Source organism: Adiantum capillus-veneris, chromosome 15 (genome assembly GCF_014529385.1).
Source record: "Adiantum capillus-veneris isolate H3 chromosome 15, ASM1452938v2, whole genome shotgun sequence".
Lineage (NCBI taxonomy): Eukaryota > Viridiplantae > Streptophyta > Polypodiopsida > Polypodiales > Pteridaceae > Adiantum > Adiantum capillus-veneris.
The window spans coordinates 20818828-20870262 of NC_140945.1; the positions used below are offsets into that span (position 1 = coordinate 20818828).

The following is a 51435-nucleotide window of genomic DNA, read 5'->3' on the forward strand; positions in this document are numbered from 1 at the left end:
GATTATATCTATGCAAGGTATAAGCTGATTTAAATATGCCTTTTTTCTTTGATCTTGAGAGAGAAAATTTTTGAAAGCTTTATTTTCAACCGTAGAATCAATGAGAATGGTCATGCCAAAGCTTGCAGAGGTCATGGAACTTTGGAACATTCACAAGAGGTTCAAATATCCAAAGAAGAGTTTGCGTGTTATGCTCTTATCTGTAAAACCTTTTTCTTTTGGCAACGTTATCTTTGTTCAATAGTACCAAGATCCGGAGAAGATGATAGAGAACCTAGTCTCTATGCATGAGTCATGCCAGGAGCTTGGTGAGTATAAATCTTTGCAGGAGAAGTATGAATATGTTTTCAAGAGTTTTCCTATAATTATATGATGCTCCATTAGGTCTCCCCAATCTCAGAAAAATAAAAATTCTTTCAAAACATGTTAATGCATAAGAAGGGTGAGTTTAGGAATTGAAAAGACACATGAAGGTGGAAAGTCAAAAGAAAAATGAAGATGGAAAGTCAGAAGACCTTTTGTGTCCATATAAATAGGTGTTTGTCTTCTCATTCATTTTTCCTTTAGCGTTTTCTTCTCTTGTCTCTAGCGTTTGCCTCTCTCTCTCTCTCTCTCTCTCTCTCTCTCTCTCAATGTTGTATCTGTCCTTCCAGCTAATATTGTTGCAAATGTATGTGCTTCATCATTGCCTGATATTATGTGCGATAGACTAACACATCATTTTTCTTGTTGCCGAGGGGAATCTTTGAATTAGGAACACCTATTAATTTTTTTGAAGCCATTAGGAACACCTTTTAAATAATTTAATAGGATGCTCCAATAGGATGAGGAACGATTCCAAATTAGAAGAAAGACACCTTTTAAATAATTTAATAGGATGCTTCGATAGGATGAGGAACAATTCCAAATTAGAAGAAAGACACCTTTTAAATAATTTAATAGGATGCTCCAATAGGACGAGGAACGATTCCAAATTAGAAGAAATATATGTTTTAGTTGCTAGCCATAAAAAGGGATGAGAAAGCTCTTGACCATATAAGCTTCTTCTATCATATGACTCTTTGTGTGTTTATCCGTTATGAATGGCCAAACAATTGGTTTCATCAAAGAAGAGCATTGTGTTGTCATGATGAAAAAACCACCTTGTGAGGATGTTTTGTGATGTGTCATACCAAGGGCAACCTTGGGGGTCAAGGACCGGGGCAAGGGCGAGTTGTTGATGGGAAGGGAATACTCTACCCAACCTCCCTTTATATAGCCACCTGGCCTAGGATTCCCTTCCCAGTGGAAGCCAGCCCTTGGTTTGATCCTTGACTCCCAGGGTTGCCCTTGGCATGACGACGAAAACACTTCTCCAAGGGGGGAGTAATGTGATGCCAAGGGCAACCCTGAGGGTCAAGGATCGGTTGCCTGCCATGCAAAGGGAATCCTAGGCCAGGTGGTTATATAAAGGGAGGTTGGGTGGAGGATTCACTTGGGCAGTTCCCAGGGCATTATATGATGATTGTGTCTATCTTTGATGTGAACTAAATTCAAGGCCAAATATAGCTTGTGAGGGAGTTGGCCATTCTACCCCTCAATACTGCATCATCTTTCTCTCTCTTTTATTCTCTTTAGGTTAGTGTTTATGCATCTCCTCATCTCCTTGCCTTGATTTATTCCAGTTTACACATAAAGTGGTAATCTCTTATAGTTAAAGCATGAAACTACAAACTTTTTATCTTCATATGTTCTTTTGAGATATACATTTATTGAACGTTGATTTTTTGATGATATTCTTGTGTTCAATTAATTTGAGTAAGAAAAGGAACATTTAACACATGTCTTTGACCTTCTCTCACAAAATAATATATACCTGAATCCCAAAAAGAGTTCATTTTTCCAATCTAAAATGAGTATTTGGGACACATCATATCGGGAAAGGGAATACTTGTAGAGCCCAATAAAATTGAAGCTATTCAATCATGACCTAGACTCAAAAACTTGCATGAGCTACGTTCTTTCATTGGTTTATGCACTTTTTATGGAAAATTTGTTCATAATTATGCTTATAACTCTCCTTATCTGACTCTCATGTTAAAGAAAAACACTCCATATGTATGGAATGATTTACAAAAAAGCTCATTCACTGCACTAAGGATGCTTTGACTAATGCACCTATGTTACAATTGCTTGATTTTGATTGACCATTCTTTGTTGTAGTTACTGATGCTAGTGAAATAGGTATTGGTGCAGTTTTTACGCAAGATAACCATCCACTTGCATTTGAAAGTTGTAAGTTTGAACCCCATGAATCTGAGTTCAGTACATGACAAGAAAATTGACTATTGTAGTGCATGTTTTGTAAATTTGGAAACATTTAATGGGTATTGACTTGATAATTAAAACAAATCAACAAAGTATCTAGTATTTATTATCTCAACACCTAATAGATGACATGGATATTAAGTGGGATGCTTTTATTCAAAAATTTCAGCCCAATATTCAATACCAACCTGGTAAAGAAAACGTTGTGGTTGATGCTTTGAGTCAAAGACCTTCTCTTAATAATCTATCAATTATTATGGGTACTTCATTTGATTCCATTCCTGATACTTATGCACAAAATGATGATTTTAAAACCACATGGTTGCATATGCTTGACAATTCCTTTCCTCATCATGGTTTGCAAAAGGTAATCATATGATCGAGATTTCAAATTTTGTAGTAATTTTTGGACTACAGTTTTTAAAAATCTTGGTACTACACTTGATTTTACCTCTTCATTCCATCCCGGTCTAATGGTCAAACAAGAGTCATTGATTGCACTATCATTGATTTACTGAGGGGCTATGTGTCTTCTCAACCAAAGAAATGGGATGATCACCTGCATATCTTATAGTTTGATTATAACAATATCACTCAATTTGCTACATGTAAATCTCCATTTGAGGTTGTTTATGGTCACTCTCTTCCTACTTCTTCTTCACATCTTCCTAACATTGTGCCTATTGACTACACTTTTACTGCCAATTTTCATGACAGTAATGAATTTTTTAACTCTGCTATTAAGCATTTTTACACTAAGCATGCTAATAAGCACCACAAAGCACACGAATTTAACACTAGACTGATAACATGACACTTTTATGTCTTGTTAAGTAACCATTTTGCTTGAATTATTTGAAGAGTATGAAAATAAATATTTAGTTGCTATATATCCACAAAGTTGCCTTATGAGTTAAAGAAAGCTTGAGATTTTTTTGGAATATCAATTCGCACCATTAACCTTACTCTTGCACGACATTTTTGAACTAAACTGTGTGAAAAAACGGGTCATGTTTCTGGTTTTTTTTTTTAATTTTTGTAACTTTACCACTCTAAACTTCATGTTTGTGAGGTTTAGATTTCTAGAGGATAAGCCTTCGTAGTTATCAACATGTTTTGACACTTCTAGGGAGATCTAAGTGTTAAAATTGAAAGTTATGGCCAAATACAAGAATTGCCTAATCCTGTTTTTGGCCAAAATTAGTACTTTTATGATTTTTTTGGTGGCTTTCTTGATATCCAAATGCAATTTTGATTGTGTAAGTGTTATGTATAACATAAATCTAATCTTCCTTGAGCTTTGGGGGACCTAATATGTTATATAGCATAGTATATGATGACGGTTGAGTTTTTTGATTGCTGAAGAATACAATACATTTTAATGTAGCAAGTGTAGCTTTCTCAATATTGCTAGTTTCTTAAGCCAATTGTGTGTATTTTGTAGGTAGTAACCATATCTAATAATAAACTATAAATTTTGGCTAGATATTGAATAGTTTCTATGGATTCTAAAGGTCATAATGCTAAACCCAATTCTTATATGTTTGCTATATTTAGCACTTCATCATTGTCCCCAAGGTTCCACTTAGTAAGAAATCCGTTATTCTTTTGACATGCTCCATGGCCCCTTTTGGATCCAAAGGCCCAAAGGGAACTAAGAAAACATGTATATAGTATCTATATTGAGCGTGACTATAGAAACCTTGATGATAGGTCCGTAGAATGGCAAAAATGCAACTTTTTTGTACCTATTTTTTTCCCCACAAAAAACAATAGCGAGGCAAAAGTAACCATATGTTTGACCACCAACCCATTGAAGTTAATGGGGAATTTTACCTCATGTCCTACAAAAATCCACACTCTTATTTATATACAATCAACCGTAAGAAATGGTTGTTTTAGGCAAAATGCAATGGTCCATCAACTTTGGAGGCTTGTTGTGACCAAGAAATGAGAAATTTTTCAATTTTTTTATTTTTGCCATGTGTTACTAGTAGTCTTTGAACTATAAGCTCATGAAATGATTTTTCAAAATGAGTAGATCTACTATGATTTTTGATTTTTTTTTCCTAAACCCTGAAAGGAAACTTTTATGTCCTATTAAGTTACCAGACTAGTGTTAAGGAAGGAGATTATGTTATGCTTCGAATTGAAAAAAGAAGAATTAAAAGTGTTGATATAAATGTTTTGTAAAGCTTGCGCCTCGTTTTTATGGTCCATTCAAGATTTTTGGTATAATAAATGATGTTTCATTTTGATTAGAATTACCTCCACATTGACACATTGAGGACCCTTCCCTTCCTACACCTCACGTATATGAGGATCCATCTACACTTGTACATCAAGAAGAGCAACTCATCCCTGACCAAATAGTTGACCATGAGACCACCACCACACACACTAGCATTGTTTATAATCTTTATCTTTTGAATTTTAAAGGACGCACTAGAGAAGATGCTAAATGGATGCCTGGATTTTTTTCCCCAAAACCTTCCAGATCTTCTCCACACATTTCATCACTCACGATCCAATTGATTCTCTATTGAGAAATTGAGGACAATCGCTATCCCTGGTGGAGGGATGTTACGAGTTTGGGCACCCTCCCGTAGTATGTGGTTAGCATTATAATTGGATAGCTGGCATGTAATGATTAATTACGATGCTCTCCTTTCATTTTTACTAACAATGAGATTGATGCTGTGAAGATTGGAATTCCAGGAACTGGGAAGAAGGCATCAAATTATCTCTCTTGGCCATTTTTATTTGCACAATGTTTTAGTTATTTTTCCAATGAGGTTTCATTGTATACCTAGTGAGAACTCACCCTATAAAGGGTCATGCAGGAAGTGATAACCCGTGTGCATGGACTTAAGTTGCCTCAAATACTTGGCACCACCTAAAATAGGTTTCATAATAAAATTAAATACTCAACTCCATAAGGAGGTGTCATGGAGTTTGGGGGTTAGGATTTTAGGGCATTGTTGTGCAAGATTCTTCTCTCTCACTCTTATGCTAAGAGTATGTGTAGAAATCATGTCTAAATCTCCTTTCTTACATGCTTTTATTATCTAGTCTATTCTATGTTTGTGTGTGTGCACGGTGTCTTTTTCTAGATTGTATGTACTTGGGTTTGGGAGAGATGGTGAAAGGTTGATGGTTATGTGTGTGAGGAAAGATTGAAGGGTTTTAGCTTCCATTCTCCCAGAATTACCATTATCTCTTTTGACCTAAATATTTAAGTAGGCCTTATAAAGACATCTACTTTGGAAAACATGAATGATTTCTCTCTCTCTCTCTCTCTCTCTCTCTCTCTCTCTCTCTTTCGTTCAAGACTCATGGGATAGATCTATATGGTCTCATGATATTGTTTCTATGACTGTAAATATTCTCTCTCTCTCTCTCTCTCTCTCTCTCACACACACACACACACACACACACACACACACACACACACACACACACACACACACACATCCTCACTCCATCATCACCACCAATAGCCCTTCCTTTTGCGGGATGTATATCAGTAGTCCCCTTCCCCCCTCCCCCTCTTCTTTTCATGGGCCAGCTTCACCAACTTAATTCTCATCCGCCTCCCAAAGATCTTAGCATACACCCTGTCTTCCTTTTACATAGGAGCCTCACCAGGGGAAATGGGGGCCCTTATGGGTAGAAAAATAGTAGCATAGCACCCCCATTTTGAACCACATGGCCCCAACCCAGAAGATCTTTGTAAAGACTCTAGCCTTGAGCCTCCACCTATCTTGTTACCATATACATGTGGTAATGATGTGTGTGAACACACCCGTGCATTGTATATACGCCCATCACTCTAGGGCTAACTTATCTTTTCATTGCACACTAAGTAAAACACTCTCTGTTGTGTGCCTTGAACGTCCTTCGTCTTCTCCAAGCTGTGTGTATTTTCCTGCAACCCCAATTCCAACAATTGGTATCAGAGCAGGTTGCGTCCTCTCGGGCTTACTCGAGCTCGCCAGTAGCTCCAACACACACGTGCTCACTTTCTTTGATATTTGTGAGCTTGCGTGAGCATTTGTAGGTCGATAAAAATTTCAGGAGGAAACAAAGAGCTTAGTTTGCTCAGATTTTTGATTCGGGCTCATTTCGACCTCCGTTTTCGATACAGACAGTACTGCACATGCTATTTTGTCATTTTGTGCATAATTTTCTTAAGTGCCATTTTTTTCATAATAGGTCCCTTACAGTCTTCAAACGTTTATGCTTTGTAGCATGTGTTGTTCCCGCTTCATTTCTCCTCTTTTTAGGCAATTTTCACATTAGGTGCAAGCATTCATCAGGGCCGACAACAACACATATGTGTTCAAGATGTTTGTTGCTGAGGACAGATTGGATGGGGACAATCACCCTATGTGGGCTTACATGATGCAACATGTTCTTGTGTCAAAGGGTGTTTGGAATATTGTGCAAGGCATTGATGTACGTCCTGTTTCTGAGGATGTAGGCGATGTTGAGGATGTTGAAGGTCTTGCTACAAGGATTGATGCTGTTAGAGTTGTTTTGCCTACAACAGAACAAGCTTGTTGGGATGTAAAAGATGCGCAAGCTTATGCATTGATTGCGTTGTCTGTGAAGCGCACTATTACTCCCCACATTCGTTCAATGAAATCTGCAAAACATGCTTAGGATATTCTGGCTGGTCTTTATGCAAGTCGCAATGGGGCAAAAATTGCATTACTGCGTAAAGAGCCGGAGTCAAAGATTATGCATGAGGAAGATGATATATAAACTTTCCTTGTTGGTGTCAAGAATATCAATGAGCAACTTATTTTTGCAAGTGAAGGCATTTCTGACAGTTCCCTTGTGCAGACTGTCCTTGATGCCTTACTTTTGCTAGTACTTGGAGGCTTATGACCCAAGGAAATCATGAAGTTGTCAAGCTTGAAGCATTATGCACATTGCTATTGCTAGAGTTGCTTTCCAAAAAAAAAACAAGATTAGACAACATGCAGTTGAACATGCCTTTATTGCTGCTAAAAGAAACGGTGGTAATAGTAATGCAACCACTTCTCATGTTTCTTCTGCGAGTGGAAAATCACCTATTCCTAATGATTCTACTGGCAACAATTCATCTAGAAACTTTGGTGATAAGGGCAAAAAGAAGATGTGTTGCCATTATTGTAACGCTAATGATGTCCTAAGTTGAAGGCCAAAGAGGCTAAGAAGAAAGAGGTTGGTTCCACTACTAATGCTGGCTCCACTACAAATGCAGCTATTGTTGAGCCTTCTATGAAAAGAGACTGTGATGCTGTCTATGATGCATGCATGTCAGTTGCTGCAGATTCACATGTGTGGTATTTTGACAGTGGTGCTACAAAGCACATTACCTCACATTGTGATTTGTTCACCTCTCTTGAGTCTGTCCCTCATGGGAGTTCAATTACTTGTGCCAACAATGCCTCTTATCTAGTTTCAAGAGTTGGAAAGATTGTGTTTACTGCTGCAAATGGTAAAAATTTTGTAGTTGTTGATGCACTTTATGTACGTGGGATCAAGAAGAATCTTTTGTCTATATCTACACTTGCTATACTTGGTAGATGTACAATACATGATTCCAGTCTTGGTGATGAAATTGTTACATCTGGCATTCTATGCCATGGGCTGTATAAGCTCACTTTGTATGACAAGTGTGGGCAAAATTTTGCAAATGCAGTTGTGGATTTATAGGCTATTTCAGATGCAAAACTTTGGCATGCACGTTTTGGTCATCCGAATTTTGCCAATTTGCTGCGTTTGCACAAATCTTATATGATTGCTTCTTTGCCGCCTCTTGAAGCGCTTGTCAAACATAGTTGTGAAGGCTGTATTTTAGGTAAGATGCACCATGCTAAGTTTCTAAAGGATGGTTCGGTCAGGGGCACATGCAAGTTGCAACTTGTGCATCGTGATGTTTGTGGGCCCATGCAAACTCTCTCCTTGGGAAATTACCTTTACTTCGTGACTTTTATTAATGATTACTCCAAGCATGCATGGGTATATCCGCTTAAAGCGAAGTTCAATTTATTTATGTGCTTCAAACAATTTTTGGCTATGGCTAAAACTATCTCGAAATGTACTATGGGCAGCCTTCATTCCGATCGAGGGGGGGAGTATATGTCTCATGAATTTAATGCATTTCTGGCTAGTCGTGGGATAAAACTCCAATGTACAGTGCCTTATACGCCTCAACAAAATGGTTTTGCTGAGAGGAAAAACAAGTCACTTACGGAAATGGCACGATGTATGGTCATTGAGGCCATCATGTGTGCCACATATGTACTTAACAGGTGTCCTACAAAAGCTTTGCAATCTATGACTCCATATGAAGCATGGCATGATAGAAAGCCTTCTATTGAGCACATGCATGTTTTTGGCTGTTTGGCATATGCTTTGGTGCCACAAACACAACGCAAAAAATTGGATGATAAGGCTGTCAAATGTATTTTGTTGGTTATAATGCTGAAAGCAAAGGTTAGAACTTATATCATCCACAAACAAAGCGTATTCTGGTTTCACGGGATGTTGTGTTTGTGGAAGATTCTGCTCAGCCCTTGCTGTCATGTACTAGAGATAGTAATGTAAGTCATAGGACATTTATGACACTTTGTTTCCTCTTTCAGTGGTGGAAGTTCGAATGTAAATTCCAATGAGGCAAATGTATAGCCTATGGGGGTTTGTGAAAATGTTACAGATCAACCTATTATTGATGTAGATGTACATGATGTACTTGATGAGGAAAGGAATGAAAATGAGCAGGCTAGAGGTATGCCTAAATGACTAGTGCATACTTTGCATGACAGTAAATTGGATGCACCTTTGTCTAGTTGTACTCGTTTAGGTTCTCGCCATGCATCTTATGCATTAGATTGCTATGCTTTGGCTGTGTCTAGCTTACATGATGTTGAGGAACCCCGGTCTTTTGATGAAGCACATAATTTAGAAAATTGGATGGTTACCATGCAATCAGAATTTGATGCACTTAAGAAAATGACACATGGACCTTTTTCTGACAAAAAGGCCATTGGTACGAAGTGGGTTTACAAGTTGAAACACAAGCCGGATGGTGAGATTGATCGCTATAAGGCTCGACTTGCTGCAAAGGGTTATGCACAGCAAAAAGGCATAGATTATAAAGAGATTTTTTCTCCCACTTATCGTATGACTACTGTGTGTTTTCTATGTGCATTAACAACTCATTTTGGTTGGCATGTACATCAATCAGACATTGTTACTGCTTTCTTGAATGGTGACATATTTAAGGAAGTTTTTTGTCGAGAAAGGACGAGAGGATAAAGTGTGCAAATGTAACAAAGCTTTGAATGGGTTAAAGCAATATCCTCGTGCTTGGTATGAGAAGGCTGACACTCATTTGGTCAAACGAGGCTTTTGTAATAGTCCAACAGAAAGCACATTGTATGTAAAGCGGGAGGGTGATGTACTTCTCATTGTGGTCCTTTCTGTGGATGGTTTGCTGATCACTGGACTAAATGAGAGACATATTGCTGAATTTAAGGCTGATTTGGATGCTACTTTCAAGATGAAAGATTTGGGGTTGTTGCATCATTGCTTGGGTATACAATTTAAGTAGTGTCACGGTGGTATTGCCTTGTGTCAGAAAAGTTACATAGAGACATTGCTATGTAAGTTTGGAATTGAGGATTGCAAACCTATTTCCACTCCATGGAAACACATTTGAAATTGAGTCTTCGTGATGCTTGTGATCCTGCAAATGTCACTCTTTACCAAACTGATGTTGGCTACTTCATTTATGTATGCAACACGAGTTCGGATATTCAGTTTGCAGTATTAGAGGTCAGCAAATTTATGCATAGCCTAGGGTCTAAGCATTGGTAGGCTGTCAAGAGGATTTTTCGCTACTTGAGTGGCACTTTACATCTTGGCTTGTTTTATCCCAAGGGGGGATCATTGCCGCCAGACTTAGAAGATTTTTTGGACTCAGATTGGTCTGGTTGTTTTGACACGCATGTCCACAAGTGGTTTTTGTTTCATGCTTGGTAGTTCATGTATATCATGGTTGATTAAGAAGCAACCTACTATGGCCACTTCCAGTTGTGAGGTTGAGTACAAGGCAGTCTTCACAACTACGATTGAGTGTGTATGACTCAGACGCCTTATGGCTGATTTGGGTGTTGGATAGGACACTACCAACACTATCTACACTGACAGTCAGAGCGCATTGGCAGTTGCGAGGAACCCAATTTTTCATGCTCGCACAAAGCACACTGAGGTGCATTACCACTATGCCAGGAAGAGGCTCTCAGCAAGAGAGATCAACTTGGCTTATGTGCCAACACAGGACAACCTTGCACATCTTTTCACAAAGGCATTGTCTCGTGAGAAGTTTGAAGCTTTTCACAAAGCTTTGGGCTTACTCTCCTTTGTGGGCTAATCATGTCCGCAGGGCATGGCACTTCCCTTTAGTCTATGTGCCAGCTCTCGTTCACCGCATCACTCCAGGGGGGATTTGTTACCATATACATGTGGTAGTGATGTGTGTGAACACACTTAGGACTGTCGGGGCATTTTTTCCATCACTAGGAGGTTTTCCCCCCCATGCATTATATATACGCCCATCACTCCAGGGCTAACTTATCTTTCCATTGCACACTAAGAAAAACATTCTCTGGTGTGTGCCTTGAGCTTCCTTCGTCTTCTCCAAGCTGTGTGTGTTTTCCTACAACCCTAGTTCCAACATATCCACCCCTCATTGAATCACATAACCCCAAGAGAGTTACATCATGAATGAGATGAAGAAATTTAGTGAGAAGTAGCCAACCTTAGGTGATAATTAATCCCCAAAGAAGCCTAGATAATCAATCTTGAGTAGGTGCAAGCAATTTCTTATGATAATGTGAACTAAATAATAATTTTTGTTTTTAATTCACCTCGAATATCCCATTGATGAGAAACAAGATTTACCGTGCGATTGATGTGTGTTGGTAGATGAGTCTATTTAGCTTTTAGGTAAAGAAAACCCCCTCTTATACCTGGAAAATCTATACCGAATGAACTAGAGGAGATCACTTGTGCATGGAGACATATCGGACCCAATCTGTGCGCATTGTCTTCTCCGTCTTCAACTTTGTTTTAGTTCCTAATGTAACACTATAGAGACATACAAAAGCTATATAGTGAGCGCTATACTAAAACAAAAATAGAGATAGAGAAGATGATTCACATAGATTTAGTCCAATTTACTCCCATGCATGAGTGAGATACTCCCTCGTGCACGTTGCTGGTTCTATTAGTTAACTCAAAAAATGAGCTAGAGAAGGAGACATATTCTACTACACAGAAAAAATAAACTATTTTATGTAAAATAGAGTTTAAATGGTTTAAAACAAGCTTCGTAGAACCAAGAGATAAATAAAATTTGAATGGACTTTCCTCTTTATTGCAAAAGTAGATGCTGTTCAAAGTGAATAAGTCCTCATAAATTGCATCTACATGTCTGCCAAAGCACATTACTCAAACATATCGTATTCCTCACCAAAATAGGCGAGGTGGACTAATTGTTTTCATTATCTAGTGTAGACCGGTGATTGAGGTAGCACTCGTTCTTGTGTATGTCTCCCGTTACATAGTCATTACATACCGATCTCTAGTTTATGCATGTGGTGTGGATTGCCAATTGAGGAAACATCGTTAGTTTGTACAAATCACAAATTGAGGTAGTATAATTGAGACAAGTTGCTTTTAAACTTGGGGGTATGTTATGAAAATGCGAATTAAATATGATTTTATGATTTCTATTTTCAATCCATTCTGGATATTCTGTTGGTGAGAAATATGATGTAATGTGTAATCAATGTGCGTGGGTAGATGAGTTGATGTGGATTAGGAGGACATATTCACTTCGGATAGCCTCTACTTCTACAATAGAGAGCAAAGTCTATTTAGTGCTTTTTAATCTCTTAGTTCATAAGAAACCCCTCTTGTACCATGCAAACACCGTCTTTACTTTTTATCCAATGTACCTCTCTTTTTGAGCTCACTTTTTGAATTATTTGATAGAAGCAATTATATGCACAAGGGAGGAGCTCACTTGTACATGGGGAACCCAATGTGTGTGCATCATTTTCTCCATCTCCATCTCTGTTTCTGTGTGTATTCTCTATGTGTAGCTTTTCCATGTGTGTATATTGTCATGTGCAACAGAGGCAATATAAGCAAGCATAGCTATCTTACACAACACAACACTGTTGCAATATTCCAAAGGTAAACTCTGAGACTTTTGGTAAACAGATGTTGTTGGTATTGAAGTGAAAGGGAAAAAACCTAGAGAAATACATTAGAATTGGAGGTTTGTGAGAAGATTGGTCAATAGGAACTTTGCCAGAGGAGCAAATAGAAGATTATATTCTGGTTGTAGATATACTTAAAGAAAGATTCAACAAAGTTATGCCTTTGTGGATCTCAGTGACCCAACTCATGTTGAAGCCAAACAGAAATAGATGAGAGGTTGTAATCCCTTCAACCTGGGAAGAGAGCTAAAGAGCTCATTAAAGTTAGAGAAAAGACAAAATAGAAAAAGCTATTATCACAAGGCTTCAAGAATCTACCCCCTGCTACAAAGAAACGAACCTCGATCTCTTACACATGTATGCACATCATGCACATGGTGACTTTTCACCGTCGCAATATTTTAGCTCGCAGAAGTCATGAGAGTTATGGCATGTTTTGCACATGCACCATTCAGATACCCAAAGTGGAATATAACCAAATATGTATCCCGATTTACCCCATAGGTAAAATTAGCCTCTAAAGAATGTTAATATAATCTCTCTCTATTCCATTTGTCCTATAGGGCAAGTTGGCATGTATGAGATGTTAATATAATCTCTCTCTCCATCAATGATTTTTTCATTTTGTATCATTTGTCCTTTTGCAGTAGATGGAGGACATACGGTCATGTACTTCGGATTTATGCCGACTTAGGAGATGGTTAAAACCTCTCTCTCTTTCTTTCTTTCTCAAGTTCACATACATCTTATTCCTTAAGCTTGTCTACTTTTAGCAATTATTATTGTGTGCAACACATTACTTCAGAGATGCGTTTTAGTAGCGTCATTGTATGTCCTGATGCGTTGCGGAAGTCGAAAGTTGCCATGTGTGCTTTCTTGGTGAGGCGTGTGCGTCGTATGTATGTGTGCGCACAAGTGCTGGTTCAATTTTTCCAACATTCGCTTTTGTCATTTTACCTGCAGTAAGTGGCAATGGCTATCACCTACAAGGAAGGTGGAGGCTCCGTATTGCAGGCCTGCAGCAGCATGGGTAACCACTCCTGCACTTTGATTGTGCATGCTTATGCGACTGTAATGATATCTTTTCGTGCGCATTTGAAGCTTTGCCTTTTGGAGATTACTTGTACAAGCTGCATGCTTGTATTCGATAATATTCAGCTGAATTTCTAGATGTAGAGCAACGCCGGTGAAATCAAACACACAAAACACTAGTCAATGTGAAATGAGCTTGCAAGATAAATGGCCATCACGCTCGGTAGGTAGACCATGTCGGGGAAGGAGGTTAGGTTCATTAAAGACTGACTTTGGTTGGTCATGGATAATCCTGAATACAAGATCCTATTAATTCAAGTACAATGGAGCATCACATTATGTATCCTGATACTAAGCTTTATGTATTAGTGTCCGAAACCTTCTCCAAACCTATTTGTTTCTTTTGGCACGTTCAATGGAAAAGAAATGAACCACTTTGAAACAAGGAAAATTTGAAGTGCACGGAAGTGTTTCTTGTGTACTATGCATGTGGAAAGACAGGTTGACATTGCAAGCGTGTAATGCAATTGCAGGTGGTGGAGAGAGAGAGAGAGAGTTAATGCGTGCGATATATATATGTAAATCGATCGGTCTCACACTGTAGGGTGGAATTCTTATGTACGTGATTCTGAGGGGCAACAGTTGGGTGAGAGGACACAAATTGATAGGGTAGAATGGGACAGATGGCTTGCTGAACATTATCTCGGTGCCTATGCTATTGTTGCCCGGATGAGTAGGTTTTTGCGCTATATGCTGTGGGATTGCAGACAATGACAATGCGATTAACTGTGCTTGGTGAGAGGTCGCATGTTGTTCAAAACAGTTTTGGATTCAGTCGTGAATGGCACTCATGCTCGGCAATTGTGTTACCATTTCCCCTGAGAGGTGCTTATTTTTGGATGGTTGGGACCCCATTTGTGTAGCGGGATTCTCAAGGAAATGCTGAATTGGTCTAGAATTTTGGTCTGATTATGTCCATCTTTTGTGTATTTGGCTATGGGAGAGCTGACCTTTGTAAAAGTTTATCCTGTAGACCAAGGTTAGACAATATCATTATTTGAGTATTCTGCTAGCATTGGATGCCATAGTCTCTTGCGCCGGCAGAGTATGAATTACACGTCCACACGGTTACAACCTTGGTTGGATGCTGGTTTATCTCATGCTTTCATGCATAGATTATGGTTGTTTACATGGGACTGCGGATCAGCCGACATCAAGAACATGTTTTCAATACCCAGGATCGATGACATACTTGATAGATTACAGGGCTGTACTTGCTTCGTTAGAATCATTCTTAAAAAGTTGCTATCATTAGATGAGGATCGCTCCTAGGGATGTATACAAGACCGCGTTCAAGACATCCTTCGGATTGTACGAGTATTCAACGCTCCCGCAACGTTCAACAGGATGATGGATCGGATCTTTAGAGAGTATCCACAATTTGTGGGAACATTTTTTGAGAACATCATTGTTTTCTCCAAACCCGAGGCAAAATTTCGTGATCATTTGTCAAAAGATTTCAGGAATCACGAGAACACCTATTGATTGTCAACGAGAAGAAAAGTGAGTTCTTTTACTAGCGATACACTTTTTAGGACATTGTTATCGTCCGAGGGTGTTAGCATGGATCCAACTAAGATGGTAGCAATTTGAGATTGGGCTCATTTAAAAAATGCACATGTAAGGAGCTTTATGGGACTATGCTCTTACTGTAGACGGTTCATTCAATAGTTTGTGGAGATTGATTTGCCTATGCATACCGAGACTCAGAAAGGGGCACCATTCACTTTTGGGGACCTCCACAAAATTGCGGCTTTTGAGAGACTCACGTAGAAGTTGACTACAAGGCCAATGTTGAAGTTACTAGATTTACCGAAGTCTTTTGAGGTTTATTGTGATGCTTGTGGAAGTAGTCTGGGAGGGGTCTTGACTCTTAATGCAAGATGGACATGTCATAGCCTTCAAGTCTTCAAGAGTAGGATGTTGTTCAAGCGAGAGAGGGTTGCACAGATATATGCTATTTGGAATTATATATACTTTGACTCAGTGGAGGCATTACTTGCATGGTGTAGATTTTACAGTGTACATGGATCACAAAAGTTTGAGATACTTCTTGTCCCAGAATAAGCTTTCAAGGAAGCATACTAGATGGGTGAACATTTTGTTGCTTTATCCTTTCCAGACCGTATATCTGAAGGGAAAGAAGAATGTAGTGGCAGATGCGTGGTCTGGCAAGCCACAATATACGTTGTCGCTCTAGTGCATCGACGTGATTTTGATGAAATGCGGGAGCAGTATGCTACCGACACCAATTTTGGAGAGATTTTTGATAGGGTGTAGAGTGGGAAGACAGATTCGGGGTTCTTGTTAGATGCATCGGAATCGAAATGGTGACAAGATCTAGACTTTACACTTCCACAAATCTTTAATTCTTTCCTTGCTTGATGTGTGCTACCTAGCACGGATGATGGTTCCTCTTATTTCCTCGAAGAGAGGGAATGGGAGAGGTAGATATGTACACACACACACGAGAGAGAGAGAGAGAGAGAGAGAGAGAGAGAGAGAGAGAGAGAGAGAGAGAGAGAGAGAGAGAGAGAGAGAGAGAGAGAGAGAGAGAGAGAGAGAGAGAGAGAGAAATGAAATGAAATGAAATGTTATATTAACGTCTTCAGAAGGCCAGAATGACCTATGAGACCAGAAAGTTACAATGTGGTGGATCTGATACAAAGTCAGAGTAACAAAAATGACAAAATAAAATGCTATGGAATCTGAAACAGCTAGGTGTTATCTAAGCAGATAGGTGGGATAGCTAAATCACAGATCACAAAAGACCCAGCTAGGTTGGATAGCTAAATCACAGATCACAAAAGATCTAGCATTGGTTGCTGGCGGATCTCATCAATCTCCTCCATGGTCAATAGCCTGATCGGGCGTCGTGCATGCTGGGCCAAAGTGATCCGAATCCTTTGATGCAACCTCCGTCGATGCTGTGTAGTCCTCCGCAGTCGTGGGCGTCTGGATCTCTCTAGCTCGGTCGCTCGGTCGATCAATTTGCCTCCAGTGTGAGGCGGCGAGCTCTCCTGTGGTAGTAGCTCCTTCGAGTGTCCAGTGTCTGCTCTAAAGAAGTTTGTGATCCGTCTCTAAGACCGGCTGACCTCTCCTCTCATTAGGCTCTCTCTGTGTCTGCGCAGCTCAAGCAAAAACAGACCCAAGCATCTCTAATCCTCGTATTGCATGACTCTGGAGAGTGGTCCGAAGCCCTCTCTGAACAAGCAGTGGAAGCGGCCGCGTATCTCGTAGTAGACGGGGCAGTGGCATGTGTAGTGCAACTCTGTCTCAGGCTCCAGGTCACATAGGAGACATGTCTTGGCCTCTGCTGGTACTCTGCTGGATCTCCCAGTCTCGATCCGTAGCTAGTGTGAAGATGTGCGTATCTGGCCAATAGCACATCGTATCCCATGAGACAAGTGGGTGTCCATGTATCTAGGTCTCGTCACAAAACCGTCCTCCGTAAGCTGGAGAAGATGCTCTCTGTAGAAAGCCATCTTCGTGCCCAGCTCCTGTGCTGTCTGTATCCATGTCCTCCTGATGTCTAGCTGAGTCAGGTCCTGGCGGATGAGCCTGGTAATGGCGGACTACGTGAGAGTCAGAGAGGGTGCATCCAGTGAGTACTGGAAGGGTGGCAGTCTGTCTATGCTGAACCCATGCGCTTGAAACCATGATGTCATCTCCCCATACCAACATGCTGTATCTCCGTGCATGGCTAACTGTCGAGAGGACTCAAGTGCAAGGCGGGCATATTTGTTTCTGGGAAGTTCCCAGATGCGGTGTATGAAGGAGACGGATCTGGTGAGCGCCTCAACCACTAGTGGGGGGGTAGCTAGCTCTGCTCGTATAATGGCACGTGGTACTGAAGCCTTGGTTCTAATGAGCCGTGAGATCATAGAGACTAGTGGCTTCTCCATGTCCCCCCATCCATCAGTGCGACCTGTCCTCCCATGATGGTCCAATGAAGGTCCCCAAATCTCAGCTCCATAGAGCAATGCAGAAGCCACCAGGGTGTCAAAGAGCCAGAGCTTCGTCCGAGGCTCCTGAAACTGAACATGTGAACACATCCTCTCCAATCTACCCAATGCTGCATGGGCTCTGGTCAATCTAGTCTCTGCTGCTCTTCTCAATGAAAATGTTGGTCCACTAAAAACCACTCCAAGGTAGGTGTAAGCATCTGTATACTCCACCGTCTCCTCGCCGTATGTGAATGCGGGCGCTGACCTCTTGATCCACTGTGGGGTCGTATTAAATACCATGACCTTGGTTTTACCAAGGTTGACAGACAAACCACTTTCATGGGCAAAGCTATGCAAAGCATCCAAGTGACGTTGCATCTCCTCTGGAGAGTCAGAGATCAACACAATATCATCAACATATAACAATAGTGGGATCCATGTTCCTGCCAGTTGTGCACCTCTATCATCATCACTCTCAATGTAGTCAGAAACCTCATCCACATACATACCAAACAGAGTAGGAGAGAGCGGGCAACCCTGCTTCAACCCAATAGTGGAGTGAACCGCTGTAGATAGGCCCTCTGAGGTGCGTACATGCCCCACTATTGACCTGTACAGTGCCATGATCCCCCAAATGAGCTCTGTGGGTACTCCCATCTCCTGTAATCTGCGCATCAATCTAGCCTGGGTACGGTGTCAAATGCTTTGTGGAAGTCCACAAAGTTGCAATAGATCCATCTCCCATGTGATCTACCCTCCTCAATGATGGCTCTGAGTGTCAAGACATGGTCAAGAGTAGAAAAACCTCTCCTAAATCCTGCCTACCCGGTTGTGCGTATCCCTTCCCTCTCTGCACATCTACTCAGTTGCTGCTCAAGAATGGATGCGTACAATTGTGCCAATGTGTGTCCGATCATGATAGTGCCATAATTCCCAGGCTCCATAGGGTCTCCTAACTTGAAGATAGGTACAATAGTAGATAGGCTCCAAGTATCATGCAAGCCCTCACACATGGTACGGTTAAACATAACTGCTAGGAGCTCTGCTAGTAGATCTCTGGCATGCATGAAGTGCTCAGCCACTAAACCATCATGATCATATGCTCTCCTAGTCCTCATCCTGTCAATGGCCTTCCTCACCATCTCAGCGGTGAAAAGCACATGTGGGGCATGGATCGGGGGGGGGTCGGGAAGGGGCGGCTGTCTAGGAATTGTGTACAAAGATGACGCGTAGTGGCCCCAAGCCTCTGTGGAGGTAATGGCAGGGGGAGGGGAGTGCTCATGAAAGAGCCGCCATGCCTCACGTGAGTCCTGACTCAAGAATAGCTGGTATAGATCCTGCTCTAGGCGAGCCAAAAATGCCCTCTTCTTCCGCCGCACTAGTCATCAGAAGTCAATCTGTGACTGTCTGTGAGTGATGTCCCCCCAAAAGCACCTCCCTCTGAAGTCTAGCTGTGGTCTCTCGACATTCCTCATCATACCAGCTGTTCTGGGGCATGCTCCCAGAACGACGTCTCTGCTCAGGCTGTGCATGGGTATGCCTCTGCTGCTGCATCATGTAACGTTTGCGTCAGTATAGTAGTAAGCTCCTCCAAAGGTCGCCCTGGCTCTTCTGTACACAAGTGTCTTGTAGATCCCATCTATGTATACAGAGTCTGTCTCCCGCGTGAAGGTGTAGCGAGTAGGAGCTGCCACATGTCGCCTGTGTGCTACACTAAACTCGAAAGATATGGTCAGCGACACAAGAGCATGGTCCACTGCCACACCAGTAGGTCTGGGTCCAACTGTGAGGTCTTGGATACTAGAGATGAGACTCGACTGTGCCATGACATAATCCACTGTGCTAGCTCCATGTCTGTGTGGAAAGCATGTAAAACCCCCCCGTAGTGGGAAATCCCTGTAGGCCATTCAAGATGACCAATCCATGTGCAGTCCCCATGTCTATCAAGTGTCGTCCATACTCAGTATGCTCCCCATCATGTGATAGTCTGGATAGGCCTGCCTCTGCAACATCCATCTCTCTCAGCATCTCTTCTGAAGTATCATAAGAACTGTCTGATGATGAGCAATCCTAGCATTGAAATCCCCTAGAATGATGATGTCACCATCTCTAGAGAACTCCCATATGTCATCATCCAAAATAGAAAAGGTGGACTGTCCTCTGGGTGGTGCATACACTGACGTACTCGGGGGAAAGTAGCAAATAGCAATGTAAAGATATCTGCTCGTCTGTGCTCTCAATCTCACCCACATGTACCTAGCTTGCTCATCCCTGCGAGCTATGTGTATCAATGGTTGCAACTCCTCCTTGAATAACACTGCCACTCCACCTGAGCCCCGCCCTCTGTGCTCTGATCGTGTCTCCTGTCTACATGCGGTCTCCCATCTGTACCCACTAATGTGAGGCATAGACTGCCCAGGGGCCCGATGTGTCTCAGAGTAGAAGATGATATCTCTCCCACTAAAACTTTCCTCAAAAGCACCCACACCTAGACGCATAGATCCATTACAATTTCAGGTAGCAACTTTGAGTGTGGTCTAGGTCTCACACCGTCATGTGGAGCGTGGCTCCAATATCACCACTCTTCCATCTCGGTAAAAAGAAATCTTACCTTTTTCCCTTGCCGCTCTAATCTCTGGCATTACCTCTTGCATATGAGCTATGTGTGAGAGGGTAAGGTCATCCCCGAGGAAGATGCCCTTTTTTTAAAGAGTTGGTCTCTTCTTCAAAAAGTCCTTCTTCGCTTCCATGGAGGGAAAACGAAGGATGCGTGCTCTTTCTCTCAAGGTTTCCCCCTTGCTCCCATTTTTCTTGTTGCCCACTCTCCAAGCTCTTGAGTGCATTGGCTCATGAATCCCCATCAAAGCCATGAGTTCTTTTACCTCTTCGTCCACATTATCTTTGTCTTTAAGACCGCAAATCCTCACATGTAGAGAGCGCACATGCCGTCTTTGCTCCTCTTCAAGTGTCAAGTTAATGATGGTGGGTGTGGACGTAGTTGTTTCTTTGCTTTTCCCTTTCTTGGCAACCTCAATCCACTTCTCGGCCTCATCTGCCTTCTGTTGGGTCTTTGTAATAACGTCCACCCAAGAGGTCATCATTTCTTGTGTTGCTCTTCCCCCCTCTTGATGGCTCGCACTTTCTCTTTGATCGTGTTTAGCTCTTCTATTACTGAAGGTTGCAATTCTCAAGTGTATTTCGTGATCGTGCCTCTACGAGCTCCCTCTTGAGTCACGCAATCTCTTTGTCTTGGGCCGTCACCCGATCTCCCAATGTAGCTATCTTGCTTTCTTGGGCCAACACGCGTTCGTCGAGCATTTTTATTGTGCCCAGTAAGTTGTGGTTGATCTTGTTAATTGTTTCGGTCATTTCTTCTTTGCATTTTTGAACTGCATCCTCTAAAGGGTCAAGCTTGTCATTTTGTTTCCGCATGCTTGGTCGCCGCAAAAAACGAGAGGGGAATTTGCGATGGTAGTAGGAGACGGCCCTACATGCCCCGCACTATGCATACATGTTCTCCCCACTTTAAGCATACATGGCATACGTTTTTGCCTTTCCTGCAATTTCTACAAATCCCCGCTTTCTGCAAACTGCCGATTCTGCAATTTCTGTAAGCTTTGTAAATTCTTGAGATTTTGCAAATTCTGTAAATTTCTGAATTTGTGTGGCTTCACTGTTTTCCTGCAGGGCTTAGGAGGCTGTTTGGAGAGAGAGAGAGAGAGAGAGAGAGAGACCTGATGGAGTCCCAACCAACCCTCTCAAGGGCCCTCCACACCGTTGCCAATGTGGTATTTGGTTTTGATTGCGTGAATGTACACACATGCAATGCCTCAAATGCAGATTCTATTGACTCGAATAGGCCCATGTGGAATATTGCCGTGGTAACTTTTCAAAATGAAGCACTTCTGGGGCTGATTTGATGCACCTTTGGATCCATCTCGATGAGGGGTTGCTGATGGCCACCAAGGGGTAGACCTGCGTCTGATCTGCGCTCCTGATGTGAGAGGAAACAAGCGTTGAAAGCTGGCTGCAAAAACACAGATCTGGCTGCAAGAATGCAACCAATTTGTTGCGCAAAGCAGGGCTGAAAACGCAGATGATGATGGAGCCGATGATGGGCAGCGATGGGAGCACTCGATGCGGCGAGGGAATGATCTCCGAGAAGAGGCTCAATGGGCTGCCGAAGTACCGGACTGCAGCCTAGAGGTAGTGTTATAGCAGATCCACCGGGAATGGACTGGAAACTGAAAACGCTGGGCTGAATGGCTGCTCCGAGCTGATGGCTTGCGAATGGAAGCAAAACGCTAGGCTGATCTTCTGGCGCTGGCTCATCTGTTCCAAAATGCTGGCTCTTTTGCTCCCTTTATAGGGTAGGATACTGGTTATAAACTTTATAGGACTTAATTACGGCAAGTTTAGAAGACAACGTCATAAAAATAAATCATTAAAATGATTTATTAACAAATTTGACTTCGGCAAAGTTTTTGGGTGAAATTGTTGTACATTTGTCCATTTGGAAATTTGATTGATGCGGGGAATGGCACGTTGGATTCCTCTTATCTAAAACTAGATGCACGTCCTGCCATATGCCCACTGTAGTGTAACAACATATGTCAAAACACTTGTACAATCCATTTATACACGAGGCTTCCAAAACTGGAAAACCTAATCTAATGGACTTGTCCGGATATGTAGGTCGTGCGAATAGGCTCAAAAAATTGCCGGTACTAATTCTCCTAGGATTCTAGACACTCCTATCTAGGGATAGTGCAAATTGGCTCTGGAAGTTGATGAAGCATGTCCATGTGGCACATAGAGCCTTGTGCACGTAACAATACTCTCTCAAAGAAGGGTTGTGATGCAAAAGACTATGTTATGTGTGGCTCGTTGTGTGAGGCCGGTGTTGATGGAGGGTCACAATCCTCCTTTTGTTGGGCACACAGACATAGAAGTGACACTTAAGGTGTTGAGCGTTATTTCTATCGGCCACAACTCAAGCATGTGGATGATTTTTTGCGTACGTGTTTGATATGTCGGAAAGTGAAGTACGACAGGCATAAAGTGACAAGACTCCTTAAGCCTTTATCAATTCCGTGGGAGAGTATAGCAATGGACTAGCTTCCCAAGACTCAGAGTGGGCAAAAGCTGTTTCTCTCGCACATTTTTCAGTTGCATGGAATGCCTACATCTATTGTTTCAGGTAGATATCTCTGATTTACGAGTTTGTTTTGGAGAGCAGTATGTTGGAATGTGGTTACTATGCTCAAATTCTCGTCTTCGTTTCATTCATGATGGACAGGCAGAGATAGACAACTCAATGGGTTTAGATTTGTTTAAGTGCTATCTCTATAAACATAAGTCTCAGTGGGGAAAGTATCAACCATTGGTGGAGTTTGCTTATAGCAACACTGTTCATACTTCGAATAGGAAGGCACCATTTGAGATTGTTGAGGGTGGCAAAAGGTCCTGCCTATTGTGTGCACTAAGGACAAGATTTTTTGGGCAGACCATTTTATACAAGATCGGGAGACTACTTATGCTAAGTTAAGGAGGCTTTATAGAAGTCTCAAGAACGGCACAAGAAAGTAGCAGACAAGCATCGCGGTGATTCACAGATTACAATTGAACGAAGGTGATTGGGTGCGGCACGCCTTAGAAATTAGAAGGGTAAGGAGAGGCTTTTCCCAAAGTTAAGTATCAGATACTATGGGCCCTTCAAGATATTTGAAAAGATTAATGAATTGTCCTTTTGATTGGAGTTGGCGGATACTTGGAAGATTCACAATGCATTCCATGTGCGCCTATTGAGACTATCACGAGGACGTGGTAATTGCTAACTTGAGTTGTTGGTTTCTTTCTGATGATTTTTGTTTAAATTTTGGGACCCTCTTTTTGAAGTTGCAAATGGTCGGACATTGTATGGCCAATGTGAAACGGTCGACGACCGAAAGTTTCATCCGCAATCGGGAAGGGCAGGTCACCACGAGTTGGTTGGGCCAATCGGCACTGGATCCGAGCAGTAAAAGGGTGTCTAGGCTGAGTTCAAAGTCATTTAGGCCCCTCGCTACACTTATAAGTTGGTGGGTACTAGGAAATTCACTCAAAAGAGGCAAACTGGACACATGGCGGCTCGAGATGCATTTGCCAAAAGCATCAGCAAGAGGGGGCGCCCATTTCAATAGAGGGGGCTGATTTCAGCTCATAAGAGTGCTACAATGTGTGTGAGTAGTGGGTGCAGGTGATCACAGCTTTAATGGAAAGCTTGCCTTCTCCCTTGCTCTATGTAGCGCGATGATTTTCTCTCGCGCATCTCTCTGTTCCCTTTGCACATATGGTAATGCCCCACTAGTTGGGCTTCTCACATGACCATGTACAGTTATGGGGGTTTTATGCGCGTTTGCCAAGGCAAGAGCCTTCTGTACAGGAAAATCCCCTTCAGGTACACACAGTTCCATTGCGAAGAAATGCGAAAACGGAGAGTTTTCTCGCGTGAAAACTCGTCCGATTTATTGGGAAACTGTCCCATTGCGTGGAGAGCACCTGAGACACGGGCAGGCGTGCTTGCTCCGTTCGGAATTGTGTTTTTTTGTAGGTTTAGGGTTTCGCACCTAAACTGCAGAGAATCGCAAGGGAAGCCTCAGAAAAGGCCTTGGGATGGGTGTACAAGTAGTAGGCACCTAACAGTGGCAAAACAGAAAATTAAAGCATGCTGAAATTGACCTGCAGCTCACTAGAAATCTTCCATACCGCAAGGGAAAGTGTCCTTGACGTGTACTTTTGACTTACAGGGATATTTGCGTCGTTATGTTGGCGAAATTGGGTCAAAAATCTGCAATTACAGCCATAGACAAGTTTGGACAGCTTGGTGAGGGTTAGGTGGAAGTGTTCGGATCGTTTATTTCCAGGGGAGCCTCGGGAAAGCATTGGGTGCTTGTACAGAAAAATTTAGGGAGATTTCTTGCGAAGAATCTCATCTAATTCAAGGGGCAAGTGACCCTACAGGTGCGAGAGCTCGAGGGTTATCCACACAAGTGATCGGCACGCGAATCGGAGCGCAAAACAGAGAATTCAGTGAGGTGTAATTTCTTGCCAAGTTTTGTAAAGTGCTCTAAAGTGCGTGGAAAGTCATCGTGTACTTGGATTTTATCGTGGAGACTTCTACTGTGGTTATGTTGCCGAAATCGGGTTAGAGTAGAGAATTTCAGCCCGATAAAAGTGGTACAGCTTGTAGAAGTTTACAGGTTTTTCTCAAGTGTAATAAGAATAAAGAAATACCGAAAGGGTCGCCAGTCTTTGGGGCCAACAGGGTGTCGCTGTCTGCTTGGTAGCGCTCTAGCTACCAAGTTGAAATGTGTTGAAGTGGTGAATTCCAGTCACAGGTTTATTCGTGAAGTTCCTTTGTGTCCTAAAGTTATCAAGTAAAGAATCGGGTGAAAGCCAAAGTCTACCGCCCTACGGGCCGGTTTCAGAGACCTTTCAAGGGAGAAGTGCTAGAGGATAGGGAGCAAGAGGAGCAACCATAGGTAGAAGAAATTGAGGAGTTTCTTCTACTTGAGTATTCTACCAAGTCACTTTATGAAATGTACATAAAAGTTGCCCATAATTTGTGGGATTGTGGTTTGGGATTCCTTTAGAACTACATGATTCATGTGCTCTTACACTTGTTCTTTTGTCTGAGTATGTGTGAAGGATGAAATGACTGCAACATTTTGTCTTGTTGATGTGAATTTGGAGCAACGAGATTTAGTGCATCAAGACCTCTGTGAGAGATCAATGCCGTATGGATGTGACTTCTAAATAAGTCATAATGAGCACTATTCATGTCTAAGATCTCTATAGGGATAGTGATGTGGATGTGAGTACGATTGTTAAGTGACTTGTGTCTTTGTGTCAGTGCATGGTTTGAGTCATCAAATGCATGAAAGCATAGAGTTAGTGTCGATTGAGCTATTTTATTGTTCACTGTCTATTTTGCAAGTGTAATCGAGGGGGATTACTCTTCTTTTAGGGGGGATATGTCACAAGTGATGATGTAGCTACTGATCTGCCGGTTGGAGACAGACTGAAGAGAGAGATTGCAGTTGATGATGTGGCGCACTATAAGGCAGATGATATGGATGTTCGTGCAACATCTCCGTAAATCGCGGCGCAAAAAGCATTGGTGATATGGCAGTCCTAAAGATGTTTCTTTTGGGCGCCAGTGTTTTTATTTTTTAGTAGTAGCTTTTGGGCTTAGTGCATGCTTTTTGTAATCAGTGCTTTTCGGCCAGGGGCTTTTATAAGAGTGCCTTGGGGGTCCACATTGCAGATCAGCGTGGTAGTAGATTATAAAGTGGACTTGTACTCTGTGATTGACTACCATAAAAAAAGTACCGAAAGGGGTGCCAAACTTTGGGGCAATGCATTTGGGAGTGGAACTCCGCCACTTCGTGTCGTGACTACTTTGAGTTTTGAAGTTCAAGTATTAAAGTTCTTCAGTTGTGTTGGTGTGTTGGTGTGAGATTGCCGCCTTGTCAGTGCCAAGCCGGTCACATCGGCTCTTGTTGCTTTGTTTCAGTCTGGACTCCGGACAAGTCATGCCATGTCATCACTGTGACAATGATAGAACTTGAAATAACTGAAATGGAATAGAGTAGACTTGACACTTAGACACTTGAGCTGGCATTAGTTCCTTTTTAGAGGGTATTTGTCCCCAATGCCCCTATACACGAGTCTGTGGCCCTGAACTGCCACAGTTAGCAACCCAAATAGGGTATTTGTTTATTGGTTTGAATGGTTGGATACAAGTGTCAGAATAGAGTCCTCCGATCTCAGCCCACGCACAATCTCTGTGCTCCGTCTTCTGTGATGATGCAAAGTGATACCAAACGGCTTCTGGCAAGAGAGTGCGTGTGCGTGTGTTGGGGTCGCTTTTCGAGCACAAGGGCTCCCCTATTTAGGACAGCCTGCACTGTAACCAGTTGGTACTACTAACCATGCAAGAAGAGCCACTGTTTTTATATTTCATAAATGCAATGGGATACTTTGTTTTGAGAAGGCATGGCTCTCTTTTCCCTATTGTATGGACTCTTGTATTTTATTTAACAAGGGTATGTTGCTTTTTATGAGTTTGTTTCTTGTTTCTTGCACTGAGATTTATAGCCTTGTTTTTTGTTTTTTTTTTTCTGCTGGATGAATGCTACTGACCTGTGCGTTTCAAAATAGGCCTGACCAAGACAGAGATCAACCTAAGAAGATTATTGGCAGCCATGCCGCAGCAGACCAACCAAGCTAAGTTGGCCCAAGTTAAGACATAAAGAGTTCAATTTTCCCCTCGCTTTTCCAAGTTCTTGATGCTTTCAACAGGCTACTCACAGCATATTGCAGATAAATGCAACAAATGTGTCTTCTAAATTTGATCCTTCTGTTTATGCCATACAGTACGTTTTCACTTTGAGGGAACAATTAGCATTACTTACTGGAGAAAGTGGCCAAGGCAATCTCCCTTGGTAAGGTGTTAGACTATTTGGTGTATCTTTTCTCTTTCTTCATAATTCAAGGGGAAGAAGTTGCCTGAGAAACTGCTTAGAATGGAAGTGTTCGCAGTCTTTTGGTTACCCTCAGACAAATCAAAGATAATCTTTTGCTGTCATTATTAAACTTTTTACTCAGAAAACATCCTAATGGGAAGAACAGGTTATTTATGCCGGGATTCTTGAACTATTGCCCTAGTGCCAACTTTAGTTATGTAACTTGCTTTTCCAGCCAAAAATCTCAGTTTTTGGGTGAAACTGCTTACAAACTAAGCTTCTCTGCAAGCTTTTTTCTGTTGAAAGGTCTGGCCTCTTGCAGGTGTAATGTCTAATGTGGCCGTGGGTTTTGTTTAAATTTCAAAGCAGCATTTCTGAAGAAATGGCAAGGGAATATGCGGAACAAATTGAAGTGGCAGCCTCAAGAGTCAATACGAATGAGTTGGTATTTTTTCCAGTACAATTTACTTTAATGATGGGCACCATATACTTATATTAAAACTTTGACAACAGAGCATGCCAGATATGCTTTCATCCAAAGACGGTATTTTGGATGTTTCCAAAGATCCTAGAGAAAGTCTTATGAACTTGCAAGAAGATAGCTTGGCTATATCTGGACTGAGAAAAAGATTTATGTGAGTTGAGGTTTCTATTGGCTCATTGTAGCATTAGGGACACTGATGAATCAGTTAGTAAAACAAGTAGGCTTAGTGCAGTCGAATTTTTTTGTGTACTACTCATGCACAGGCAGTTTTGGAAAGCTTACGCGTCTCCGTTTGTTGATCAGTTCTAAAAGCCATGGAAATGAAAACAGACCTCCATCCATGGCGCATAGTTCTTCGAGTGGTGAGCAAGGGTAAGCTGTTACACACCTGCATTTATTTTTCACGTATCTTTTAGGGTGAGAAATATTATATTTTTCCCTTTGTAATGAGACAGAGAAAATTGGAAATCTGGAAGTAACCCAAGCTCAGCTTTAAAAGCAGACTCAGCAACCCTTGCACTTATCGAGAAGCACAGGTAAGTAACTTCAACTTTTAAGACTTCAGTGTAAGTCAGCAGGAAAGTCTATTATTGTAATATAGATATACATTTTCCCGCAAATAAAAACGCGGTATGTCCTACCACTTTTGCACTGTGATTCATGGCGAGTTTTGCAGCTGCTGGCGTGCAGACTCAGCTCTAGTCACTCCGGGTCCAATCGGCTTCTCTTCTGATACGGTCTTGGTCATGCCACGTCACCAGTTGTGACATTTACCCCCCCCCCCCCAAAAAAAAAAAAAAAAAAAAAGAAAAAAAAGAAAAAAGAAAAAGAAGAGTAATCGTCCTTGACTATGCTCATAAAACAGACAGGAAACAAGGATTCAGTAGACAATGACTCCATGCTTGCTTGTCATTGACTGTCGCACACAAGACAATACAAGCACAAAGCATGAACAAACACAAATCCTAATCCACATTGGATTTGGGCAAAAATCAGCAATCACATTTACATCTTAAGTTCTTTGTTGAGACCTCAGATGCAAACGTGATCCACAATGAATCATTTACGCATGACATCCAGGCCTCGTTGACCTCCCAAACATAGTCTTCATGCACTAAATTTATCAATATCACACCTATTGGTGTATAGAGATAAATGCTGCAGACATTCCACCTCACATGCACTCGAACAAACATACAATTTGAAAGAGGAAACAACATTTGGTTGAACGATTCCATTACATTGGATATTGTACCATGGCTTAATATTTGTACGGATCATATAGCACTCACAGGCAGAGACCATCAGCCTAGTACCCCCAAAATGTCAAACACAAAATGGTTGACTCTAGTCCTTGGTCTGTGACAAGGGAGTCGAGTGGCTCCCCTCCAGCACGCACTGTACTAGACTCAACTGCTGAATCAACATACACTCTTGACATGGTTGTAGTAGCCAAACCAAAAGCTTCAAGGTAAAGCTCTAACGACCGAGGAATATTTGCCAAGTCCTCCTCGTCCACCCACTTTGCATCAAGAGTAGGATAGTTTCTAAACTTGGCCAAGTATTTCCGGACCAGCTTACCCTTCATTTTCCTTTTCCTTGTGGCTAGGACCTGCGTAGGAAGAAAAATCTCCTCAGTTTCTTCTACCTTTGGTTGCTTCTCTCGCTTCCTATCCTATGACACCTGTCCCTGAATGGTTGTACTAGACTTAAATGAAAAGCATTGTGAATCCTCCAATGGTCTGGCAACTTCAGTTGTGAAGGATATATCATTGATCGTTTCCGAGATCAAGGACTAGAGTATCTTTTCCGAGATCAGGGACTAGAGTATCTCATACTGAGCTTTAAATAAAGCTTCTCCTTACCCTTATTCTTTTTCATTCTGGCCTTCTCGAACTCAAGAAGCACCCAATCACCTTTCGTAAAGTGCAAGTCGCGACCATGCTTGTCTATTGCTTTCTTGTGCCGTCCTTGAGACTTTTGCAAGCCTCCTTAATGTTGGCAAATGACGTTAGATCCTCAACAAAATGATCTGCCTAGAAGATCTTGTCCTTGGTGCACAAGGTAAGTGGAACCTTCTTGCCACCCTTGACTATCTCAAATGGTGCCTCCCTAGTAGATGAAACCGGCCCGTAGGGCGGTAGACTTTGGCTTTCACCCGAAACTTTACTTTACTTTAATACACAGAGAAACTTTGAAAATAAAAACTTGTAACGGGAATTAACACTTCAAAGCACACACACGGCTCGGAAGCTAGAATGCTCCGAGCAGATGCCGACAACCTGTAGGCCCCAAAAACTGGCGCCCCTTTCGGTACTTCTTTATTCCTTTAGAGAGTAATGTTGTAAAACTAGAGTCCTTGGGATCTTCACCTGTATCCAACTAGATTATACCTGTTATGGCAAAATTTTGGCAGCATAACGGCCCCAACAACTCGCCCTGAACAAATCCCTCTGCTAGAACTCACTTCCAAGGACTTAAACCCTCTGTTTTCAGCCCAAAAACAGCAATTACAGCTCGCTGTATTTACTGGTTTTTACCCTGTTTTCAGCTTCCCGGAACTGTCCTCTATCAGTGGGGCACTGTTCCCAATGCTTCTGGCATCCATACGGCTGCAAAACAGTCCCAAAACAGCGCATAACCACCGCTGAAAATGCACCTGTAAGGTGAAGTTATTACCCTCACCTGTGCATGCTTTTGGAGTAGCAGTTAGCTACTCCTGTTCCTGCTCAAAGAGGCTCTTGCCTCGACACAGAAGCATAAGACCACACAACTGTACATAGGTCAAATGAAGAGCCCTCTTGTGGGGCATCACATAACTGCACGGAGGGGAGAGAGAGAGCAGTGTAGAGTGTGCAGGACATCACTTCTTGCACTACACTGTACATGAGAGGAAAAGTTTGCACACAATAGCTCTTAACTTGTGACAAGTTCTCAATGAAGCATCCCCCCACCATAAATCGAGCGCCCCCTCTTTTGCGCTTGACCTATAATGCATCTGTGAAGTTGTAAACAGAAAGATGCAAAAGGAAAGAGTTCCATGGCTGCCAAAACCTTCGTATCGCTGAAAACGCAGCAAACAACCCTGTAAACACGCATCTGATGCCTTCCAATGTTGAAAATGAGCTCCTTGGTCCTAGGTAAAGTCATGGGAAGCTAAAAAATGCAGAGAAATGGCTGAAAATCAGAGTTATCAGCCTCCAAAACTGCTCCAAAAAGTCAGTTACAAGTTCTGTTCTCCCAGACTTTGGTAAATTGGCCAAAAAGTGCCACTTGGCACTCATGCATGTAATTTCCCGCATTGGGCTTCCCGCTTAAAAATCTCTCAATTGGTTGCTCAATTGACTTTGCAGCAGAGTAATAAAACGTTCCCCTTGTCATTTTGAAGCTAATGGCGCGAACAAATTTCGTGGCCCAAAATAGCATTTCCCTAAATTTTAGTAATGCTTCCATTGGACTCTCACTGGTCATCTGACCATCTTTCACCACTTGGACCACGTCTAAAAATCCAATGTAGCTCAGTTCTCGGGTGATTTTCTTTGGGTGACCCCACCTTGTCATTGTGCCTCTATGGAGTTAATTTCCTAGTGTCCACCACTTATTAAGTGCGGCGAGGGGACCTAGATGACTTTGAATTGAGCCTAGACACCCTTTTACTATTGGAATTCCAGTGCTGACCAACTTCCCATCTGCGGATGAAACTACTGTTTCACACTCACCATACAATGTCCGGCCATTTGCAACTTCAAAAAGAGGGTCCCAAAAATTAAACAAAAATCATCGGAAAGAAACCAATAACTCGAGTTAGCAATTGCCTCGTCCTCGTGATAGTAGATGTATGTATAGTGTTATTGTAAGCAAATTACACGAATGGCAAATACTTATTCCATTGATACTTATTATTAGAGAGTAGCACTTTAACAAGTTTAATACAACCGAGTTGGGTGTGTGGAATCTGGATGAAATGACGTAGAGAACTTGAGTGTCGTACCCAAACTCTCACAAATTGCTCTTTAAAACAAACTTGTGAACCTGAGGTCTCTGTGTGACAAAATGGACTTAGGCCTCCCATGAATCCGAAAGATTCATGCAATGAATAGCTTAGCCAAATGGTCAGGCTTCATTGTCTGCTTTATTGGTACAAAGTGAGGTTGGCTACTAAACCTATCCACACTAGTCCATGGCCCCTGAGTCCCTGAGACGTCAAAGACGTCAAAGAAAGAACCCATAGCAATAATTTCCCCTAGTCTTGTCTGAAATCAGTACAAGCAATAGGATGTCTGTTATACTTCACTTTCTCACATGCCAAACAGTATGCCTTGAGTTTATGCCAAACAGTATGCCTTGAGGCTAATAGAAGTAACCCTCAAGTGCTCTGAGTGTTGCACCTATGCTTTTATGCCCAACAAAAGGTGGATTTTGGCACCTCTACTCTGTCCACAACACCCTTTGAACCATGACTGCCCAAATCAATCTCTGCATTGTATCTTGATCATGAGTTGTCAATGTCATGCAACTGCACATCTTCTACATACACCTTTGATCATCTCCTTTGTCCAGGCTCTTAAACCCTTGACCTTATTATTCATGCCGTGCACATTATCTTCAAAACCTATAGCAGTGGAAACTGCCATGCAATGCCCTGTCATGGATTACCCTTTATGAAAACCGGCAAATCCAATGCGCCACTGATATAACATGTAGAGCACTTGCACTAGAACTGAAGTCGTGCCAGCATTTGCAACTGTAAAACCTTATCGCACATTGAAAGTACAATGATTGCTTTAAGGTGGGGAGGTGTTCGTTACAATGGACAAGTCCATTGCATCGAGGGCTCATCATGTCGAGGCCCCTTTTCCTAGAGCCGCTGAGCGCCCTCTCTCCCCTACACATTTGTGTTGCTCTTGCAAGTTCTACACGAGCAGGGGCTGCCCTAGGCTCTACACCATTGCAACAGAGGAGGACAGCCCATGGTTTGGGACTGATTCGGAGGAGGTTTGATTGCCACAATGCAGAAATCCGTTGGCTGCTGTTGATCGAGAGGGTCATTAACCGCTTGCAGACTTGGTCGTCATGTTCACCTTTTCTACTATACCTTTGACATGGTATCATCGCCATGGTTTGCTCTTGAGTTGGCTCGGTGATTTGTCTGTAACAGACTTGGACACTCCATGTCAAGAATCTACCGCGACACGATAGGAATTCACTTCAAAACAGTTCATGATCCGACACTGGCCCGACGGAGTTTCGTGCCAAGAGGTATTGGCCCCAAAGACTGGCGCCCCTTTCCGTATTTCTTTTTATATTTTATCTGTTGCACAAAGTACAAGGGAGTGGGTGGGCCTCACTCTCAGACTCTGCGTTCAGATGCCCTGCAGAGTGGGAGCCCAAGCCACACTTATAAAGGTTTACAAGGGATGCCAAAAGCAGAGCCCCAAAAGCTTTCAAAAATAAAGCAATTTCCTCTCACAAGCCTTGCTTGAGAAAAATAAAGCAATTAGAAATAAAGCGCTCTCTCTCTCTCTCTCTCTCTCTCTCTCTCTCTCTCTCTCTCTCTCTCTCTCTCTCTTGCGTAGATTTTGCGTAGCCAAAATTTGAAGGTCCGTACGTTGTTGCCACATCATCAGTCCATACAGCCTCCGCAGAACGCGCCGCAAATTCCGATTTGTGACATACCTCCCTCTTGAAAGCATTGTAATTGCCCTCGATTACGCCTGCAAAATAGACAGAGGCCATAAACTGTCTTAGCAGACACTGAATTGTTAGTACTGACGCACTAGGAACACACATCTAGCACATGTTCCAATCGACAGTCACATCACAGGACATCACATGACAAATCACATGCAAAATTCATTCAGATCTCAGACCATGATTTGTCGGCAACGTATTTAGCAATCGCATTTACATCCACCTTGGGACCTCATAAATGCCCGATTAACTAATCCATATTGCAATCTTGTCTATCGAGATCTTTCAGACCGAAATGCTGCAGTCATTTCGTCTATCAGTTCCTGCACTCAAACAAATCAATATTGGGAATTCCAGTTCATAAAGTCATACGGCAGAATACTGTCAGCTCACAGTATCCCTGAAACTCAGAAGAGACATCAGTGACTTTAGTATCAAAATCGGGGCAATTTGTTGACAAAGGAGTGGAGCGACTCCCCTCTTGTGCATACCCACTGCACCAAATTCCGCCCAGCTGAGTTCGGGGTTCAATTTTGGAATAGACTATGCTAAACCAAATGCTTCAAGGTAAAGGTTCACAATCTGAGGAGTATCTACCAGGTTCTCTTGCTCCATTCACTTCGCATCCAATGCGGAGTAGGTCTTGAATTTAACCAAGAACCGTCTTATCGCTTTACCTTCTATCTTTCTGTGCCAATATCTGTTCTGGAACGAGTATCTGCTCATTGTCCTCCACTTCAGGTTGCTCATCTGGCTCCCCATCATCGGGCACATCGTCTTTTAAAAGGCTTCAAGAGACTCGCATGAAAACATTGTGAAGTCTTCAAGTGTCAGGCAACTTCAGTCTAAAGGAGACATCATTTATCTTTTCGAAAATCTAGAAAGGTCCATAGTATCTCATGCTAATCTTTCAAGAAAGCCGCTCCTTTTTCTTTTTCTTTCTCAGGTGTGCCTTCTCAAAATGTAAGAGTACCCAATCGTTCTCCTTCAATTTCAAATTGTGACGATGTCGATCTGCTACCTTTTTCTGAGATTTCTGCAAAGCCTTCCGGACCAAGTCCAAGTCCCTCGTGAACTGGTCGGCTTCAAAGAAAAATCTTATCTTTCGTGCTAAGGAAGGGTGAAACCTTGGTAGCAAATTCAATAATCTCAAATGACACCTTCCCCATCAAAGAGTTAATCGTGTTTCTGTAGGCATATTCCACCAAAGGTTAAAACCCTTTTCCCATGAAGTCTTCAGATTCAAAGAAGAAGACTTCAACAAATCCGGTACCATTGAATTAGCAATCCCTGATTGCCCGTCAGTCTGTGGGTGGAACGATGACGAGAACTGCAACCGCGTGCCAATGTTCTCCCAAATAGCCTTCCAAAACAAACTCATGAATCTAGGGTCTGTGTCGGAGACAATCGTCTCAGGCATGCCATGTAATCTGAATATTTGGGCAATAAACAATTGTGCCCACGCTGTGTTTTTGGGAGATCAAAAATGAAATCCATTGCAGTACTTTTCCAGGGGCGGTGGGTATGGGTAAAGGCTGTAACAATCCCTGTGCCTTATGCCTGTCAAAACTTGACCTTCTGGCATACCAAGCAACTGTGTACAAAATCGTCCACATCCTTCTTGAGTCTCGACCAAACAAAAGTATCTCTCTACACCTTTCAAGGTGGTAACAATGCCACGATGACCCGTAAAAGGTGGATAGCGGCATTCGGCTAGAACCTTTTCCTTCAATGGCTGTGTAACGCACAACATCGTTTTCTTCATCAAGTAGCCATTCTGAATTCCGCTACTACCTCTCCATTGTGTATTCAACTGAATACATCTGCAAAAATCAGTATCTGTGGCGTACTGACTGACCATATCCTCGAAGCTTGTATGATGTATCGCGGAAATAGTCAGAACCAACGGCTTTCGGGACAAAGTATCTGCCACCAATTTCTTCTGTTCCTGCACATGGACAATTCGGAAGTAAAAGTGTGACCAGATGTTTGCCCACGGCATCTGCTTTTCCAATAGCTGCTTCTGTGACAGGAAGTAGCGTAAACTCCAACCATCTATGAAAACCGTAAAATTGGCTTCGAGTAGGTAATGTCGCCAGTTAGTAAGATACTGGTTGGCTTTTGTGAGATTGACTAGTCCACCCATCCACATCCGCTCCTACTATGGATAGAGAGAATTTCATTTTGCTAGGAGCAAGCTAAAAGACCTCCTTAACTAAGCCAGACATAAGTTGAGGTCAATTCGCTTTTAGGTCAAATCACAATAGGGTGCATCAAATAGTACCCTTTTTGGCCACTGATTGCAAGAGTGCTCCACTACTAATTAATATTGAATGAGGTCGAGAGTTGGTTGGTTAAAATTTCTTTTTAAAAAAATATTTATTTATTGCATGGTTTTTTCCTAAATGTTAGTTTAAGTGACTCGTCTCAGCTGTCTGGAGTCCCATAACCTCTCCCAAAAAGCTGCCAGGAACTTAGCTGTGAGACCCTCCTCCTGCCAATAAGGTGCTGCAGCAGGACGAGCCTCTCTCTGCGCTGCAAATATGTGACGTCCCAGTCGAACAGTGTACTGAAAGAAAGGGACGCCTGGATGGTCTGTAGAGGAGAAAGGGTCCCTCCAAAGCCACTCTCCAGGATCCCACTGTACTCGTGCCAATGGACAGCTCTCCCAAGCCCCCAGTCTCCAGTGGCCAGTCTCAAGAGCTGTTGGGTCGGTATCTATGACACAAGTCCTCCCACAGATGCCCACCATGCGGATCCTCTGAAAACAGCACTCTGCCACCTGCGGGGCCTCTACTGCAACTCGGTGTAGGCGTCCCTCACCCTGTAGCTTGAAAAACAGGGAGGGTATAGTCTCTGAGCAAGCCCGAACTGAGATGAGAACCTCCAATCGCGTGAAGGCTCCCATCCATCTGGGTGCTGCCGACTTGAGAGGTGTGAGCCACTCAGCTGGTACTGCCTCTGAGATGTCCTGACACATGCTCTGCACCCCTCTCATGCCCTGTAGTTGAATGCCCTGAAGCTCCTCTGACAAGCCTGAAAACTGTAACCAGTTACCTAGAGAGTGTGTTGGACCCTCTGCCATGGGACCCCAGGAAACATGAGGCCCACTACCAACCAAGTGGCCTCTCTGAGTGCTAACCATGGGGTTCCAAACAAGGGATTGTCTCAGGCGCTCCTCCGTGCAAGTAGGCTGACGTTGCTCCAGGCCTCGCCGCAGTTGCTCCCAAGATCGGAGTAGACTCACAGCAAAGCGGTCCTCCAGTCTCCTGCTCAAGCCAACTCTGCGCATCTCTGTGAAAATCCATCGAGTCAAGGGTCGCCAAGGGCCTCCAGCCTGAGGCACCCTAGCACTAATCTACTGAAGCAAGAACTCCTTCCAGGGCTCCTCACCTGGAAGAAGTCCTTTGACGATGAACTTCCCAAGAAGGGCTATGCTCTGCTATGCTGGATCTATGATCCCCAACCCTCCCTGAGAACAAGGAAGAGTGATGACCTGCCATGGCCCGGGCAATCTGAGTGTCACTTCCTGACCAAAGGAAGTTCCTGATCAGCCTCTCTACTTGGCTGATACAAGAACTCGAGAAGATCCAACAAGAAGTGATGTACCACATAGTAGCCAACAACACTTGGTTGGCCACAACAACTCTGCCTGCCAAAGAAAGTCGTGCGGAGCTCCAATGTAACAACTTCCTCCTGATAGACAGGAGGAGGGGAGCAATCTGCTGCTCGGGAGACAAGTCTAAACCAACCTGACAGCCCAAGTACCGAACTGCAGTCCTTGGGGGAATCCACCTGAAACCCTCACTTGGCATCCAATCGGGCGTAGGAGCACTACCAACCGAGAAAGCCATTGTCTTTCTTGAGTTGATCAGTGCGCCAGATGCACAACAGAAAGTCTCAAGAGCCTGCTCACACCTGTGTAGGTTGGCCTCCTGGCCATTCAAGTACAAGGCTGAGTCGTCTGCAAACTCAGCGTCCAGTAGCTCATCTCCCCAAATAGGGAGCGCTAAGCCACGTAAGCCAACCTGCTGTGAAACCAAAAACTTGCTTATCGCCTCAGCATAGAACAGAAAGAGGAAGGGGGCAAGACGGAAGACCTGTCTGACCGAACCTGTGAGCATGAAGTGATCACCTCTACCTCCTGACAAAAGCACCTGACTGTGTGCCCGTCTGTACAAAGCTGACACCCCTCTGATCCAAGCATCGGAGAAGCCCATCTTGCGTAGAGTGCCGTCCAAAAAATCCCAGTCAACTCTGTCGTAGGCCTTCTCAAAATTGAGAAGAAGAATCACCAAATCCTCACCACGGAGCTGCGCGAGGACAGAAGCCTCCCAAAAGTAAAGATGTTGTCAAGGATACTACGCTCCTTGACAAAACCTGTCTTAGTCCCATGTATAAGGCTCGTGGCCGAATCCTCAAACTCAGAGCCTTGGCAAGAATTTTGTAGGCTGAGTTTAGGATGGTGATGGGGCGCCACTGCCGAATCTCATCCAAGGAGCCACCCTCCTTGGGAATGAGGTAGATCAGGCCCTCACTCATGTTGTCAGGCATCTCACCTGTGTGCAGGATGTACTGAAAAGCACTATAGAGATCTGAGCCAAGCAAGTCCCAGTACTCTAAGAAAAAGCTGGGAGTCAAGCCATTCTCACCTAGACAGCTACCACGGGGGAGCGCACTAAGAGCCGTGTGCAGCTCCTCTAGCTGTAGAGGCAGCTCAAGCCTCTGGCGCATCTCCTCAGTCACAAGACAAGGCATCTGTGCCCACACCTGCTCTTTGCATGCATCGTGACGCTCTAACTGGGGCTCTGCAGACGGTAAATCACGGTAAAAGTCAGTAGCAACTGCACGCATGTCCTCTGGCTCTGAAGCAACTGACCCGTCAGGCCTCCTTAACTGACTGACCTTGGCATGCGTAGGCCGAGGTCCCACTGCCTCAAAGAAAGCGTATGTCACTTTGTCACCCACTTGGGTCCACTGAGATGCCTGTCGATGGAAAGCAAACTCATGGCACCTCTCCTCTGTACTGACGAGCACGTGGCGAGCCTGCTGTAACTGCTCCTCCAACCAAGGACTGTGTGGATGCTGCTCTTGCATCCTCTGCAAGGAAGCAACGCTCCGTCGGAGACAGCTGCTCCTCCTCTCTCGCTGCAGCCAGGCGAGCCGAAGACTCCCGAAGAAAGAGTCGACTTAGCTGAGCAAGTCCTGAGGCCACTCTGTTAGTAGGAGATTCCTGCATGTCTAAGCTCTCTGTCCAAAGAGCCTCCAATCGGTCTCTAAGCGCCGAGTCTAGCAGTACCCTCTCGGGGATGCGAAGCATTGTGCTCCCCCTCCTCTGCCTATCAGTCACTATAAGGATCACTGGAGCATGGTCCGAAAAGGAGGTCCCTGCCAGAATGCCAACTGTCCCACCCAAGTCATAGAAGCGGTCACTAGTGTAGAAGCGATCTATCCGAGATAGATTCACGCCTCCCACTCTGCGGTCTGAACGAGAGAAGTCCAGGCTGTCTGGGGGCCTCACAAAGCTGGCATGCTGCCACACATTTGAAACTTGCAGAGTCATATAGAACCTCTCCCAAGCTGCCAGCTCAACTCCATGCACAGTAGTATGGCTACCACCAATCCTGTCAGAGGGTTCCTCCAACATGTTGAAGTCACCCCCTATGCACCATTGCTCTGCCTGCGGCAGAGACTCAACAATCTGAGACCAAAACTCTGCCCGTGCACTCGCCGCATTGGGCGCATAGATGTTCAGGAAGCCCACAAGACAACCCTGAACCTGCATAGGGATCCAGTGAGCCCTGCCTGGCACAATAATCCCTCTGCCCATGATGGCCTGTTGCAAAGAATCCGCAATAGTCATACATACCCCACCCTGGATGCCTCCAGGTCCAAAAGCAGCCGACCAAAACGTCTCATAGCGACCACGCAAAATCTGACCACATCGCCGAATGCGGCTCTCACAGAGATGGTGCTCTTGTAGCATAAGAATGTCAATCTCACCACCCACAAGGCATCTCTGCAGCTCCTGACACAGCCGACCCCTCTGACGCTGAAACTGGAGCCCTCCTAGTCCTTGCACATTCCATGAGATGATCCTCATGGAGTCAGTGAGAGAAAACAGATGCTGCCACAACATTCAACCTCGCTATCTTTGAGGCCAGTTTGGATGGGGAGTAATCCGCATCTGAACGACCTCTAGACAAACGCGCAAGAAGTGACTGTCTCGCCTAGGCCCAAGCTGAGCTGCAGCCCGAAGGACTACATCCTCTGTCCAAGAATCCTCATGCACAAATACATAACACGGAGGGCACTGAGTGTAGCAAACAAATGCACCACAATGTGCTTGCACCCTGCTATAGTGGAGGTGTCATGCTGAACTTGGCCAAAGGCCAAAGAGTTTGTATCAGATCTGTCACCGCTAAGTCCCCTGTGTGGTGTGAGAACTCAGTAGCCTGAATCTGGAGCCAATCAAGGACTATGTGTTGGGCCCACTCTATGAGATCCCTACCACACAACAGAAAGGAGAAACCCACCGTTGTGTCCAGGGCCTCAATGCCTCTAGCTGCAAGAAAGAGGACGTGGACTCGAAAGCTAGCCTCCTCCAAGTTGGGAGAGGAGTCACCCAGAAACCGAGTGAAGCTGTAGTCGAAGAAGTCCCAACGTCTGCGAATGTCGAAGCTGGTCAGATCTCTAGGGACCGCTGCAAAGGGAGAAGTGTGCACCAAAAAAGGCGGCTTCAAATGGGGCTGTCCCTCTCGAGCCACACAGCTCGTAGCGAAAGCACTACCAAGTGAACGCCTCACGGCAGAAGTGTCCAGTACCCTGCGGCTGAGGAGGAGTGGCGGAAGGGGCGGGAGACGAGGCTGTGGGCCCCATCGGGGAGAGAGGAGGGGCAGGAGGCGAAGGTGGAGGGGGGGGGGGAGGGGGAGGTGGAGCGGCAACATCTGAGGGAGGAGGAGACGGAGGCGGAGGAACAGAAGTGGATGGGGCCTCCTCAGGTAGGTCCTGCTGAAGGGGGTCAAAACGGTTCCCAGTCGGCCACCAGGGGGAGCAGTGGGACGAGCCCTCGCCTGTCGGCGGCGGCCAAGCACCTGCTGCCAACCATCGGCTAACTGATCATTGGTCTCCGTCGATGTACCAGCCTGTGCGTCCTGTGTATCTGTCTGCTTGGCATGCTCAGCCTTGGGAGGCTGTGCATGCGCTGTGGGTCGAGGTCTCCTGCGAGGACAGGCCTTTGCCATATGGCCCATCTGCCTGCAAATGAAACACTGGTTTGGGAGACCCGAATACTCCACACTCTGTTTGATCCATCCCCCACTCACCCTAGGCAGCACTACCACCTTGGGGAGGGAGTGCGTGTCATGAACAAGAACCCGCACAGTAGGTAAACCTGCGGCCATGGCCACAACTGAAGCTGCCGTGCGTGGAGACTCCAGAACTGTCCCGAACATGGAACCAATCCTGGGTAGGAGGGGAAGGTACTCTCACCTCAGGCTTGGGGAACAGACCGAAATCGGCAAGTCTGCCTCCTCCTCGAGAACGTCTGTAGTAGGGTCAAAACTGTGATGCCAATGTCGGAAGTAAGCTCGAGTTGCTCTGATGTTGAGTCGGCTCATCGAAATCACCTTAGTCATCATCTCTGCAGACTCGAACTCGACCTGGTAGTACCCTCTCCTGAGGATCTGGACATCAGTGATCTTGCCCACATCGGAGAGAAGACGGGCCTGAAGTAAATCCCGAACCTTGGCCCGACTGGGTCGAGTGCCAATGATCTTACAGATAACCGAAGTGGCTTGCAGACGCTTCACTTCGGCCATCAAGCTCGCTTGCTCCTCTGGCGAAAGAGCAAGTCGAAGGGTCAGCTCTGCGGTGTCGGGCGAAGGGGCTTCTGTGGAGTCCCTTTGAGGTGGAGCAGAAGCCGCCATTCTGTGTCTGCTGCTGAATCGACGAGAGCGTTGGCGACGAGGCGTTCACAAGGAAGCTGAAAAAACAGCCTGCCTATGAGCCGAAAGCGTGACTCGGAGGGATGGGGGATAAGGCGGGGCGAATGGAGCGGGGGAAGGGGGCGCACACAGGGGGGAAAGGGGTGGGGGAAGGGGAGGTTGAGGCGGGTAAGGGCAGCGGCAGCGCGCATCAGCCAGCGGGCAGCTCACAGTGGGCAGCGCGCAGCAGCCAACGAGTAGCGGGCGAGGCGGGCGACAGCAGGGAGAGGCAGCGCGAGGGGGATAAGGGGGGGGGGGGGGGGGGGGCGATGGCGGGCAGCGAGCAGCGAGCTGTTATCCGGCCTCCAAGTCAAGAATGTACCGCGACACGACAGGAATTCACTTCAAAACAGTTCACAATTTGATTCGACACCTGCCCGGCGGAGTTCTATGCCAAGAGGTATTGGCCCCAAAGACTGGCGCCCCTTTCGGTATTTTTTTTTATATTAAATCTGTTGCACAAAGTACAAGGGAGTGGGTGGGTCTCACTCTCAGACTCTGCATCCAGATGGCCTGCAGAGTGGGAGCCCAAGCCACACTTATAAAGGTTTACAAGGGATGCCAAAAGCAGAGCCCCAAAAGCTTTCAAAAATAAAGCAATTTCCTCTCACAAGCCTTGCTTGAGAAAAATAAAGCAATTAGAAATAAAGCGCTCTCTCTCTCTTGCGTAGATTTTGTGTAGCCAAAATCTGAAGGTCCGTACGCTGCTGCCACGTCATCAGTCCGTACAGCCTCCGCAGAACGCGCCGCAAATTCCGGGGGTGTCCGTACGCTGCTGCCAGGTGGCACTGCAGGGAATTTCTGGGACTGTCTGGCGGCCAAAGAGAGAGTGTGTGTGTTTCTGCTGCCCCATATTGGCCACTCCACGTCACCTGTTTGTGACACTGTCCGGTTACCTTCTAACAGCATTGAGTGAGCTTCTCTGTCACGGAGATAGAGAGAGTTAGTTACGGGTATAATATGATGATGACTCTAAATGAGAGGATCCCCACTACCTACAAAACACAGGCTGATTTTGCAGCCTCAGATACAAAAAGCATGAAAACTGGGTGCTTCCAAAATCTACTCCTACATGTGCATGCTTTTTCTATTCCGGGGCATGCATATGCTTTTCTTGTTTGTCTCTTTTGCTTTTTGGCATCGCCCAGATGCTCAGCCATGTCATTAGCTAGTGACGTTGTGCGCAGTAAAATGAGTGGTTGAATGTAGCACAATTCAAGCAGCCATGATTTGAAAAAATAGGCAGTTGGTTATTGCTGTATGTCTTTGCAATTTTTTAGAATTCTGAGACCACATAAATGACACTCAGAACCAGCAGTCCTCTTTCGTGTTCTTGTCATGAGATTGATGTTGAGCTGTACTTTCACTTAAAAATGCTGTTGCATTATAATGGTTGTTTGTTTTTCCAGGCATTTACAAGAAGATCTGACTGATGAAATGGTTGACATGGCGCACCAATTGAAGGAGGCTAGCCTTGCCATGAATCAAGCTGTGCATGATTCTGAAAAAGTAAGCTTGCAGCTTGTGTGTAGACTAATCTTATGAAAGTCCTTAAGGTGATGGTATGTCTAGATGTGTCGATTTATATACTTGCCTTTCTTGTCGTCCGAGAATTTCTTGTCTGATTTGGGACCAAGAATTTCTTAGAGACCTCAAATAATGAACGTTCCTTCTCTCTCTCGAGCAATGTGGTGTTGTTTTGCCGATCTGTATTGTTGCTCTGAGAAAGGGATGGTTGTTTTCTCAAAGAAGGCAAAGACGTGCTCAAGATCATTGGAAGTTACTCAATATTGATGCTTCCAGTCCTGCACCTCATGATGATGCTTGTGTGCAGGTACTCGATTCCACAGAACAAGCTGTGGAGCATAGCTTGGCAGCAACAAACCGGGCAAACACACGTTCTCAAGCTGTCTATTCTCACAGTTTTAAGACAGGCTGCCTTACTTGGCTCATCATATTCATCATTTTCTGCATGTTCCTGCTAATGGTGTTTTTCATTCGCATAACTTGAAGGAGGTAGTCTAGTGGAGCTGTTTCCTCAAAATAGGGTTATGGGACTGCATTGACATGGAGGTGACATTCACCCATCATACTAATCTGTGTAATTCTGCTTAAAGGTTCAACCTCGAGGATGGATGCCTTGTGGATTCTAAACAAAGTTTCACCTTTGTCCATGTTTCGGCCCTCTCATGGCCCGATTCCTTTCCTTAGTGGGCTTATAATTGGGCTTTATCCCAGATATAGTGCAATATTAAGATGTGATCCTGAAATGAAATCATTAGCCTGGCAAGCTATCTGCCGGTAATTATTGAGGTTTGTCACAATCAGTCATTAAGTGATGAATGGACAAGATATACTTAGATCATCCTTCCAGACAATGCCTTCAGAGGCATTGTATCAATTGTGCCTTCTTTGTTATATGAACCATGCAGAATGAGCTTTACGAAAATGAACAAAAAATCTTTGTAGAGATGGACTTGTTTGGTAAATTGGATGCAAGTAGTTTGATGGGGTACAGGGTGGTTACTAGAATCCACACAGCGATATTTTTAATGAAAGTGTTTCTACTAGTTTAGTTTTTTGATGTTGCCTTTTCAACAAATTGGCCGCTATATGGATTCAACTCTCTTTATGCACATTTGGTACGGGTGGCTGTGTAAGGTCGAGGGTCCTTGGCCCTATGCCTATTGCCTTCTTAAGCAGCATAGATTCTTACATTCTGTAAAGTTAGCTCATGAGTTTCTTTTATTCTTTGTAGCCACTGTTCTCAAACGTGGGTAGCTTATGTTTCTATTTTGGCCTTCCAAGACTTGAGTATCATGTCTATAAGGGAAGAGTGCATTTTTCTTATAGTAGAAGGCCTTAGGAAGCTCTAAGGTTGTTTCCATTATGTGAAAGATGTTGCCTACTTTTAAGGTGCTCCAACACTTCTCACTCTTGGATTGGAACTCAAAATCTTCAGAAGAGTTAGCCATGAAAACATAGAAGAGTTATTGCTAAACAAGCTTGTTTCTCTAAAACATCAACGTGATTAAGTATTACTTTGAAGCAATTCAAATATTCATGGAACCTTTGAAGACATTAAAGAGCTCCTTAAAGATTTAAACAATTTCGTAATATCTTGATTGGTCGGATGGATGAACCTACAAAGAAATTTGTCTTTATATTTGCTACTTGAGAGTTGTGTACTATATAAAGAGGAAAGTAATTGGCAATGGAATCAATATCATTTTTTATTGAGTTGTGTGACGTGAGGATGCTCTTTTGAAGGGGTCAGGAATGGACATTTAGTATCCATTCCCCCATAATACTTGCTCCCCCATGGCTCACGTCACACAACTCAATAAAAAATGATATTGATTCCATTGTCAATTAATTTCCTCTTTACATAATACACAACTCTCAAGTAGCAAATATAAAGACAAATTTCTTTGTAGATTCATCCATCCGACCAATCAAGATATTACGAAATTGTTTAAATCTTTAAAGAGCTCTTTAATGTCTTCAAAGGTTGCATGAATATTTGAATTGCTTCAAAGTAATGCTTAATCACGTTGATGCTTTAGAGAAACAAGCTTGTTTAGCGATAACTCTTTTATGTTTTCATGGCTAACCCTTCTGAGGATTTTGAGTTCCAATCCAAGAGTGAGAAGTGTTGGAGCACCTTAAAAGTAGGCAACATCTTTCACATAATGGAAACAACCTTAGAGTTTCCTAAGGCCTTCTACTATAAGAAAAATGCACTCTTCTTTTATAGACATGATACTCAAGTCTTGGAAGGCCAAAATAGAAACATAAGCTACCCACGTTTGAGAACAGTGGCTACAAAGAATAAAAGAAACTCATGAGCTAACTTTACAAAATGTAAGAATCTATGTTGCTTAAGAAGGCAACAGGCATAGGGCCAAAGACCCTCGACCTTACACAGTCACCCGTACCAAATGTGCATAAAGAGAGTTGAATCAGTGCATCGGCAAGACATTACTACATATAGCGGCCAATTTGTTGAAAGGGCAACATCAGAAAACTAAACTAGTAGAAACACTTTCATTAAAAATATCGCTGTGTGGATTCTAGTAACCACCCTGTACCCCATCAAACTACTTGCATCCAATTTACCAGACAAGTCATAATACCTGTGACCCCTTGGCGACCGGTGGAGGCCGGGAGCCATGGGGGAGCAGGTATTAATGGGGAATGGACACTAAGTGTCCATTCTCGACCGTCAAGGGTCTGGGGGAGGGGCGTCAACACCATTTGTGAGGGAGTAGGCGGCACAACAATGACTAGCACTGAGAGAGAAGCTTGCAGCCTCTTGCAGTTGCACTCAGTTGCTTGCAAGTGCATAGGAGTGAGATTACATAGCCATGTCTGCATGGGTAATCATTACGCATTATGCATGTTGAGGTGTCAGCAGGAGGTAGCATTCTTGCTGCTGAGATGGCCTGCAATGATTCGTTGATGTAACAACTGCATCGACTTGATTCTGCATGCTGAGGTGTCAAAAGCAGGCACCATTCCGACTGTTGAGCTAGTGCATTCTGAGTGGTCCTCACGTGTAGCTCTTCTATGTGCTTACTTGGTAAAGATCCCACAGCTATAGCTGTGCATTCTACAGAAGAAAATGCAATAGACAGACGGTGCAGATGCTCAGCCCCCCTGACCTTGACAGTTTAATACTCTTTCAAATCTAAAGGTAAGACAAAATTTATAACAGTATTCTTACACCCCTTTTCTATGTTGGATGCTAACATATATGCTCTAGGGATGGTGACATTATCATCTTAGGGGACTTCAATGCTAGGACTGCCCATCACCAGACAATATTTTATGATACTTCATAGGAGATGTTGAGGGAGCTGGATGTTGTAGAGATGGGCCTATCTATCATAGGATGTGAATCATACTGAGTATGGATGGAAATTAACAAACATGGGGTCTGCACATGGATTGGGCACTTTGAATGGCCTACAAAGATTTCTTGTTGTGGGAGGTTTTACATGCTTTCCACAGAGACATGGAGCCAGCACAATGGATTATGTCATGGCATAGCCAAGATTTATCTCTAGTATCCAGGACCTAACAGTTGGACCCATACGTGTTGGAGTGGTGGTAGATCATGCCCTTGTGTCGATGACCATCTCTTTCCAGTTTAGTATAGCACACATGGCATGGGTAACAACCCCTACTCGCTACACCTTTACGCAGGAGACAGACTTTGTCTATATAGATGGCATCTACAGGCATCTACATGTGCCTGTGCATTGGGCAGCCATGGCGATCTCTGTAGGATCTTACTATTATACTGACATAGATATTGTATGATGCAGCAGTAGAGGCATACCCCCACACACCTAGCCTGAGGAGACATGATGTTTTAGGAGCATGCCCCATAGCATCTGGTATAATGAGGAGTGCCGCGAGACGAGAGACAAACTTAAAATGGAGGTGCTTTTGGGGGACATCACTCACAGACAGTCTCGGATTGCCTTACGACGCCTAGTGCGGCAGAAGAAGAGGGCATTTTCGGCTCACTAGAGTAGGATCTATATTAGTTATTCTTGACTTAGGATTTGGGTGAGGCATGGTGACTCTTTCATGAGCACACCCCCCCCTCTTGCCGTTACTTCTACAGAGGCCTGGAGCCAGTATGCATCATCTTTGTACACACTTCTTGGACAACCAACTCTTCGTGACCCCCCCGAGCCATACCCACACACATGTATTTTTTTCACGTTGAGATGGTGAAGAAGGCCATTGATATGATGAGGATTGGGAGAGCATACGATCATGATGTCTTAGTGCCAGCGCATTTTATACATTTTAGGGATCTGCTCTCAGAGCTTCTAGCAGTGATGTTCAATCATGCCATGTGTGAGGGCTGCCTGAGAGTTTATCTACTATTGTACCTTTCTTTAAGTTAAGAGAGCTTGGGAATTATCGCACTATCATGATTGGACACACATTGGCACGATTGTATGCATGCATTCTTGAGTAGCAAACTTAGTAGATGGGTAGAGAGGGAGGAGGGTATATGCGCAACTGGATGCAAGCAGGGTTTAGGAGAGGTTTTTCTACTCTTGACCACATTCTGACACTCAAAGCCATTATTGAGGAGGGCATATCACATGGGAGATGGGTCTATTGTAGCTTTGTAGACTTCCACAAAGCATTTGATACAACGCCCAAAGCTAGATTGATGTGTAGACAATAGGAGATGGGAATACCCACATAGTTGATTTGGGGAATCCTGGCATTATGCAGGTCAGTAGTGGGACATGTACGCACTCCAAAGGGGTTATCTACATTAGTTCACTCCACTATCGGGGTGAAGTAGTGTTGCCCGCTCTCTTCTACTCTATTTGGTATGTATGTAGATGAGGCTTTTGACTATATTGAGAGAGATGGTGATAGAGGTGCACAGTTGGGAGGGAAATGGATTCCACTATTGTTATATCCTGATGATATTGTGTTGATCTCCGACTCTCCGGAGAGGATGCATAGGTTTGCCTCTCAACCTTGGTAAAACCAAGGTTATGGTGTTTAACACCACCCCACAGTGGATCAGGAGATCAGCACCCGCATTCACATATGGCCATGAGACAATGGAGTATATAGATGCTTACACCTACCTTGGGGTGGTCTTTAGTGGACCAACATTTTCATTGAGGAGAGCAACAGAGACTAGACTGACCAGAGGATATGCAACATTAGGTGGATTGGAAGGGATGTGTTCACAAATTCAGTTTTAGGAGCCTCGGACGAAGCTCTGGCCTTTTGACACTCTGGTGGCTTCCACATTACTCAGTTCAAATATGGGGGCCTTCATTGGACCATCATAGGAGGTCGGATCACACTGATGGATGTGGAGGCATGGAGAAGTCTCTGGTCTCTATGATCTCGCGGTTAGAGCCAAGGCTTCAGTACCACATGAAATTATTCAAGCAAAGCTAGCTGCCCCCCTACTAGTGGCTGAGGCGCTCAACAGACAGTCTCCTTTATACATCGCTTATGGAACCCCTTGTGAGATGGATATGCTCGCCTAGCACTTGAGTCCCGTGGACAGTTAGCTATGCTGGGAGATACAACATGTTGGTATGGGGAGATGACATCATGGTTTCAAGTACATGGGTTCAACATGGACAAATTGCCCCCCTTTTAGTACTCATTGGATACACCCTCTCTGATTCTTACACAGTCCGAGATCACCAGGCTCATTTGTTGCCAGGACCTGACTTAGCTAAGTACCAGGAGGACTTGGATATAGCCAGCACAGGTGTTGTGCACGAAGATGGATTTCTATAGAGAGCATCTTCTCTAGCTTACCAAGGATGGTTTTGTGACGAGACCCAGATACATGGTCACCCACTTATCTCATGGGATATGATGTGCTATTGGCCAGATACGCACATCTTCACACCAGCTTCGGGTCGAGACCGGGAGATAGCCCTAGAGTGATGGGCGTATATAAAATGCACGGGGGAAAAAACCTCCTAAAGAGGGAGAAAATGCCCCGCCGGTCCTAATGTGTTCACACACATCACTACCACATGTATATGGTAACAAATCCCCCCTGGAGTGATGCGGTGAACGAGAGCTGGCACATGAGTAAAGGGAAGTTCCATGCCGTGAGGACATGATTAGTCCACAAAGGGGAGCAAGCCCAAAGCTTTGCGGAAAGCTACGAGCTTCTCACGAGACAATGCCTTTGTGAAAAGATCTGCAAGGTTGTCCTGTGTTGGCACATATGCCAAGCTGATTTCTCCTGTTGAGATCCTCTCCCTAACATAGTGATAATGCACCTCAATGTGCTTTGTGCGAGCATGAAAAACTAGGTTCCTCGCAACTGCCAATGCGCTCTGACTGCCAGTGTAGACAGTGTTGGCAGTGTCCTGTCCAACACCCAAATCAGCCATAAGGCGTCTGCGCCATAAACACTCAACCGTAGTTGCGAAGATTACCCTGTACTCAGCATCACAACTAGAAGTGGTCACAGTTGGTTGCTTCTTGCGCAACCATGATATACATGAACTGCCAAGCATGAAACAAAAACCACTTGTGGACACTCGCGTGTCAAAACAACCAGCCTAATCTGAGTCCGAAAAAGTATGTAAGTCTGGCGCCAATGATCCTCCCTTGGGATAAAACAAGCCAAGATGTAAAGTGCCACTAAGGTAGTGGAAAATCCTCTTGACAGCCTGCCAATGCTTAGACCCTGGGCTATGCATAAATCTGCTAACCTGTGAGACTGCAAACTGAATATCCGGCCTCGTGTTGCATACATAAATGAGACAATCAACAGCAGTTTGGTAAAGAGTGACATCAGCAGCATCACCAGCATCATGTAGACTTAACTTCAAACATGTTTCCATGGGAGTGGCAATAGGTTTGCAATCCTCAAGTCCAAACTTACATAACAATGTCTCTATGTAACTTTTCTGACACAAGGCAATACCACCATCATAATGCTTAAACTATATGCCCAAGTAATGATGCAACTCAAGAAGTACAATTTTGACAAATTGGTGACACCGGTTCTTCTTTAAGGAGTTGAAGTATGGGATGGGAGCATCTCAAAGTTTACTTGGAAAGAGTTTGAGGATGTCCAAAAGCATTTTCTTACAAACTTTCTCCAAGTTAAGACACAAACACCATATATGCCTCATATATGCTCCTATTCTTGAGTCAGGATCTCTTCCAATTGAGGATATGGACATAGAAAGGGTTGTGGAGTACATGATAAAGATGTGTCAAAACCCCTCACATCGACTTTTAAGACACAAATACCATATATGCCTCATATATGTTCCTACTCCTTGAGTTGTGATCTCTTCCAATTGAGGATATGGACATAGAAAGGGTTGTGGAGTACATGATAAAGATGTGTCAAAAACCCTCACATCGACTTCCTACAATTGCATGGTAAGCAAGCAAAAAGATTCAAAAGATGCAAGCAAGATCCTGAGCACGGGATGGATGCAGGACATTAAAAAGAGGTTTGAGAGGGGATGCATTACACTTGCTACATGATGCCTCAAGAGACTCCCAAGTGAATGAAGCTTTTCTACTACAACAATGTATTATGGCTTGGAAAAAATCTGTTGGGTCATGCTTCATACATTACACCACCTAGTCTAGCTGCCCGAATTTTGCGTTGAAAAGTGGGCAACACCCTACATAACCTATATTCTAGGATCCATCTAGAGTGGAAGCTCAACAACCATGAGCAAGACAAAGAAGTGACAAACATGCTACAAAACTTGAGAGAGAGAGAGAGAGAGAGAGGTGATGATGGTGATGATGACTAAGAACCAAACATCAACATCAACCTATTATTGTAGACTCCATCATCATCCTATAAATACCTTCAAAATGTGAGTAGTAATTGAATGTGTTAACCCATTCTGACTGCAACCATTGAGAGAGAGAGAGAGAGAGAGAGAGAGAGAGAGAGAGAGAGAGAGAGAGAGAGAGAGACCAAGCTCTCAATACCTAGTTCAACTATACTAGCATTATTTCCAAAGCTCTTAGACTCAACTTTTTGGAGTTACTAAAAAATGTCCAATGCAATATTGAGACCATCCACAAAGATAAAATGTTATGGGTCTTGTGAATTCCATGCAAGACTCTCAATACATTGATCCTGTCATGAAGCAAGGTGCAATTAAATTGATTCCCAAGCAAGGTATATGAAAATGATGGGTAGCTTGCCATTTACCTGACAACGTATTGGCTTTTAAATTGGGGATTGAATATGCTCTTAAATCTAGTCAAGCTATAGTTGCACTTGAGGTAGACTTTACAAAAGCCCTTGATAAACTGCAATGGGACTTCGTGCAGATAGTTTTGGCAAAACTTGGATTTGGCCCTAAAGTGAGTAGGTGCATCTTTTTGCTAGGGAAACATACTTATTTACAAATTATAGTTAATGACATGTTTTTAGAGGGGACAAACGTATACAAGTCAAAGATTTTGATAATGGTGTTTATATTAGCTTAATTGCAAACTTAGTTGTCTTTACCCAATTTTTTAACGTTTTGTATGTTTACACTTGAAAATAATACTATGTGCTTTGTGATTCAATGGTTTAGATGTTGGATCCTTTCTATAACTGAAGAATTAAGTAAACATATAATA

At 43.7% G+C, this 51435-nt stretch overlaps 1 protein-coding gene across 2 annotated transcripts; it reads left to right on the top strand.

The window, feature by feature from the left end:
• The first annotated feature begins 13376 nt into the window (after positions 1-13376).
• On the top strand, positions 13377-43813 carry LOC147440369 (uncharacterized). 2 transcript variants are annotated; one of them, XM_086530127.1, is made up of 10 exons: positions 13377-13469; positions 13554-13620; positions 26834-26913; positions 27050-27117; positions 27505-27583; positions 27652-27773; positions 27926-27994; positions 28078-28158; positions 42708-42807; positions 43133-43813. In XM_086530127.1, exons 2-10 carry the CDS (start codon positions 13563-13565, stop codon positions 43307-43309), a joined length of 834 nt encoding a protein of 277 aa, XP_086386253.1. In that variant the 5' UTR covers positions 13377-13469; positions 13554-13562; the 3' UTR covers positions 43310-43813. The 2 variants fall into 2 exon arrangements, with proteins under 2 accessions (XP_086386253.1, XP_086386254.1); XM_086530128.1 differs by having other exon boundaries at positions 13379-13469; positions 27508-27583.
• Positions 43814-51435: the final 7622 nt, after the last annotated feature.

Excerpts from the sequence above, each read along its gene's own strand:
- LOC147440369 (XM_086530127.1), top strand. The coding sequence starts at position 13,563 with ATGGCTATCACCTACAAGGAAGGTGGAGGCTCCGTATTGCAGGCCTGC. Across the intron at positions 26,914-27,049 it reads ACCAAGCTAAGTTGGCCCAA|TACGTTTTCACTTTGAGGGA; the intron begins GTTAAGACATAA and ends TATGCCATACAG. Across the intron at positions 27,584-27,651 it reads GAGTCAATACGAATGAGTTG|AGCATGCCAGATATGCTTTC; the intron begins GTATTTTTTCCA and ends CTTTGACAACAG.